Here is a 72089-nt window from a genome sequence, read left to right as displayed (position 1 = left end):
ATTGTTGCAGTTCAAGGGGTTTTTATTTGTAACAAACTGAAAAAACATGAAATGAAGCAGCAAATGATGCTCAACTTCATTTCCGTCTTTAGTTTTGTTGTTTTTTAGGGTTGAAATGAGCATACGTATTCATTTGTCATTCACTTTTCTTTACATACAACAAGAAAATATATGAAGGTAAATTTGTTTCTTTGTTGCTTTAACAAAAAAGATATTTTCAATAAAAAAAAAAAAAAAAAAATTTCAATCACTTGAGGAGAGGTAAACAAAAAAAAAAACCTTGGTGGGAGGGTGAAAAATGCAAAGTAAATTTCCCACAGTGGGTGTACAGAACAGAAGAAACAGGATGCACATTAGACCAACGTTATTCATCTTAATAATCATCTCAGTGAGTCTGTGATATTTTTATTTGAAGCAACCGGCCTATTATTATGCCCTAGTAACCTGTATTTTTATAACTGACAGCATTAAGCATACTTTATTTTAGCTATAACTGCGATATTTTCCTAACCCTAAGTTGTTTTTTGCATAAAACTGTAATCATTGTTACAGTTCAAAGGGTTTTTATTTGTAACATAAACTGAAAAAACATGAAATGAAGCAGCAAAAGATGCTCAACTTCATTTCCGTCTTTACTTTTCGTGTTTTTTCAGGGTTGAAATGAGCATACATATTCATTTATCATTCACTTTTCTTTACATACAACAAAAAAATATGAAGGTAGATTTGTTTCTCTATTGCTTTAACAAAAAATAAATAAATAAAACTCCCTTCCTTCATTCTTTCATTCATTTATTTGTTTTGAGCAGAAGAAAAAATGTAACATTTTTATGTGTACAAGGAACTAATATCTTGTTTTCTTGTGCTGAATTTCCTCCTTCAATAAAGTAAAGCTTATCTTATCTTATTTAGTGTGACCTCTGATCCCATGACAAGAACCACCATGAACAATTAGAACCATCTGACATGTGTTGAATGAAACCTGGTACAAAACATCAGAAAATTAATGCAATAAACCTCATATTGTCTGAACAAAAGGGTTAAAGACATGTTAAGTACAAAAGGAGGTCACACTAAATATGACCACTTGGGCTTATAGAAGTTGTTTTTAACCTGAAACTTTAGTTCTTCCTACTGTTCATACTTCACATATATCCAGATTGGATCTTAATACAGAGACAAATGTGTGAACATTAGAACTTTACTAAACTAACAAACTTAATTTTGACATTTCTGACTTTTGCACAGTACTTTAGATGATATTACGATAATGATAAAAGTTAAAAAGTTAAAATATAATGCAAGTAAAAGCATAACAAGTGACAGCTTATAGACTGTCCATTCGATTTAAAGTTTTGTGGTTTAAAGTGACCTGTGTTTAGATGCAGATGGACTGAGGATACTCTTCGGTCTCAGTTCTGGTCATGTGACTACTGGGGTAACAAACATTGATGTCACCTTTGTCATCTTGACTATCACTTTAAATGCACCAGGGATTTTTTTCTTTGCGTTTCAACATGTTCTGTTGTATTTTGTCTTAATTCTTCTGTCTGTCAAAGAAAAAATGCATTTTCACTGCCTGTTTTACAAACCTGCAGTACCGCAAAAGTCCACTTGAGGCTCTAAAAGCAATTCAATTCTGGGTCAAAACACAGTATTCAAAATCTCTGTCACGGGACATTTTAGAGACAATTTGACCGATTAGTGTTGCTAAATGACCCATATCTTTACTTTTAAATTAATTTTTGCTTTAGTTGGACCATAAGGGATTATCCAAAACAAGGAGCTACTTTATATTGAAATAAATGTTGGAACTGCAATCAATTAAAGTTCACTCTCTGACGGGACATTACTGTGTTTTGACCCTTCTCATACACATAAACATTTTTTTCTTGTCTTTATATTAATTTCCCTGTTAGGAAAATTAATATAAATTTCCCTGTTATTAATTTCCTTGTTCCCTGACAACTCCAAGGGGAGTGACTAATTGCCATAACTCAACTATCTGAATCCCATTCAACCTAAAAACGACATATTATTCAGAACATGACTGCTATGAGTGACAGACGAGTGTCTACGTCCACTCTGTAGGCTTTGATTGACAGCTAGCATTAGCCCAGTTGCTGAGTCAGTCATTCTGAGCTCCTGTTGATTGAATAACATTTTTTTTTTCCTGACAGGCAGCTCTGCTTTAGTTCTGGTTGAGAATTTACACTGTGAAGGCCATCATGAAGATTACAGAACTAGGCCTGTAATTTAGCTGCATTAGCTAATGTTAGCATTAATTCAAGTTGGATTATATAGGATGTCAGCTATCTTATTAGTGTATTTCAGTGGTGTTTAACCCTTTCATACATGAATTATGAGAACCTCAGTCAAAATGTATTTTTTCCAGAGTGTTTTATACTCTTTAGACATGAAAAAAACAATGCAATTGAATTTTCTTCATGAACCTATTTTTTTATCGAGTTACAAAAATGTCCCACATCTGCACATCATGCATGTTAAGTTTTGAAGCAAAGAAATATGTATTTCACAAACCAATATCAGAAAGTGATATACAGTGTGATAACTGAGAAAAATAAAAAAAAATTTTAAATGCAGCTCATCTGATGTTTTCTCACATTTTAACGTACTTTAATACTCAATGTTATTCACAGGAGATAACATGCCAAAAAAAAAAAAAATGTAATCTAACTAACGTAATAACAATTATCACTTGATTTATACTAAAATATGTTAGTACGGATCAGGTTTATCCAGAACAGTAAAGTTACAGTAATGGTATGAATTACAGTTGAAATACAGCCAGTGATGCATGGCGTCCAATTTAGTCAACATGGGATTAATTGCAAATTTGTTCCAATATAAAATAAATATACAGAATTTTTAACAATGATATTTGATTTTAACAATATATATACAGATGAAGAAAAATCATTAGATATTACTTGATGCTAGCATATTTTTCTGCTTTCATTGGTGTCTTGCTATGGAAGGATTTACAAGATGTTCCTGTAACATTTCTGATTTCCTGTCAGCCATCTTGGTTACGAGTAAAAACAAAAATGCACTTCCCATGACTGGCCAACAGGTGGCAGTGTATGGGATGATCCACAAGCTGCCGCTGTGTTGGCTGATATGGAACCAAAGTGGGGTACACACATAAGCATTTTCTAAATCTGAAGAGATTTTTTATCTGTTACAGACCCCACACATGAAGACACAAAATCAGGCATTGTACAGTTTGGATCGTACTGTGTGTGTGCTCCGATAATCTCAACACAGCACACCACACACATAATGATTCTGTCCCATCATCGATCTAGAATCTAGTCCTTCAAGCCAGAAATCTCATGCAATCAAACGTAATCTAACAAAAACCAAGAGGAAGAAACATAGCATGACTCGGGAGCAGAGTCCTGAATCGGGTCGGGTACTGGACTCTGCTTGGGAGTCATTGGCTTTCCCCACAGTCAAAGATTTTTTGTCGTAAATATTGAACAAGTTTAACATTTACGATTGTCCGCCCCGACCCATTTCAGAGCCGATAAGTGGGACAAATTCACTCTGAACACACCTCAGACCACAGGATAATCTTACAGGTTAATCTTATAAAACATAACGATGGCCAAAAAACAAAACCTCCTATCTGCAAATTTTTAGATTTTGAGTTTTCACATTAAATAGAGAGAACAAGGATGACTCCACATTTTCAGTCTATATGCAAGATAATCCCACCCTTTCTTATGACATGAAGGTCACCTGACAACAACAACAAAGACCATACTATAATAAAACTAAACCATCAATCAATCAATCAATCAATCAATCAATCAATCAATCAATCAATCAAATTTTATTTATATAGTGCCAAATCATAACAAAAGTTATCTCATGACACTTTACATATAGAGTTGGTCAAAACCAGACTCTAAGCCAATTTACAGAAACCCAACAGAATCCTCCAGGATCCACGTTTTTTTTTGTTTCCTGAAAAAAGTGATTTTTTTCAGATAGGAGGTTTTGTATTTTGGCCATCGATAAGATAATCTGGCGTTTGCTGTCCTTGGTCGGGAAGGGGAAAAATCGGGACAAATACAGCCCAATTATGTTTAAGTGTGTACCCCGCTTAAAACAACAAAACCCTCAAATATACATGAGAACAGCTTTGGAATGGCTGTCCACTGTAGTGACCACTATACACGAAAGGGTTAATACCAGAGTAGATGAGGTCAGTGTGGTTTCCAGTAAGTAAGGGTTCCATCATCTCATCAAAATGTAAGCTTTTTTTGTTTGTTTGTTTCCAAAAAACCAACATAGTGATGACAATCTCAAACCCACGATGCAATGTGTATCCACACAGAGGCTTCATGCTCTTTTTTGGCTCATATTCTACACATGCATAATACTGCACAAACAGATACATTTGAATTAAATCCAGTGAAATGCAAACGGGAGATGTGTCATATAATTCTGACTCCATGGAACCTCTGTGTTTCTATACCAGCCAAATATTCAAAACACTTGACTATAGTGATTCCATATTGAAGAGGGTGTTATGTAACCCTCCACAGTTCAGCTGAAGGCTATAGCCTCTAACTGTCTCATAGATCCGGTAAGAAAGTGAAATAAGTATAAATATTACATCAAGCAGGAAGTATACAACACTGCAGTCCTAATTGAAATAAACCATGTATTATACTCCTTAGTAACTGGAAAACAAATGAGATTGACACAGTATTTGTCAGTATGTATGTTGATAACAACCATCTGTACTAGTGATGTCCCGATCTGGATTTTTTTGCTTCCGATCTGATTTTTTTAGGACTAGTTTTGCCGATACTGATGCTTTTTACTATGAAATTTTGATTTAAATTTGGCATTAGTATTTAGTTTTTTTGTTTTTTTAGTTTGTTAGTTTATTTAGGTCGTGAAACAACAGTCAGTACAGTACAGGGTTCATCTATTTAACACCAATATGATAGCAAAACAGAAGTTAAAAAATCAGAACCCCCCCCCCCAAAAAAAAAAATCAGAACATCGATTTATAGGTTATTATGCTATTATTTTACTTGAGATCACAATGGGGCTGAATGTGGCACCTGAACTAAAACAAGTATGACACCTTTGACTCATAATAACTTTAGTATAATTTTTGGCACTTTCCAAATTCATACTGTGGGACAAATTAGAACCTTCGGCAGGCTGGTTTTGGCTAACGGGCTATATGTTTGCCACCCCTGCTAATAGGGATGCACCGATGCAGATACCAGTATCAGGTATCAGTCTGTGTACTTCTACTCGTATTCGTAAAAGTGCTCCGGTACAAACACACCAATACCACTTTACGACAGTGTGACATTCACAGTTCAATGCAGCAGGTACGTGTTGAAGGAGTAATGTCAGCAGTGCGGAGATTTTTCAAAATAAACAACAGTGACAAAAATAAGTGACTGAAAGTTACGTTAAAGACACGGACGATACAGACAGAGCGTTCTGTCTGTCCTCTGCCTACATTCTGTATTTAATTCTGTCCATTTTTTGGGTGCTCGAGGATGCGTACCTAGATGGAGAATTCGGAGGAGTACCACCGGGAACCGTGGAGGTAGCGGATCTGTTCAAAGAGCGACTGTGTGAGTTGGAGAAAAACTACTGACATATTTATGACAACTACCCTCATCAATATCAACATTAGCATCCACATTAGTAATACCTCCTCTGTCGCGCCATGTTTGTTATTATTGACTTTCTTCTTCTTCGTCTCAAAAAACGTTACTCTTCTTCGTGATATTTGGCAAGTATGATCATCTCTGGACCTGCTGCTGTGGTCCTGCCTCTCTACACCTTCATCGTCATCACTCACTTATCCATATAGTTATGATAGTGTTTATTATACAGTTCCACAGATGTTCTAGTTCAGTTATCAGTGCATCAGCTGCATCCATGTGTCTCCCCCTACCTCCCCCCAGTCTCCCTCTATCTCTATCGCTCTCTCTTTTTCTCTTCCTTTACTCTCTCTCTTTAACCCAAACTGGTCAAGGCAGACAGCTATCCTTCAGGAGTCTGGGTCTGCTCCAGGTTTCTGCTGTTAAAGGGAAGTTTTTCCTCACCACTGTCACCAGTCACAAGTGTTTGCTCCTGGAGGATTCTGTTGGGTTTCTGTAAATTGGTTTAGAGTCTGGTTCTGACTAACTCTATGTGTAAAATGTCATGAGATAACTTTTGTTATAATTTGGCACTATATAAATAAAATTTGATTTGATTTAAGTATGCTTAATTAAGAGCGGTGCCCTCTGGTGGATTGATTGAGAAACGCTCATTCCAACACATTAAATGTCAGCAGCAGCACTTTGTTCCAGTCAGACTCATGACAACAACAATAAAGCAAATTTACAAAAGTAACTAAGAACTGGAACGGGATTATTAAGTACTCATATGGTACTCGGTATCAGCAAGTACTCAAATGTAAGTACCTGTATTTGTACTCTGTCTGGAAAACAGTGGTATCGGTGCATCCCTACCTGCTATAAGCGCGTCTATTGACAGGTCCGGCCAGGGATTGTACGGGGGGGTGTTCCATGCTGTTCGTACCTCACAATGTGTACGCACAGACCATACGACCATACAAACTGAAAGTGAAACTTAAGATGCTTTACTAATTCCTCTGTCTCCCGCTACTGTGCACCTAATTTTCCTTCTCCCTACCTTCGGAAACTTTCGTTTGAGGGGGCAGGATGTCTGTTTGAGAGGGCGTTGCCCCCCCCCAAGACAAAACAAAACAAACAAAAAAAAAAAAAAACATGGCCCGATCTCGTGACTAAATCCGATTTTCTAAAAAATGCCAGATTGGAAGCCAATACCGATCTTTAGATTGGATTGGGACATCCCTAATCTGTACATGAGCCCAGAAAAAACCCAACACTAAAGAGCAAAGACATGCACATCCCTGTAGTCGTTCATCTTGGATAATCAAGTGAAAGGCAAAAAAAAAAAAAATCTACTCACTGCAATTGATGTACTGCTTCCATATTAGCATTAATCTTGTAAAAGTTAATCTTCTTCATACTTCTAAAATACAAAAAAGGACAAGTCATGTTAATTAACCAAAATCCCTGGTGTTACAAGTTGTGTGTTCAACGTCCTTAGAAGTATTTTCATATCGTACAAAAGCACACACTAAGAAAATGAGAACACAGACTCAATATCAATGTTTTTCATGAAAAACTGTGTAAAATATATAACTGCTCTGCCGTATACGTGCAAAAACCCCTGTTAATGTCTCCACCACTATATGTTTTATTATGATTATATGATTTTTATTTTTTTTTTAGGATTCCTTCTCTCATGGGTAGGTCTGTAATACAAAATGGGGTCCCTCCCTGCCTCAGTAGAACTTATCTTTTAATGTAAAATGTGAATTATCAGTTACCTGGGAATATTCGCAAAATGTTCACTGAACGAAAGGAAAGTTGTAACCTAATGGGGTCATTTAATTTAAAAAACTGTTAAAATCTGCACAACCTGGAAAAGTTATTGCATTTCTGCGGATGGAGTGAAGCTACAGAAGGATGTCCAACATGACACAGTCTGGAAAGAGAATATTAAAATAATATGGTAAGAAACATAGAAATATAGTGAAAGTGTTTGATTAACACTGGGGTCGATTACTTTCCTGTGTAGGTTTACATAACGACAGTCTATAAGTGAAGATGCGCATGCGCCAAGGTTGAGGAGGCCAGGTGAACGCCGATCTCCGACAAACTCGAAAAAACTGTGGTTAAAGTTAATGTTTTTTCCTAAGAATTAAGACCAATTACGAATAAACGGTGCTTGATCCGATGCTCGATTGTGGCATGTCTCCGAAGAAAATAAAAGGGCAAACTAAGGACAGTGGTGACGACCACGCTGAACAGGAGGCTGTGAGTAACATGACGACGAAAGAGTTCAACTTACTGGAATTATCTGCCTTGATTCGCACTATCATAAGAGAGGAAAACGGCGCACTGATTGATAAAATGCAGTTGCATCTGGACGCACTCCAAAATGAAGTATCTGGGTGCAATAAAAGAATTGGCGTACTAGAGGATGCACTGAGTAGCATGGACAGCCGCATTATTCACCTGGAGAAGGCAAACGAACACCTGTGTAAAGAAAATAACGCCCTAAAGGAAAGGGCTGAACTCCTGGAGAATCACAGTCGCAAATATAATGTGCGTATTCTTGGCTTGACTACAGACGCGGAGCAGGGGAATCCGACAGGCTACGTGTCAATTTTATTGAAGGAGATGTTCGGGGATAAACTCCAACTCATGCCTGAAGTTGAAAATGCCCACCGCATCGGCCCAATGACTAAATCTGGACAGCGTGCCATGATTGTTCGGATGCAGAGACTGGTGATGAGAGAGGAAATTCTACGCGTTGCGAGGAAAGAAAAAGTTTTCGAGGCTCGTGGGATGAAGCTGCGTTTCTTTCCGGATCTTACAGCTAACACCGTCAAAGCTAGGGCAAGCTATCGAGAGGTGAGGAACAAATTATGGAACGCAGGAATCAAACATGGGATTATTCACCCGGCAACTCTGGTACTGACTTTCAGAGGAGAGACTAGAAGGTTCACTGACAATGTGGCTGCAGAGACGTACATAAAGACTGTAATTGAACCTGCGATGAAAAACAAAGAGTAAGAGACAGTGGTGATAAGTTACAGTTATGAACTTGTGATTATGGGTTGATGAACTCATATCATGTAAATGCTCATTTCAAATTACATATATGATGAGATTGCTAATTAGGTATGGGAAGCTTTTGTTTGATTGTTAAAAGATTAACCACAAAATGGGTTATGGAAACGTATATTTTCTTTTTGTTAGGAGGGGGCGTAGCGCTCGCGTGTTATTTTTCACAAATGCTGGCAAATTGGGTGTGCATAAGAGTGTATGTGTGTAAATGTTTGTTTGTGTGTTCTGTTTGGTTACTTTGTAGCTCTACAACTTATAAATGTTTCTTTATAATTTACTATCTTTGGAAAACACGCAATGATGATGAATAAATTACCAAAAGGATTGAAAATAGCTCATTTAAATATCTGTAGTTTGAGAAGCAAAGTTCAGGAGATAATTGGAATACTGGACAGTGACAAGTTTCATATACTGGCTATATCTGAAACTCATTTGGATGCAACAATAGAGGACTGCAGTTTATATATACATGGGTATAAATTTTATAGATATGATAGAAATATTAATGGTGGTGGAGTAGCGTTTTATGTTCAGGATCAGATACCTGTTAAAAGAAGGGATGATCTTGGTTGCATTGGTGTTGAAGCACTATGGTTGGAAGTGAAGCTGCCATATTTGAAGCCTGTTCTTATGGGTGTTTGTTACAGACCACCTAATGCACCAATAGTCTGTCTGGACAGAAACTGCTATATGCTGGATAAAGTATGTGACTAAAAATGAGGTATATTTTTTAGGAGATTTAAATATTGATTGGAGTTCTGATAATTGTGCACTAAAAAGTAAGTTGCTCTCAATAACAGATACATGTAATTTAACACAAATTGTTACAAAACCAACCAGAGTTTTCTATAAGTCTGATGGGACAAAAACGTCCACTTGTATAGATCTGATTTTTACTAATGCAGTTGATTTCTGTTCAAAAGCAAGTTCTGTATGTATGGGGTTCAGTGATCATAATTTAACTGCAGTCTGCAGAAAGACCAAAGTACCTAAATCAGGACAGAAGATTATTGTTAAAAGAATATTTAAACATTTTAATGAAGTAAATTATGCAGAGGAGGTCCGTAATGTTGACTGGTCAAGAGTATTACAAGAAAAAGATCCTGACAGAGCCCTGGAAGTCTTCATGAGTTTACTCATGCCTATTATTGATAAACATGCACCATTAAGACGAATGACTGTAAGAAATGTTGCTTCTCCTTGGGTTGACTCTGAACTTAAAGAACACATAAAGCTAAGAAACGAAGCAAAGGCAGAGGCAATCACATCTGGTGATATGATTGATTGGAAAAAGTACAGACAACTGAGGAATTTTGTTACAAAATTAAATAGAACAAAAAAAAAGATCTACTACGAAAATCAATTCAAAGAGGGAAAATTAGACAGCAATAAAATATGGAATACACTTAATGGATTGATGGGACAGAAAGTCAAATCTTTACCAACATTTTTGGAAGCTGATGAGACATTTCTGACTAAACCTGTTGATATTGCAAATTATTTAAGCAATTTCTTCAAGAATAAGGTTCAAAATTTGCGTAAGTGTATGGATTCTAGGTCAAAATGTGAATCATCTATTAGCACAATTAAAAATAAAATTATGAAGAACAGATCATGTAAATTTACATTTGAAAAAGTAAGTATTAATATGGTAGAAAATGTCTTAAAATTAATGAAAGTGAAACCGCCTGGTGTTGACGAACTCAATGTACAATTCTTAAAAATGGTAGCTGATGTGATTGCTGTGCCCATATGCTACATCATCAATTTGAGTTTAAATAAGAGTGTTTTTCCTGTTAGTTGGAAAAAAGCGAAAATCATACCTCTATTAAAAAATAACAAGGAGTCCTTTTCTGGTAAAAACAGCAGACCCATTAGTATTCTTCCTATTTTGAGTAAAATTACAGAGAAAGTAGTTTACGACCAAATTAATATGTATTTTAGTAAAAATGGGCTGAATACAGTATGTCAACATGCTTATAAGAAAGGACACTCTACAACAACAGCTTTAGTTCAGATAACTGATGATTGGTTAAAAGACATTGAAAACAGGAAAATAATTGGCACTGTAATGTTAGATCTTAGTGCAGCGTTTGATGTACTTGATCATGAGATTCTACTGGAAAAGCTAACTTGTTATGGATTTGATTTGGCTGCAACTGAATGGATGAGAAGTTATCTTACTGGTAGAGAATTCAAAGTACTGTTTAATGGTAGCTTTTCTGATACTCAGACGCTGTGTTGTGGAGTGCCCCAAGGCAGCTGTTTAGGACCACTTTTATTTTCTATTTTTACAAATGATTTGCCCTTTATTTTGGAACGTGCCACCATTGCTCTATATGCTGATGATTCTACCATTTATTTGTCTAATCCTGATATCGGTGAACTTAAAAAAGCTCTAAATGAAGAGGTAATACTAATTGCAAATTGGATGAGAGAAAATAAATTAGTGCTCAATACTGAAAAGAGTAAATGTATGGTGTTGGGGTCAAGACATCTTTTAAAAAACTCCCCTGTTTTGAATTTGTCTGTTGGTGGAACTGACATAGAACAAGTAGCGGAGGCCAGGCTGTTAGGTGTGACTGTTGATAGTATGTTGACTTGGAATTCTCATATAAAGCAAATATTAAATAAAATGGGCAGAAGCATTGGTGCTGTTAAACAATGTAGGAATTGCATACCATATCAAATAAGGAAAACACTAGTGGAATCATTAGTTCTGTCGCATTTAGATTATTGTTCAGTCATTTGGTCAAACACATCAGAAATAAATCTAAATAAACTTCAAATTGTGCAAAATAAAGCAGCTCGAATAGTCCTAAACTGTCCATTTAGAACAAGTACTAGTGACACTCACACCCGTCTGGCCTGGTTAAATGTTAAAGGCAGAATTAGATACTCTTTAGTTAAATTTATTAGAAATATCATAATTACAAAAACACCTGAACTTCTTTACAGTAAACTGACTTTTTTCAGTGACATCCATCAATATTCCACACGTCAATCAGAGGACAGACGTGTCCTGTTGCCTGCTTGTAGGACGAATCAAATACAGGGTAGTGTGCAATACAGGGCAATGGTGGCATGGAATACATTGCCACAATTTTTAATTTCAGAAATTCAAGCAGTAAGTTTTTCTAAAAGGTTGAGAATTTTTATATTTACCCAAGAATAACTGTCTGAGCTATTGTATATCCTATAATGACATCATCTAGACGGTTTTGTTTTTTGTTTGTTGTGGAGCGTTTTTTTTTTTTTTTTTTTTTTTTTTTATTATTATTATTATTATTATTATTATTTACTTATTTTATTTTTTACTTTATTTATTTATTTATTTTGCTGTTGTTGTTGATATTATTATTGTAATTGTTTTGTATTGTATGCTGTTGCTGATTTTTGGTTTTGTGTTGTTGTGTTGAGTGTATGTACATCCTGTTTGTTGAGTGAGTTGTGGGAAATTGTTGGTGCTTTGTTTTTGTGTTGTTGATGACCCCAGGAAGAGTAGCTGCTGGGGTATGCAGCAGCTAATGGGGATCAAACTAATAAACTAAACTAAACTAAACTAAACATGTATGTCTGGGTACATATATACAGTATATACAGTATGTAGGTTTGTATTAATATGTCTTTAACCCTTTTATTCAGACAATATGAGATTTATTGCTTTAATTTTCTGATGTTTTATGCCAGGTTTCATTCAACACGTCAGATGTTTCTAATTGTTTGTGCTGCTTCTTGTCATTGGGTCAGAGGTCATATTAAGTAGTGACTTTAACCTTTATAACCCATTTAGTTCAGTTTTGTTGTGAGTCTTTTAAGTCTGTGAACATGTTCTCCTGTATTTTCTTATTGTATCTGAAGGAAAGAGAATGAGAAATAAATATGTATGTTCATTTCAACTGCAAAAACAAAGGTGGCAAAGCTAAAGATTTTTGCACAATACTGTATATTTCAAATGGGTATATATATGTGCATATGCAAGTATGTGTTTATATGTGTGTTTGTGTATATATGCATGTACATTATTGCCTATAAAGTTGAAATAAAGTATTTTTATCTCTTCTCATGAAATTATAGTGACAGTCGCTTTTTCATTGACCCCCAAATTGTGCGACAATAACTTTTGCATAAAAATTTTCTTAATGGAAAAACTGGTGGTGGTTTTTTTGGGCGTAGTGCAAATGGCATATCCCGCAAAACTGCAATGGAAAGATCTTTTTCCACAAACTACAGTCACGTGAATTTAAAAAAGAAAATGCATGTTGACGGATGTTACAACAAGTAAAATGAAGAGTTTTAAAAGAAACACGGTGCGGTATGTGTGGACACACCAGGAAACTGAATCATTTTTTAATTTAATACAGGATAGAAGAGTAATATATAATAATAATGAATATATCTGTAAATCAACACAATATTTACGTTCATCACCATGTTTATGGAATGACCTCTTGTGTCATATTGCGCTAATAAATAAACAAATCATCGTATTTGTTATTTAATAGAAAAAACAACTTCATACACGTCTGTTTTTTCAACATTTGGTAAATATGGGTAAAGTTTTGCACAGATGTCCAATGGAAAAGCAACTATTGCAATTTATTCTTGATAAAGTGTATGTAATCATACCTGGTCGAAGGTGATTAGTGATGTGTATAAATAGGAATTAAAAAGCCGAATGTATCTGAAAACAAAATTATTCCAACTTTATGATGTATATCTGTGTATAATTATGAATAATTAATGAATGCTGTAAACTGGTGGGACTGAAGTGTTTTCTTCCTCCTCCCCCTTTTAGAGCAGAGACTATTTGTTTTCTACTGACGCTACATTTATCTTTTTTTTATTGTCTGATAGATCGATGAAGTTTTTGAATTCTCCTTTACAAGATTTTCATCTTACTCTTAAAACAGACTTTAAACTTTCACATAAGTGGAAAAAGTTTATGAGCCCTGCAGGTCTACGTCTACTTGGGAAGGATATTTTGGTGCTCATTCCACCCCTGTGGGTTCATTTTCTGCTGACACTACAAAGAAATGCAGCTAAAGACAAGGGTCGTCCACACCATAACTCTTACTGACATTCGGGGGAACACATTTATAGAACGGCGTTTTGTAATATTCATCAGTATATTTGGCATTTTTCATTAAGATGGTGCACTGCAACTACAGCAGAAATTCCAACGGGTCACATTAATTTGTGTATTTTATTATAATCTGCATTCCGTAGCGTACTCGTGTGGTTCAGCTATCTCATTCTCAGGTGAATCGCTGGTTACATGAGCCAAGTTGGACACTGCCAAGGACGATCTCCAAAGACTGAGAAGAGAGAGAGTTGAAAAATGAGGAGGAAGGAAAGCAGGAGGGAGACCATGTGCAGAGTTTGTGGAGTGCCTCTAGTCATACTGTGCCCCAGCACTATCCTAGATGAACAGAGAGGAGGGGAGAGAGAGCAAGGGAGGGAGGGAGAGAAGGAGGCTGGGAAGAATAAGGGGTCAGTACAGGGATTGTCCTCGAAACGAGAGGAACTACTGCATGTGTGGGCAATGAGTGTGTGTGTTGTGTTTAGTTTTACTGATTTTTAAGCTTTTTTTGTTTTTGTTTTTTATTTTATACTCAACGGACATAATAATAAAACCCCAGCACCATGAGTCGGACCACCTTTTTTGAGGTAAGTCTGAATGGGAAGTTTTGATATTACACTGAGACTCGATTGAACTTTTTATGTAGAAAGACCAAAGCATGGCATGAAAAGCATAAGATAAGATAAGATGTATTTTATTGATCCCCAAGTATGTATAGCAGTACAAGATAATATGTATCAAATACAATAGAAAAATTTAAAAAAGATTTAAAAAATACAAAAATTTGTTAAAGTGACTAAAAATGACAAAAAAACTAGTAATGATAATAAAGTAACAAGTGTGCAAGTGAGTGACATTGACAGATGCAAAAATCAAACTGCTTTTACCAATGTACATAGCCTTTTTACACTCTTCATATATATGATGTACATATTATAGTGTGTTGATATTTTATCTTGTCTTTTGTGTTTAACTTGCACCTTAGCCAAGAACTACCTGCCTAAATTCCGTTATGTGTACGCATAATGGCAATATCTTGAAAAAATATAGTGTCTGCAGAACTTTATGTGTATAAAAAAATAAAAAACTGGAGCCATTTAATGTTTTCCATCTTCTCAAACCTAAACTCATCAGACCTGATGAGCAAATCTGAGGAAAGTGTAAAAGTAAATAGCTGTAAATGCGACAGGCCTGTAAACATCATGCTATGCCAAGCTCTTAGTAGCAATAAGAAAGTGATTTCTACTTGCGACATTTTTAAGCTTAAAGCTGAGAAAACACTAAGATGCAGTTAAGAGGTATGGGCCGGGGTAGTAAGATAAGATAAGATAAGATAAGATAAGATAAGATAAGATAAGATAAGATAAGATAAGACAAGACTTTATTGATACCACCATGGGGAAATTTCACAGTTAACAGCAGCAACATACAACACACGTGCAAAAAAAGACAGGTAGAAAGAAGTAGGGGTTTGTATTGGCAAGAATCTGGTGCTACGACACAAATCACAATACTAGGATCACGATACGATATATCACGATACTGTTAACAAGGTGATAGTTTTTTGTTGCTTTTTTAAGATTATTTCCTGGAAAAAAAATTCAAGTTACACCAGATATATGCAGAAATACTACACAAATTTGTATTTGATCAGAACAGGAGCTAATGCTATATCACAAAACTTTCCTCTGTAAAAACTTAAAACTTAAATTATGCTTCAGACACATTACAGTTTAAGATTCTGCTCAAATGTTCATATTCTATTAGTTGTGAATAGAATGTATAGTGGACAGTCCCTGAATCATCCAATATCATAACATTATTTTTGTGATGTCCCAACAAAGGAACTAGCATCTGCCTCTTTCAGACAGAAAAAAAGTGCTTTTAGGATGCTTCAAATAACCATTATTTAACAAAACAGTGTTGTTGTTGTTGTTGTTTTTTTACACTTTTTTAGTGGGTTTTGCAGATGTATACGTTTGTATTATAACATTTACAAAGAGTTAAGTATTTTTCCTTTAAAGATAAATAACAGAAAGAAAAAGTGGTCACTGAAGTATTGCTGCATGCCTGAAGAACTTATATAAAAACTACAACCACAAAAAAGAAAATTAAATACAAAAAATAAAAGTAGGACTAACAAAAGAGTGTTAAATAATAAAGTATAAACAAAAAAGAAAAGCAAAAAACAAAACTGAACCCTCGTCATGTCTGTATTTGAATAAATACCTAAAAATATCAATACAGTACTTTTTAAATATCGATACAGTATCGTGAAATGTTGCAGAACCAATATTTTTTTTTTTTTTACACTCCTGGTAGTAAGTGGACTTTTAGCTGTAATTTTAGCAAATTTTGATCTCGTCTCTTCTGCAACATGACATCATGAATTGCATATAGATAACATGCCACTTTTAATTGGCGTGTTATCTGTATGCATTATAAGCATTCCACGTGTATTTTCACACTGCATAAAATAACACGCGATTAGCACCATTAGCAATTAGCAGTTAGGGGTTAGGATTAGCGATTAGCGCGATTAGCGGCTAGCACCATTAGCAGTTAGGGTTAGGGGGTTAGGTTTAGGGTTAGTAATTAGCATGATTAGCTGCTAGCGCGATTAGCATTTAGGGTTAGGTTTAGGGTTAGCGGTTAAGGATTTGTAAACTGGAGATTTTGGCGTACGTTGACACACCATCAAATTGCGCTGAATAACATGCAAAAGGATGAAAATTCGTACATATAGCATACTAAATACAACAAGAACTGCCAGGACGTACAATGCGATTTCATGACATCATTCTGTGTTTCTATACTTTCTAGATTTGGGCTTGACATCCATATTGACATTTTAGATTAGGTTTGCCCCAATAGTGTAATGTCAATCTACCATTGTGAGGGTATAGACAAACCATAAACCTATCTCCCCTGGGTTCAAAGTGCCCTCTATTGTTAACGGAGCACCACAGGGAATCCATCCTATCTGTGTAGGACATCATACCGTACCAGCCCACAGTCTTTCAGTTTCACAGCAAGACAGCTTTGTATCTGTCCCTCATTCATACGAGCACTGTACACTCTAATAAAACAAGGTTAACAGGTTCTTATAGGCTTTGTGGTAATAAAAACCACAGCCTTTTTTTGCTGGAACGTAAGCTATAACAGGGCATCTTAAGGGCACACTGTCAATTGGCAGTACATTGAATAAACTGGCTGCTTAGATGACTACTTTCACTGATTAAAAGCATGAATTTGCCCATTCGTAGTGACGGTGAAAGCAAAGAAAGACAATGGAATATGCAGAGCAACCATACGCAGCTAATTGACTTTAATACTATTATGAACTAATGATGCTATGGTTGAAGATCGCCTATTACATTCATCAGCTTTCACATTAAGAACAGCAATTATGGCTGAGAGAGTAAGAGGCAGTTGGTGAGCATTGCTTGGACCATTTAAAAAAAAAAAAAGACCTCATCACCCTCGATAGGGTGATATTCATTTGGGGAAAAAAAAAAAAAAACGCACATACAAACCTATCAGTCGCATGTGCATGTTCTGTATGACCTGTGCTGTCAGCAGGGGCTTTTATCCCCATGAGAGCACAGAGTCGCATAATCAGATTTACAAGGGCACACTACGACCGACTGCACACTATTCTACAGCAAACATCCCTAATGACACCCTCGATGCTCCTCGCGAACATGCAGATGCATCAACATGTGTCCCTAGAATGCAGCTGGGAAGGCTAGCAGATGGAAAGCAAAACAAAGCCGTCTCCCAGGATGCCCTTTACTGAGGAGTCAGCAAACCCCGCGCTCATATCCTTCAAAGCATGAGCAACCACTACAAAGAGGGACAAGATTAAATACGCATCTAGAATTGTGAAGTGAATTGGAATGGTGTGAGTGTATTGTGGTTAAAAATCTCTTGCTGCTTTCAAGAGGTGTTAAGTGATTGTCCCATCAAGAAAGAATTACTGGGGTTAAGAAAATAGACTCAAATGAGACTTTTTTTTTTCTTGCAGCTGCTGTTCGTGTAAAGCCCTCGTATTCTCCCGTTCTTGGATGTGCACTCAGCAAATCTTTAGCTATCCATTAGTGGGTTATTATACTGTCCAGTAAGAGAACCAATTTAGCTAGGACAGCTCTGCTGAGCAGCACAGTATGGAATGCTTTCAGGGCAAATTGTGGGCGCCACCCACCATCTTCCTTGCATATGCAGTACATCACTACTGACACGGTGTAATTAAGATGAAAAAGATGGTTGCAAGAGACCAGGAAGAGAATGCACTTCCTTTTGGCTCAACCCTAATTGTTTTGCAGAACTTGGCAGTTGGTTCGGTGTAAGGGCATCAGCGGCTTCACATACGGGACTATGTTCATTATTCTCATGGTTATGTTGCTAAAGCTCAATCAAGAAAACAAATCATTTAAGGTAGGGGTGGGCGATAATGGCAAAAAAAATATATATATATATTTTTTTTTAATTTCCTGATAACAATAATCTGACAATATCCTTTAGAACGTGAATTTCTTTCTTTCTTTTTTTGCAAAAAATGCTGTAAAACTCTACTTGATTACCAGGACATCTATGGATAGACACAGCGTTTCAGAACAACAGCTCTTTTTGTGTTTTGGGTAGAGCCCGACCGATATGGGATTTTTGGTGCTGATGTCAATACCAATATTGGGGGCTAAAAAAATGCCGATATCCAATGTATCGGCCGATATCCAATATTGGCCGATAACCGATATATTGGCTGATATATGAAATAAGGACACTGATCTACACAGGATATAATAATCTTATATTAAATAATTGTGGACAGGTGGATAAACAGTTGCATAAATCTTTGTTTATCTCACAAATATAATTTACACAACTTTCAAATGCAAACATGTATATAGAGGAAACCCTGCACATGGGTTCTGCTTGTGTCCACCCTGCGTTCTTCACATAGGCTACATGTATTCATTTGGTACACTTCCATCTTGTATCAAAGGCCCTGAACCGAAACCCATACAAACGAGTGCACCATTACACCCCTAGTGATCACTTTGCTTTGTGTGTTTGTTTGTTAGCAAGATAACTCAAAAATTTATGGATGGATTTTCATGAAATTTTCAGGAAATGTTGATACTGGCACAAGGAACAAATGATAAAATTTTGGTGGTGATGGGGGGGGGGGGGATCTGTCTTGGCAGAGGTCTGCGCTCTCAAAGTGCTTTTCTTGTTCAACCATGGGGTCAGGACCCCTTGTGGGGTTGCCTGGAATTCACATGGGGTCGCCTGAAATTTCTAGTAATTGATAAAAATTAACAAAAACTTATTAATAAAAAATTTATGGTGAGTTGACAGAGACAATCCCAATCCATAAAAGACATGACAAACTGTGAGTCTGAAAGTGAAGCACTGTGGATTCTGTTTATCTTTCAAATGTTCATTGTGGTCGGTTTCAGATGCTGCAGCTCTTTCATAATTCATAGTTTGAGTTATTGTTTGTTCAGTATTAATTCTCAGCCTTGAAAATCCAAGCTGGACTGACTGTACATATCCTGACCAAGGAAAATCAAATTCTCACTTTGTGCAGTAGTCTACACCTGGCTTTTCTGCCTCCATCCATATATATACACATTACATAGCCTAAATGTCGCCTAAAATTAACCTTTATTTGCAACATAATACAGCAAACTATTACATGATCAAAAACAAATTAATTTTCACCAAAAAAATGTCTGGGGTCACCAGAAATTTGTAATGTTAAAATGGGGTCATGAGCCAAAAAAGGTTGGAAACCACTGGTATAAAGTATAGTCTTACATACTGCCTTTTCTAAAGCTGTGAAAAGTCTTTATCTTCATTGTGATGTTAACATTAAATCATAAATCCTTTGAGCTTTGTATCCTTAAATGCACTACAGAAGATGAAGCACTGGATGAGAACACCCGACTACTTATATCAGCAGAAGTTTAATCCAAATCTTTGATAACAGAGCTGACTCCTTATCATTTTCACAACCTTTCCATATATATACTTCAGACCTCTTGTAATGAATTGCGATTTGTTTTACAATCTATTCTGGGAGGGATGGAGCAGGAGGAGGCCTGACTTTTATTGGTGGTGGCTTTTGTTGCTGAGGTGGCGTGTACGGGCGATGCCTGCAGCCCCTCATCAAATTTACTACCCCACTTAAGAGGCTTTTTTCTGAATGAACATGAGGACTGAACGGCGTTTGTAATCTCTGAAAGTCACCAATGGGTTTTTAAGCGTCACTAGTGTCATGTACACAGACTGAGCGTTATGTGTTTTCCTCAGGTGGAGGTCCTGGACGCAAAAACGCGGGAGCAGCTTTGCTTTTTAGACAAGGTATGTTACCATCGGACAGGTTAACCCTTTATCTGAGAAGTGACTATTTTTGGTCATTTCCACAAAACATTACAAGACAGTGACTGCAATAGTTACAGTGAGGCAACAATCTCAGGTCCAATGTGGTCTACAGGGTCTGTAAGGTCCACCTCTGCATGAACAGTGAGTGTACCTGCTTTGTTAGGTACCGTGAAGTAATGGTTCTAATGTACAGTCGCGGAAAAAATTATTAGACCGCCCTTGTTTTCTTCAGTTTCTTGTTCATTTTAATGCCTGGTACAACTAAAGGTACATTTGTTTGGACAAATATAATGGTAACAACAAAAATAGCTCATAGTAGTTTAATTTCAGAGCTGATATCTATCCATTTTTCATGGTTTTCTTGATAATAACCAAAATCACTTCAGTTCTTACATCAATATCTATGGCATTGTACTAACAAAAACAGTGCTTTTAGGCATTTCATGTTCTCTTTTCTGTCTGTTTTAGTCACACGATACACACAGGAGTTAGCACTGGATTGCATAACCATTGTTTTGGATGACTTTTGATGGTCTAATAATTTTTTCTGCGACTGTAAGTAATTATGTTCAAAGGGATAATGTAGTGGTAGTTTATTCGGTCTTTAATTACTTTAAACAACAAACAAAAACAACATATCCATTGTTCCATATACAATGTGACTGAAAGGGTTTAGGCTGAAGTTAAGACTTATTTTGCCTAACTCTATTTACAATTAACACAATGTTTAAACTGTTCTGTTCTAATATGTTCTGATTTGAATTGATAAAGCACTTTGTGACTCTGTCTGTGAAAAGTGCTCTATAAATAAAATTTACTTTACTTTACTTTACTTAAACAAGAAAAACTTTTTTTTTCAATGTAATCATTGCTAAATATCCAACAGAAGAGAATACATATTTAATTTTAATTCAGGTAAATCATGTCCTTATCTCAACCACCAATGTTGATCCTAGTCTTTTAAACAAGTATTTTCTTTAATTAATCCTGAGCTTCATGTATATTTTGGAATAATAGTTAATTTGTACATCTTTTTAAATGTTTTAATTGTTTTACACTGTTTAAATCAATCTTCCAGGCCATTCCAAAGATTAACCCCTCTAACGGAAATACATCTACTTTTTTTTTTTTTTAATTTGTTCTTGCCTTAGCTTTTTTAAAAATGCCGGTTCCTCTGGATGTTGACAGGTGTCTGGAGCAGCACATGTTGTAATGCTCTAAAGTGTTGTTCTAATGTCTTAAAATACATGTTCCTTTCACCTTACAAGTGTTTTTCTTGTATTTTTATATATACTTCTTGGATTTTTTTTTTCTTGCCACTTATGGGTAAGGAACCAAATATAGTAACTTCATGACCCTTGATTTTCTCCATAACAAATTTCACAAAAGTTATTAAGTATAATAACTTTAATTTGTAATATATTATATATAATATAATACACTGCCAAAAACTATTTGGGGAATGTTCACTGAAAGAGAAGGAGGCTATGATCTAAGGGGAGAGCTAAATTTTAAAAAACAAAGTAAGAACAACAATGAAAAGTATGTGCATAACAAGCTGTGGAGTGACTTAGTGGAATAATCCAGAACAGGAGATAAAGGAAAGTACAAACATAAATATATTTTAAAAAAATAAATAAATAAAAAAAGGTATATAGAATTGTTTCTGAATAGGTATATGGAACATGAAAGAAAAAATAGTATTGTCTCAAAGACCAGTCGTGGTTTCTTGGAATTAAGAGAGAGTAATTCGAATTTCAGAGATTTTCATATGTGTGAGTGGATTAAAGTGAGGGCAGATGTGAAGTCTAGATGAACTGGGATTGTGGGTGTGAAATCATGGAATGGACCTTATGATGCACTTAGGGTATTCACTCCTTTGGCGAAGTTTAAAAAAAAAAAAAAAAAAAAAAAAGAGTACTTTAACACTTTCAGTGCCATGGGCCGATTAAATCGGCTTTGGAGAACACGCCATATTTGTGTACAAACAAACCATCCACCCCCATTTCTTTCTCACATTTCAATGACGTTCTTTCTGTGTCCCCCTTTTGAGACCAAGCAGACGGGAATTTGAGGTCACGCGACCGAATAATATTGTTATATCTTTTTAATGTTTCTTATTCTCCGGTGTATCATCAGAGGGAGCCCTCCATGCCGGGGGGCGGCTGTGTACTCCGGGGGCTGTGGTGCCTTCTCTCACTGGGGTCCGCTCCTTTCTGGTGGGTGGGGGTCCCAGTTGGCCCTCTCCCACGAGTTGGGATGCGGGGCTGTGTTGCTGGTGCCTGGTCGCCGGGGTCGGCGGCTGCATCCTGGTGCGGACGGCTCCCTGAGACAGCGCCTCCTAAATTGATGTTTTACTTTTACTTGTACATTTTTGTTCTGGTCTACCCGTGCTCAGTCAGTCTTCTTAAGTATGTGTGAGCTTGTGGGTTTGCATGTATATGTGTGTGTGTGTGTGTGTGTGTGTGTGCGGGTGAGTGGGTGGGTGTGGGTGGGGGGCGGTACTGATTTTTAAACTGATATGTAAAGCACTTTGTGCTACAGTTTTTAATGTATGAAAAGTGCTATATAAATAAAGATTATTATTATTATTATAAATTATGCAAATTACGATCAATAATGAATCGGCTGCGTCCGGTGCGTTTTGGATCTAATCAGCAATCGGTCGGATGTTACCGAGCGGTTTCCTGCAGGATTCTTCAAATATTATAAAAACGACGCGAAATACTGAAAAACGTCCAAATTCTGTGGCACTTTTAAGGCTTATTAGCCCCTTAACTGTCTGGCACTTAAAGAGTTAAGTTTAAATTATTCAGAAATATTGAATTGAGATGGTAAATGTGTTTTTGTTGTTGATTTTTAAAATTTTTTTAATTTGCTTATTTGCTTATTTTTATTTTTCAGATGCTGTACACATTTAAGTTGATGTAAGCAGTGTATTGAAAAGGATAGGCAAAAAAAAATAAGCTTTTGCTTCTAGCCTATTCCTTTTTTGGTTTTTATGTTTATTACGAGTGATGTACTGAGTACAATGCTTGATGTAAAACCAAAAATAAATTCATTCATTCATTCATTCATTCAAGTCTTGTTAGGTCCTCCAATAACACACTAAGGATAAAATTTGGAATTTCAGAATATTTCTGAGTGTCCTATAAAAGGTTAAGAGGATCGTTGTACATTAATATGAATTATTTAACCTCACCCTAACACAGTATTAAGGTAACATTTTTCTTTTTCATACAGGTGGAGCCATATTCAACCATAGGAGAAATCAAGAGCCTTTTTCACAAATCATGTAAGTACTGAACTTCACAGATAAAACTGTATAATGTATAAATTTTGCAAATATCTTCATTATCAGTGTTATCTTCAGTCCCTTAATTAATGTTCCAGTCGGGTCCGTCTGTATGTCTTTATGTACAGTATATGGACAAAAATATTGGGACAGGTTGAATTCAGGTGTTTCTTTTCTCACAGGGGTCTGGGATATAAAACAATAATGACAAATGTCATAATATAGTTTTATATTGGGAAAAATATCATTGTATTACATTAGTTAGTTTTGTTTAAATTGGTATCTTTGATTCCAAAATGCCTCAGAGATGGTTTTTACTTAATTTCTCTCAACATTGATTTTTTTTTTTTTTAATCCATGACTATGATTGTAAATGTTCTACCTCTAAATTTCTAAAATATTTTTTCATGCTCTGACTGTAAATAATAATTTTCTACCACAACTAACCATTCACTTTCTTCACATCTCACTTAGGAAGAAAAATACCCCATTAAACTGTAGGAAATATGGATGTTTATGCCTCAAATCAGCTGTAAACATGTGCCCCAATACTTTTGTCTACATAGTTTATATATGTGTATGTGTGTCTGTACCTGTAATTCTAAATAACAGCACATTATGATAAAAAGTCGGTGTTTCCCATCCCATATCTAGACCCTTTTTAACCCTGAAAAACCTAAATAACCACCGTAAAACCACAAAAAAATCTGCTGATCTACAATATTTAATAAGTTCTCACCCACTAATCCAATCAATACATGTAAATTATTCAGGTAAAATGCAGTTTCTTAGTTTTTCCTGGTCATCAGATATGACCCATTTGGACCTTCAGAGGCTCAATCAATAAGGATGGTAATCATACTCCTTTTTTTTTTTTGCTCAGTGACACTAAAAACTTATCAAGCGCTACAGCTTTAATGGTCACGGCACTGATATATAAAGGAGGATAAATAGCCGACTCCAACACCAACAGCCTTTAGAACTGATGAAGCCCCTCGAATGAGAGGTGAAACGTCTTCAAGCCAAAATAGAACTCAATTTATCCCATCGAGGACTGATTTACATGTTTCTCCGAGTGTATTCAATGCATAGTGGAAAAATATAAATGCCGCATTATAGTGCATGTACTGCAAATGAAAGGGGTCATATTTTGCTAAACTCACTTTTACAACTCTTTGGTTCATTTATTTGTGTATTTGGACCCTAATAGTTAATAAAATTTGAATTTGAACCCTCCAGGTGCTGCAAAGCTATGTTCATATTCATTCTGGCAAAAATCAAGTGGATTTCTACAACCTGTTTTAATTCCTGCTTCATTTGTTACATCTACAACTAGTTACGTGACAAGATTTGCACATATAATCGCTGAAAAAATTAATAGACCACCCCTTGTTTTCTTCAATTTCTTGTTCTTTATGATGCCTGGTACAACTACAGGTACATTTGTTTGGACCAATATAATGATAACAACAAAAATAGCTCATAAGAGTTTAATTTCAGAGCTGATATCTATCCATTTTCCATGGTTTTCTTGATAATAACCAAAATCATTTCAGTTCTTACATGAATATCTATGGCACTGTACTAACAAAACAGTGCTTTTAGGCATTCCATGTTCTCTTTTCTGTCTGTTTTAGGCACATGATACACACAGGAGTTAGTATTTAATTGCATACCTATTGTTTTAGATGACTTTTGACAGTCTAATAATTTTTACCACAACTGTATAAGGTCAAAACTTCCGATGAACATTTCTCAGAGTATGCCATAATTGTTTGTCAGCAGCAGCGGTTGTAGTAAAAACTGAAAATATGTCCAAACTTCGAGCCGATTACCTAAAATGTTCAGTTGTTGGTTGAACGGGACAGAGCAGCACAGCAAACAACCTGGAGGGGGCGGGGCCTGAAGTGGCTCATGTGCATTTAAAGGGCCAGCGCTCAAAACGACCTTTCTGGTGTCATTACTCAGAAATAGGGTTGAAGATGTACCTGTGGAGTTGAATGAATGAAGAATTCAGACCCAAGCAGAGCATTTACAGTTTATGGAGATCACAGGGAAATGTTCTAAAATGCATAATTCCATTTAAAAAAGTGAAATATCACTCCTTTAAGACTTGACAGATACATGATCACATATTTAGACTATTAGAGGAGTATATTTGTTGTATCTCGCTGCCTGTTCAGTCTAATTTCTCCTTTATTCCTCTGAAGCTCACAGTGCGTCTGGTCAGAAACGTTACCAAATGTTTGCCAAGCCCGAGGCCGTCTGCATCCATCAGAGTAGTGCAGCTCGCCGTTATTCCACCGTGATCAATTATTATCAGGCCCAAGGCCAAAATCTGTGCGCTTTGCCAGTTTTGTTCAATCCTGTTCGTGCATGTGTGTATAATCTTTTCAGATCCTCACTGGTATCCAGCAAGGCAGGCTCTGAAGCTCGATCCCAGTAAGTACCACGCTGTGATTATTTTATGTATGTGGGAATTTTAGAGTTTCATGGTTGTGGATGGGACGTCTTTGTAGAACTGTTGCCTCTTATTGATGCTTCATTAACCCAGAGACATCCACCATTGTCCAAAATCATCTACTGATGTAAAATGATTAATACCTGTGGATCCATTAACCCTATCAATACATGTAAACAAATGGCACCTGGCACAACAAACTCCGCCCCTCACCTGTATTGCAGCTTACTTTGGCATTGATCCAGCTGATGTCATCATGTCTACACGTGTGCTGATGTCATCATAGACATAGGGAGCATAGACACATTTCACCATTATAAGTAAATGGGAAGGGGAAAAAAATATTTTAAAAATTCATAAATTTTTTTTTTTTTTATCTTTGACCTACTTTTCCCAAAGTGTAATCACAATTCTTTTGGGTCACTGGCAATCTATAAGCCCAATTTGGCATGAATTCAACCCATAGTTTTGCTGCTACAGACATTTGAAATTTCGCCTATTGTAAGTAAAAGGGGGGAAAAAAAAGATTTTAAAAATTTGTAAAAAATTTCACCTTTGACCTACTGTTCTCAAAATTTAATCTGATCTCTTCTGGATCACTGGCAATCTATAAACCGAATTTGGTATGAATTCAACCAATAGTTTTGGTGCTAAAGTGTTAATGAACAAACAAACCAAACCAAAAACAATACCCCATTGACTCCCCTTTGGGGGGCGGGGTAATAATTGGTGTAAAATGCAGTTTACATATATATATATATATTAATGCGCTGATCCGTGGGGATCCACGGGTTCTAGATGTGGTAGTTTTTATGCTGCAGTGTATTCGTGCATGCTGTACCGTATTTATCCAGCAGTCACCGCCAAAACGTTCTGGCCATAGAAACATATTTGTAAGGACATTTTATTCCTAAATTACTAATATCTCACATAATATTGGTCCTATCAACTTGCCGTTTTCGCTACTGTCTTCCTTTACAAAAAATACTTAAGTATCCCAAACTGCAGAAAAAAGCTCTTTACGGATTTTGTGTGAATCCCCAGACACACACACGCTCACAGAGGCTTCTTGGCTTTTATAAAATAGACTTAGTTGAATAAGTCGCTTTTTATTCAGTTTTCTCTGTTTCTGATTTAATAACCCTCAACTTGGATCTGAGCTTTTATGAGCATCTACATGATCATTATATTAAACATATCATTAGCACCATAGCATAATTGCCTAAGTCATACATTATATGGACAAAAGTATTGGGACACGTTGAATTCAGGTGCTTCTTTTCTGACAGGGGTCAGGGATACAAAACAATGTTGATAAATGTCCTAATATAGTTTTATATTTGGATAAATATCATTGCAGTGGTTAGTTTGGTTTAAAGTGTTATCTTTGCTTCCAAAATGCCTCAGGGATGGCTTTTACTTAATTTCTCTCCACATTGATTTTTTTTTTTTTAAATCCATGACTGATTATAAATGTTCTGCGTCTAGATTTCTAAAATATTTCCTGTGCTCTGACTGTAAATAATGATTTTCTACCACAACTAACCACCTACTTGTTTCACATCTCACTGAGGAAGAAAAATCTCCATAAAAACTTAAAACGGACATATTGATGGTCATAAACTATATGGACAAAAATATTGGGACATATCATGGCTACAGCTGTAAGATGTCCTGTTCATGCTGATTTGAGATATAAACATAAATATTTATATTAATTTTTATTAATTTTATATTAATAATCAATAATCATGATGATGCTATTCATCACAATATAAAACTGTATTATGACATTTGTCATTACTGCTTTTTATCCCAGACCCCTGTTAGAAAAACAGCTGAATTCAACATGTCCCAATACTTTTGTCCATATAGTGTGTGACTTACTAACAATATATGAAAGGACCTGATTTTCACTGAAAAAATGCAAAATAAAGAAGATAATTTTGTAATCAATGATGATAAATCGCTTAAGAAAGATTGCATAGAGAGAACAATCCATTTGGGAGCTGCCACAAAAGTAGCACTAGGTCTGTATGGGTTAAATATTATACATACAGTGCAGCTCTGTGTGATGCTTTGGCAGAGGTTTTATATTCAACAAAGTGTGAGGCCTTTTTGTTACTACAGCACAGTACAGATTTGGTAAAAAAGGAATCTGGGCCAGTTCCTCTTGAGGATATTCTAAAAATTCCATCCAATTAGTAGGCTACAGGATATTAGAGTGTATATATCCGAACATGTGCCAGTTTGAGGCACAGTCGACTGCTTAAATCAGCACAATCATAGCTGTTTGACTGTTACTGCTAAGGCTCAGAGACATTATAAAACACCTGTTAAAGCCTTACTCACCTTGACCGTAGTCTACATCCACTATTCCCAGCTGCAAAGACTTAATTTAGAGCTATTTGGACTCTGGTCTTGTGTTTTATTATATAAGAATAGGTCATATTTATGCTATTAAAGGAGCATCAAGGAGCAAACTGAAAGGTGTGAGTAGTGACAGGTTGGTTTCTGAAAATAATAGGTTTTTTATCATACTTAGAAAATAGGAAAATGAATTTATAAGGAGTTCTGGGCCAAAAAAGAAGAGGTCAACCTAACTCTGTGGCCCAATCCCAATTCACCCCTTGGCCCCTCCCCCTCCATTTTGCACATTCAGGGGTGTCCTGATTCTCAATGAGTTGGAAGGGAGGGGCTAAGGGGGAGGGCTTTTTGGCCTTTGAAACAGAGAATTTTCAGGACCACACTACAAACAGAGGGGTATGAGAAATCTCCCACAAATCAGTTCGAATCATCGACAAGATGGAGGTAAACACAGCAAAAAAGTGCAGCAGTGTGATGAAAGAAACACATAAATGTACGAATTTTCTTCGTAAACAACTTAGCCTAATCACTTGATCAATCATTTAATGCCATTTCAATGATTTATAGATCGCACTTCGGTGGGTTGTGGTCGATAGCTGCGAAACGATGCCCAAAGCCAATGAAACAGAGACGGTTACAGCTGCTGACGATATGGGGAATTGTTTTGGAAACATCGTGGTATCGATGACTGCTGATGATGTAACAGACTCGAAGAGCTGTCCCATTTTGTAGGAGAATGTTTCAACCCCTACCCCTTGCAGCTTCGTTTCAAGGGGTAGTGCCAAGTGCAAAGGGGTAGTGGTAAGGGGGAGGGCCAAGGGGAGAATTGGGATTAGGCCTATAACAAAACTAAGGTAACTTAAAACTAAAAGAAGCATGTACTGATCTAAAAGGTTTAATACACTTATTGATAGAACCTAGGGCTGCTCGATTATAGAAAAAAAAAATAATCACGATTATTTCAGCAATAATTGAAATCACGATTATTAAAAACGATTATTTGTTAACCTTAAAGTTGTTTATTTTTTTCTTGCAAAACAATGTAAGATATGCTCTTTAAATATAAATAAAGCTTTTAACCATTAAAACAAAGTATGTTCACTTTTGTACGAAACAAAAAAAATCTTTGAATGCAAATAAGTGTACTGTAAATTCAAGTATGTTTCCTTTTGTAAACAAATAGTGCACTGGAATTAAACTGCTCTAGACTTGCCATAGAACTGGAGCAATAAAAAAAAAAACTCGCGTAAAGTGCAAATTATAAATTCAAGTATGTTCAGTGTAGTATGAAACATAGTAAATTCAGTGGCGTGCTGTGAGGTTTCAGTTAGGTTAATACGGGAGTTGCAGCGTAAAGAGATTCGGAGACTGAAGATTGCATCGCGGACGAAGTTGTAGACGGAGTTTTTTTATGTGTTTTAGTTTTTCATAAGATAAAGGTCGCGGTGGTTAAACTTTAGATGGTTAAAAAGGTTTGCTGTGTTACCGGTCGGTGCGGACACAACTACGAAACACTTTTTGCACGTAATGGGTTTTTGCTCTTCATCAAACCCAAAGTGATTCCATACAATTGAATCTGACTTGCCTTTTTTGTTTACCAAGCACTTCTGCTGCGATTCTCCCGCTATTTTTCCAGACCGCTAGGTACAACTTTCCTCTTGGGGTGGACCTGCCGGCTAGCAGGCAGCTGTAGCTTAGAGGGGGGCGGGGCAGAGCAGCTCATGGTAGCTTGCGTGCGCGTGAATTAAACAACTCAAAATTAATAATCGTTTTTTCTCGATTACAGAATTTTTGTAATCGTTGCGTGTAATAATCGAAATCGTAATTGAATTTCGATTAATTGCACAGCCCTAATAGAACCATTAATCATATCAATACATGTAAATAATTGAGGTAAAATACAGTTTGTCGTCTTTTCATGGTCATCAGATATGACCCATTTGGACATTCAGAGGCTTCGTAGTTACCATGGCAACACTGTCATCTTCTAGAAACATTGAATCACTTGTAAAACCAAAGAAGTTTGATAAATGTCAGTAGAGGGAGAAGCTTATTTATGTTCAGTTAATGATATATTTGCTGAAAAAGTAACGATTTCTTCAGTTGTCTCTGCTCTTATATAACCTTTTATAACCGACTGAACTGAAATGACTGAAAACAATTTCCTGTAATTTTCAGGAGGAAAATCACTCAGAGATGATGAGATTTTACAGAACCTTCCTGTTGGGACCACAGCCACCATGTACTTCAGAGATCTTGGTCCACAGTTAGGTTGGACAATGGTAAGAGCAGAGCATTCACAAAACAACAAAAAAACTTTAAAAGTATCATCTGGCAATACTCATCAGTGTAGGAGTGTGTACTGGCAAGAATCTGGTGATACGATACAAATCACAATACTAGGATCACAATATAGTATATTTTACGATGCTGATAACAAGTAGATTTTTTTTGTTTCTTTTGATTCTTTTTTTTTTTTTTTTTTTAGATTATTACCTGGCAAAATTCAAATTACAACAGAAATATGCACAAATACACAAATTTTTATTTAATCAGAACAGGATCTAATGCCATATCACAAAACTTTCCTCTGTAAAAACTTAAATTATGTCTTACAGACATCCTGCTCAAATGTTCATATTCTTTTAGTTGTGAACAGAATACATAGTGGTATACAAGACGATTTCAAGCGATGTTTTCCAGATCAAATGCACTGACACCTATTTAGCTTTTCATGTCCCAATTTTGGTCCTATTTTTGGCCCCAATATTTTATCAAAAATTCATTAATTTTGGGATGGCTCAGAGCAAAAGTGTAATTTTTTTGTATTTATTTGAAATCATTATTAGGTACATCCTGGTGGAAAATATGTCGAAATTTATCTTTTATTGTTGGTTCTAAAAAGCTGGAAAAGTCCCAGAATCCAAAATAAATTAACAAGATGAGAGAGAAACAGTATCTCAATTCTCTGAATGTCCTGTGCTTCTAGTGAATTAACAATATATTTTTTTAATCTTTGATATTAATATAGTGCATGGAAACAACACATCTGTAATCATCAATGCATTGTTAAACTTTATTGACCCTTTAAGCGCCAAAGTTCGAATACTGTGACAAGCAACATAACTGAATGAAATAATCAGCTTTTTGGAATTGTGATATCAAACTGAATATTTAACAAAAAACTTATAATAATAAATATGCTGGCGCCTAAAGAGTTAACTTAATATTTCATACAAAAAAAAATATTGAAATCGGTGACTTTAATTATCTTCAGTGTTTGATGTTGTTGTTTTTTTTCAGACATATTAACTTTAATTCAGCTTCATCCTTTGTATCCAGTAAATGTTGCTCTTTATTTAAGGTATTTGTGATTTAGTTTCACTCTACATCCTTATTAAAATCCTACAAATATAAAACAGGACAAGTCTGAACATATCTTCCCTGTTTGACTTTTACAGGCTGTCCCATAAGTCTCCATACATAGGAGACATAATACATTCCATACATATATGGTTCTAACATGTATTTCTTTATATTTCTTCTTTATAGTTCTTCAGCAGACACGCATTGAAATGTGTTCCCGACAAAATGGCAGTCATATAGAGCATATTATATACATAAAAATGGTTTATGTCAAGAAACATTTATTTTTCCTATGTATGGAGACTTATGGGACACCCTGTACTTCACTTTTTCCACGTAGCTGCATCAACCTTGCTCTTAAACCTCAGAATAGGACATGAGGCTGAGCTTTCCCTGTTCTTTTTGTTTTCAGGTCTTTCTTGCAGAGTACATTGGGCCTCTCCTCACCTACCTCCTCTTCTATTTTCGAGTTCCATACATTTACTCGCACAGATATGCCTTCACCTCCAGCCCCCATCCTGTGGTCACGTAAGTCCTTCTGATGTCAGTCTCATTCTTTTTCTAGCATTGTTTAGAACAGATTCACCGTGGATTGAATTTTCTATTACTTGTATTATTAAGACAAACATTTAACAAATAAGGTGCAAATGAGGAGTATTTAACCTATAATTATTTAAAATTTGATTAAAATATATATGGGCAGAGATGGCAGAAAATAAAACACAGTTGAATTAACACTTAAAGTAAACAAATAAAACCAACATTTACTTTGCAAAAGATGTTAAAAGTAGTTTTAACAAATGCACTGTTGCCCATTAAGTTGGAATCATTTCATTTTCAGACACATTCCTCTTGTTATTCCTATTTTGTACACATCATCTTTGACAGGTGTAATAATTAAATCCTGAGTCCCTGTTAAACTTTTATTTTTTTTATTTTATTTTATTTTATTTTATTCCAACTTTATGGGCAACAGGGTATTAAGTTAAATTAAACATTTAAGTCATTCATTGTCATCAGTACAATTTAATTTAATTTAATTTAAGTAGAGCAAATAATATGAAAATGAAACTAGTGAAGAAACAAGCCTGTCGTTTGTTTCAGCCATATTGGATTTACACTTTGTTTTGCTTTGTATTCACTTTATTTTCGTTGTTACTGTTACTCTTAATCTTGCCATATAGGAAGCTCTGAAGTGTGTGTGTGTGTGTGTGTGTGTGTGTGTGTGTATATATATATATATACACACACACACACACACGCACACACACACACACTTAGAGGTCTTATTTATGTCTTTGTGCATAAGAAATCAGTATAAGTGAATCCCCAAAGGAACTTTGTGTTGGTAAATGCAAGTTATGCAAATTGAGAGGATTTCAGTTCTTTTGCAACATGTTGATGGTCATATGAACTATGCTTTCAGGTCAAAAATGTCAATTTCATCACAATTAATGCTATATTTTCATGTCACAAATGGCCAAGTTATATTTTAACTAAATTTACCTGAAAAACAAATATTCTATTCTTTTAGATTCCCCAGTTTTTCCTTACAAGATCATATACTACATATCATGTTTTATTTTTACAGATTGCATTGTGGAGTATGGTGCTGATCCATCCTGCTTATGTTACACCAACACATACATTAAGAATGTCACACATCACTTTTTAAATCAACAGTTTTCTAATAAGCATTTTTATAAAGAAATAACAATTTTATATTGTTATTTACTCTTTAGTATGATGATAAACTATACAATGAATAATTCTGATCCTAGTTTTTGCACAGGGATCATTAGTGTAAACGGTGACATGGCTGCCGAGCATCAGTATGATGGGATCTGTAACAACCATGTCACATCCGTCCACTGACACATTTTGTGTTTTTGTGTCAGCTGTTATTGTTTTAAATCCACAAAACTAATATTTAAGAATAAGAGGATAATTAGCAATAGTAAGTATATAAGTTTATTCCTAATAAAGTACTGGTACTGACCAGATCATCATGGGTAATGTCACGTCCGTCCACCAGTAAAAGTTTTCACATACACGTGCTATTCAAAATCCAATATTTCTGAAAATATAGCTTCCACTGTCAAATAACATCAGTAGTCTGTGCACAAATGTATTAGCAATATTTCAACACAGTTCTATGCATTTCTTACAACTTTTTTTTTTTTTGACAAAAATGGCCACTCATTTGACCCCCCTAAGTAAATATTAGCCGATATATACATGTCTAAGGACTGACTCTAACTCTACATAAGAGCAAATATAACCTCCAACACAGAATAAACATATTCTTGCATAGGATTAAAAACACCAGGGAAGCACATTATGAGAATACGTTGGAACGAATAACAATGTACAACAATGCTTGAGCATGTAACGTCTGGGAGAAAATGACCATTTACAGTGATAAATTCTGTTCATAGCCGTTTTCTGTGAGGAATATCTCATTAATGTACTTCCATTACCACTGTCATTTTCAAAAATCACCTTCAATTTTGTCAACATTGTCGTCGTCCGATTTAAGGTTCACCTTCAATGTTCATTAGTTTAATGCATCTCAGTGACTCACATTCAGGTTTCAAAGTTAAAAGTCTTGAGATTTCAGTGTGTCAGTCTTATATGTTAGGTCCAACTCAAATCTCTGAGACCGCAAGGAGTAAAAAAAAGTGCAAAATAAAGATGTTTCCTCCACTGATCAAGATCCTACCAGCCTCCACAGAGAAGATGGACATCCTAGTATGTCCTCATGATGGCGTCCCAGGGGAAGTCAGTTCTGTCCATAGAAGGGAATCCACAAAAAACAGCCTGCACACAAGCATGTAGGCAATTACTCAGACAGTCCTTACAACAGGGGAGTCAAAGTCATTCTGGTTCAGTTCCACATTCAGTCCAATATGATCTAAAGTGGGTCAGACCAGTAAAATAATAACACAATAACCTGTAAATAATGTCAACTCCAAACTTTTCTCTGTGTTTTAGAGTGAAAAAAAAAAATTTACACTATGAAAACATTTACTTCTACATAGTATCCTTTAAAAAAAAGTGAATATGAACAGCCTCCCAACAAAGTCCTTCAGAAAAACAAGTGCAATTTTAACAATATTATGCCTCAGTTTATCATTTACTTACAGATTCCAGTTGATCTACAAATCCACAACACATTTCGTAACAGGCATAATATTAAAAATGCACTTATTTTTCTAAAGACATTCCAAGTGGTTCATATTTGTTCAGGATATTCATATTTTTGTGAAAAGATAGTTTGTAAATGCAAACATTTTCATGTAATTTTGCTTTTCTACAGTAAAACAAGGAGAATTTTTTAGAGGTATCATTATTTATAGATTATTATGATAGTATTTTACTGGTCTAACTCACTTGAGATTCAGTTGTGCTGCATGTGACCCCTGACCTAAAATGATTTTGACTTTAACACATTAACCCTCCAGTATCCGGGTGCACTTTTTAGGCACACTTTGCACTTCATGTTAAAAAACTTGATATTATTTTTCACAATTTAAATAAGGTTAGAATTCAAAAGTTGTTCATTTTTGCATGATCTTTAAAATTCTGGCCACCAACTAAAATTTGCACATTGTAAACAAAAGAAAATTACAAGACTAGCATCCATCTCCCAAGTGTGCCTAAAATGCACTATTTCTTCCATTATAACCACTGTTTTTGAAACCAAAGCCATTAAGGCATAAATCCTGCTTCTACTGATATCTGGGCTTCATTTGAGAGGTGAGGGTCTAAATTAATTTATTAACATTGTTATTGTTGCTGTGAATCATGGACATATACCAGGCTGCAAAAATCAAATAATATGTAATCATATTTTGTGTTTTTTGCATCAAAAAATGTAGTGACATCATGATGAAAAGAGATTGTTAAAAGGGTTAAAAAAAATCTAAAATGAATGATTATTTGATATGTATGATTAGGGCTGACCTTGATTTACCAAAATAAAATCAAATTAGAGGAGAAAAATAAATCAATATATAATATTTGATAGTTTGATTTATAGGTGTGCCATTTTGGCATACTTGGTGACAGATGCTAGTATTATTGAATATTTGACCTAGCGCCAAAAATAATAATGCAAATTAACCAATGTTGCTGTTAATCATTGACATATGCCAGGCTGCAAAAATCAAAAAATATGTGATCCACTTTTTATGTAGTATACTGAAAAAAATATTTTTTGTGTGTTTTTTGCATCAAAAAAATGGTTTGTTTACATTACAAACACGACATTAAAAGGGTGAAAAAAGGAGACAATTATTGAGTATTTGGTATTTTTATTTACGGCTCAAGTTGATGAAATAGAAAAAAAGTGTAAAAGAATTAAAAACAAAGTGTATGAAAAATTTTTAGACATTATTCCACCAAGTGTGTCATTTTGGTGGTTAGTAAGGGCCTTGCTGAACAGGATAACGGAGGGTTAATATCTCAGTGTAATGTTTGCATTTCACAAACTTATCCTTTATTCCAGATTGGAAACTTTGGCAGACACATGTTTAAAACCCCTACCTTAAAACAAACATTTCGCTTTAATACTCTGCAAGATTCAGTATAATAACATCACACTAAGAATGTCTTTCTTTTCCAGTACAGTACTCGACAAAAGTGTCTATAACCATTTAATCGTGTTTATTTTAACTCATTATGGTTGAATACATATCAGTCATATGTCAACACATAGCATCATGTTAGCTTGGAAGTTAGCTTAGTTTAGCTTCACCACAATTCAACTCATTTACAACGTTTTTCCGGCTTAATATCAGAACAAGTTACATATAGTAACTGATTTCAGACATACAGACCTTTTATGCCAGCTTACATTCTACATTCAGAAAATAAATGCATTAACCAGGCTAACTCATGTAAGCTAGGCTAAATGCTAACTTAGCATAATATTTAGCAGGTGAATAGAATGAAAAGTGAATCGGCGCCATCGCATCTCATATACCTAGTTAACAATTCAATTACCTCTGTCCGATATAGATCCATAGCTTGTTGCTAAAAGTTAGCAAACACGTTTCTTATTCCTCTCTTTTAGTCGTTTTCTTCATTGTCATATGACTTCCCATCCTAAACACCTGAGAAAAACTGAGACGTTCACGGGGCGTAGGAAAACACTGTACTAGGCGAACCAAGTGGCATTTAAGGATGCTATGTAATTTAAAGTCACAGAATAACCTGGGTTACAATTGCAGCACCATTAACTGTTTCAAATTAAATTTTTATAGCTGGAAAATTGTTCTTAAGAATTTTTTTTGTCAATATTTCTTGAAAAATGAATAGAAGTAATTAACCCTTTAAACCCTAGGCCTAAAATGGTCCATCAAGATTTTTTTTCTTATTTTGACTAAAAAAAGGTTAGAAAATATGCTATGAGTGAGTCTTTTTGCCTATTTTTCCAGAACACTTAGAACTCTCAAAACCTAGTAGTCATTTACAATTTAGTGAATGTTATAATACTGCTAAATCGTCTTATTCTCCAGTTTCTAGTACAGGTGTGAGTGAAATGACCATAATGACCCAATAAAACCTTTAAAGCGCAACGTCTCAGGTTTCAGAAACCGTTGGAATTTTTCCATTTGCACAAACGGTGAAAGAGTTACAGCCATCCAAACTGCATATGAACATATGCATAAGAGTGTGTCAGTGATGACACGTTGGGTTTTAAAGAGTTAAACTTCATATACTGAGATCTAGTGAAGATAAATCTAAGTTACTGTTTGTGAAATATTTACTAAATCTGACTACATCCAACAATTTTGGAGCACACTGGCCTGGGACTTTATTATTATTATTATTATTATTATTATTATTATTATTATTATTATTATTGTTAGTAGTAGTAGTAGTAATAGTAGTAGTAGTAACTAACCACTTGCTGAATATAAACCTCCTATAGCTTAATGTTGATTCCCAGTGATGTATGTTATATATTCTGGTGTTTTTATATTCTTTAGAGCAGGGGTGTCAAACTCATTTTCTTTCAGGGGCCACATTCAGCCCAGTTTGACCTCCAGTGGGCCGAACCAGTGAAATAATAGCATAATTGCCTGTAAATAATGACAACTCAAAATTTTTTATAAGCAAAGAATAACATTAAATTATAAAAACCCTTTACATTTTACAAACGATCCAAACAAAAAAGATGTGAATAACCTGAACAAATTGAAATTTCTGAAGAAAAATAAGAAGAAATAATAAGAAAAATTTGATCAGTATTTATACGTGCATCTACCAAGACACAAAACAGACAGAATATTTTTTGAATTACATTTATTTTTCTTTTGACATTTCAGGTTGTTCATATTTGCTCAGGTTACTGACGTTTTATTATTAAAGGATATCAGAATGTAATGTTCTTTGCAGTAAATCAAAAAGAAAAAATTGGTGTGGCCATTATTTATAGGTATGATGTCATATTATTTTTTTCACATTAAACCAAGAAGAACATTTGGAGTCATTATTTTTAGGTTATTATGCTGTTATTTTCGAGTTCGACGCCCTTGACTGTTAATATCTTCTGCACTTTGCACAGTCATCCCGCAGGCCGAATTTGGCACCTGGGCCGCATGTTTGACACCTGTGCTTTAGAGTATATTTCTCTGCACATTCTTTACTGATTTATCAACTGATTAAGGAATAATTACATTTTTACATCTTCACACTTGATATTTGTCATCTTCTGTGGAAAACCCGTGTATTCTCCCAGCCTGTGAACATCGCATATGTCCACTTTAACGTTCTTCTGACGTCCTCTCTCTTGTGTCCAGACTAGCCTGTGCCTGTCATACCTCCCACTACATAAAGAGGTTGGTGGAGACTATCTTTGTGCATCGTTTCTCCCATGGGACGATGCCTCTCAGGACGATAGTGAGGGTGAGGACACGACATAACTACCCTTGAAAAGAAGAGCTTTCGATAGCGCTCACCTTTTTTTAATATGCTGTGACGGCTGTTTTTAGCCTAAGGGCTGGGAAATTAGGTCTGTCTGCTTGAAACAGTGCAGCAGCTTCATAAATAGGGATGATGGTTATAAGTTCTGGTTTACTTTGTGTTTGTGTAGATCAGCGGTTCCCAAAGTTTTGCAGACTGACCCCAATAAGTCTGTTTTATGTCTTCTCAAGACCCATATTACAACTTCACAGACCCCAGCATCAAAATAATGAGTATGTTTAGATACAAACTAATATTCCACTATTATTCTGAATTTGACAGATAGTGTGAAAATAGAATATTCCATATGGATGTACCAAATCAGACTCTTATGGATGGATGGATGGATGGATGACAAGGTGGATTAACCATGGATGGATGGATGGATGGATGGATGGATGGATGACAATGTGGATTAACCATGGATGGGTGGGTGGGTGGGTGGGTGGGTGGGTGACAAGGTGGATTAGCCATGGATGGATGGATGGATGGATGGATGGATGGATGGATGGATGGATGGATGGATGGATGATGGATGGATGGATGCCAAGGTGGATTAACCATGGATGGATGGATGGATGGATGGACGGATGGATGACAAGGTGGATTAACCATGGATGGACGGATGGATGACAAGGTGGATTAACCATGGATGGATGGATGGATGGATGGATGACAAGGTGGATTAACCATGGATGGATGGATGGATGGATGGATGGACGGATGGATGACAAGGTGGATTAACCATGGATGGGTGGGTGGGTGGGTGACAAGGTGGATTAGCCATGGATGGATGGATGGATGGATGATGGATGGATGGATGCCAAGGTGGATTAACCATGGATGGATGGATGGATGGATGGACGGATGGATGACAAGGTGGATTAACCATGGATGGATGGATGGATGACAAGGTGGATTAACCATGGATGGATGGATGGATGGATGGATGACAAGGTGGATTAACCATGGATGGATGGATGGATGGATGGATGGATGGATGGATGGATAGAATATACAAATACAACTATGATGATTTCACTAAAGTCATTCGTTTCCTTCCTCAGAATTGTGTCTATTACTGGGGTTTCTCAGCTTGGTTGGCCTATTATATCAACCATCCTCTATATACACCTCCATGTAAGACAGCCTATGCACTGTCATTCAAATACAGACGTCTGTGCATTTCCTTCATCTCACCTTCATCTTCATCTCTTCTCTTCACAGCATATGGAGAGTTACAAGTCAACTATGCATTAGCCATATTTGTGGTGAGTAAACTATGTTCATCATGGACATAAGTAAACAAAATTCTACATATTTTGCATCAAGATGGGATGTGACAGTGAAGTGTGTCATTTCTACAACAGATATGTGAACTGGGCAACTTCTCAATACACTTGACTCTAAATAACCTTAGAGGAGAGGGTGAGTAGCTGAGATGGTACAACTGCAGAATATGTTCACATGGCAGCCATTTTCCTCTGACGTCATGATCGGGATCTGATGTTCAAATACAGTGAGCTAAGGGAAAATGTAGTCCCGCAGTGAAATCGACAAATGAATGAACACAGAGAGAGAAAAGGCAATGACAAGTGAAAAAACTGTTGGATATCTGACAAATAAAACCAGATACTTGAAGACCAGAGCTAACAGTAGCATTCAACCATTGCATAGTATTACTGTGTCATGTAAAATGATAGGGAGGGAATAAATAATGTTTGATATGTCAAAAACATCTGTTGTAATTGGAAATATGGTACGACATCCCTCCAGATTTGCAGGATCTATTGAAGTGATAGTGATTTGTCAGGTTTTCTAACTTTAAACACACAACATGAGCATGAGGAGTATATAATGATCCCTTTAGAAACAGCAGAGAGAGAAAAATGGCTGCAATATAAGGATGTATGGATGTATGGATGGAAAGTGTCATGAGATAGCTTTTGTTAGGATTTGGCACAATATAAATATTAATAACCTTTTTTAATATGCTGTGACGGCTGTTTTTAGCCTAAGGGCTGGGAAATTAGGTCTGTCTGCTTGAAACAGTGCAGCAGCTTCATAAAGAGGGACAACAGTTATAGGTTCTGGTTTACTTTGTGTTTGTGTAGATCAGCGGTTCCCAAAGTTTTGCAGATTGACCCCAGTAAGTCTGTTTTATGTCTTCTCAAGACCAATATTACAACTTCACAGAGCCCGGCATCAAAATAATGAGTATGTTTAGATACAAACTAATATTCCACTATTATTCTGAATTTGACAGATGGTGCGAAAATAGAATATTCCATATGGATGTACCAAATCAGACTTTTCTGAACAGAGGATTTTTCAATACAGACATGGATGGATGGATGGATGGATGGATGGATGGATGGATGGATGACAAGGTGGATGAAGCATGGATGGATGGATGGATGGATGGATGGATGGATGGATGGGCGGACGGATGGACAACAAGATAGACAAAGCATGGATGGATGGATGGATGGATGATGAGGTGGATGAAGCATGGATGGATGGATGGATGGATGGACAGACAACAAGGTGTACGAAGCATGGATGGATGGATGGATGGATGGATGGATGGACAAGGTGGATGATGGATGGATGGATGGATGGATAGACAACAAGGTGGATGAAGCATGGATGGATGGATGGATGGATGGATGGATGGATGGAACAACAAGGTAGACAAAGCATGGATGGATGGATGGATGATGAGGTGGATGAAGCATGGATGGATGGATGGATGGATGAACAACAAGGTGTACGAAGCATGGATGGATGGATGGACAACAAGGTGTACAAAGCATGGATGGATGGATGGATGGATGGACGACGAGGTGGATGAAGCATGGATGGATGGATGGATGGATGATGAGGTGGATGAAGCATGGATGGATGGATGGATGGATGGATGGACAACAAGGTGTATGAAGCATGGATGGATGGATGGACAACAAGGTGTACAAAGCATGGATGGATGGATGGATGAACAACAAGGTAGACAAAGCATGGATGGATGGATGGATGGATGATGAGGTGAATGAAGCATGGATGGATGGATGGATGGACAACAAGGTGTACGAAGCATGGATGGATGGATGGACAACAAGGTGTACAAAGCATGGATGGATGGATGGATGGACAACAAGGTGGATGAAGGATGGATGGATGATGGATGGATGGATGGACGACGAGGTGGATGAAGCATGGATGGATGGATGGATGGATGGATGGACAACAAGGTATATGAAGCATGGATGGATGGATGGATGGATGGATGATAAGGTGGACGAAGCATGGATGGATGGATGGATGGATGGATGGATGGACAACAAGGTAGACAAAGCATGGATGGATGGATGGATGGATGGATGATGAGGTGGATGAAGCATGGATGGATGGATGGATGGACAACAAGGTGTACGAAGCATGGATGGATGGATGGATGGATGGATGGATGGATGGACAACAAGGTGGATGAAGGATGGATGGATGGATGGATGGATGATGTTTTACTACACTTAATAAACTCATGTTTTTCTCCAGGACCCAGAAGCAGGAGGTTCCCAGTACCCACTAAAAACCCTTTTACGTGGCTATTTTTCTTCGTATCCTGTCCAAATTACACATATGAGGTACTTAAATACACAGAAACGTATCCAGCAAATCCACAGAAAACATACTTTTGTGATAACTTACCTCCAAATATTCTTTATCCTGTAGGTGGGAGCTTGGGTGAGCTTCTCCATCATGACCCAGTGCCTGCCAGGTACGTGTATTAATATGAAATAATTAGCATTTTATGTCAGAAAACACTATTCAAGGGCAGATGGCTGATATGTTTCTTACTTCATTTCCATTTTTGTGTTTTCTTTGGCGTGTTGTTGTCTTCCAGTGGCCTTCTACACATTACTAGGATTCATTCAGATGACCATCTGGGCCAAAGGGAAGCACAAAGCCTACAACCGGGAATTCAAGGATTATCCCAGTCTCCGAATGGCCATTATCCCTCTGATTCTTTGATAATAACCTAAGCAGATGCACAGTATATTTTGGCTTTTCACCAAATACTAAATATTTGCTGCAGTTGAATCCAGCACTATGCAAATTTTATACATTAGTGAATAAACGTATCCAGTGCTGTTTATGGCGAAATTATTAAAGCAATATAGTAAAGGATTTCAGGTTATACACTCAGTTTCAGTTTCTTCCTCGGAGATTGATTTGGCATCGTAATAACAATCCTCTAATGACAGCAATACATCTTACTGGCATGTTATCTATACGATTAACACTGATAACAGTTATATTTGATGTTTTGTCTCTGCCGGTACATGAAGGTTGATAAATAACTACCTTTAGCTGCTACATTCATTCACATCCACAAGAAGTTAAAGCATCGCTGCAAACCCGAATACTAACTGCTGCTTTTGAATATACGCTTAGAGCCAAATAAATACAGTTTTCAGGTTGAGGGAAATAAATAAAACATGCTCTTCTTAATTATTAAGTGCCTGTGGATGCAAACAGAAACAGAAATTAAAATGTCATGGCATCTAATTAAGACTGCATCATCGCTAAGCTCTCTGGAGGAACGCTGATAGAGAAGGAATTTAATAACTAATGTTCGACTGTTAACGTTGAGATACTCATACATCAGTGATTTCCAGACCTGTCAGCTCAAAACCCGAAGGAGAAATTTAGTGTCTCCGTAGAACCCAAGCTTATAAAAATGTAACACATCTACATTTTAACTGACTCTTTCACTGTCAAAACAGCTTCTGACGACTTATTTTTTAGTCGTCTTGTGTGTATTTGTATCTCTTTCATCATTTTTGTGTTATGTCTTTCAGTCTTTACATGTGTTTACATCATTTTAATCTTTTTTTTATTTTGTCTCATGACGTCTTTGTCACTCTCACTCTCTGTCACTTCTATTTTGCTGCGTTTAATACACCGTTTTGGTTGTCGTCTGGTACATTTGAGACCTCTCTTCTGTTTCATGTGGTCATGAAGTCAACATTCATAAACTCTCCCAGAGAACATTTTTGTTCTGTTTTAATTTCACATCTCTTATTATTAGTATATGCACTGATCAGCCATAACATTCTGACCACTGACAGATTTTATTATTTCATTCCAATGATGTGCTAGAAACAGCAAAATGTTCAAGAGTAGGGATCTGAGCAACTTTGATAAGGGACAAATTGTGATGTCCAAATCAGTGAGTCAGATCTTGTCGTTCATTCCTAATGCAAAGTGGTTCGTTCCTACCAAAAATACCTAAAGAACAACCACATCTCAACCAATCCAACATCCATGGGAGCAGAACACTATCACCACCTGTCTAATATTGTGTACGTTGCCTGACCCAAGACCTAGATTCCACCAGACCACTGCAGGTGTGTGTGGTATCTGGACCAAGACATCAGCAGCAGGTCCTGGAAGTCCTAAAACTTGTAAAATGAGAGGGATTGGACTTGTTTATCCAGGATGTTCCACAGGTGCTCAATTGTTCTGAGACTGGGATGACCTTCCTTAGTCCATTTTTGGTCAGTACTAACCACTGCAGACCAGGACCACCCAACAAGACCTCTGCAGTTGTGGAGATGCTCTGGCCCAGCCATCTTCGTGACAATATGGACATTGTCAAAGTCACTTATTTCTTAATGTTGATCATTTAGCTCCTTACAACACATCAACTTCAAGGACTAAAAGTTCACTTGGTGCCTAATATACCCAAGGTACCACTGAAGGTACCATTGGAATGAAGTAATCAATAGCAACAGTGTTGTGCAAGTTATTTCCAAACTATAATACATTACAGATTACTTGTTACTGTTATTTAAAAGTAATTCCTTACCTTACAATATTACTGTCTCAGAATTGTAATGTGTTACATGATGACTCCTGTATTACTTTTGAGTTATAAATGGTGTGTACGCAGTAGAATCCCCCCCCCCCCAAAGTCAAATAATAACTCCCACCTATAGAACAGATAGGACAGTCATTGGACACATAAATTTGTGTACTTACTCAGTAAGTAATGCTACGGTCTACGATGTTCGAATCCCAGCTAGAAAACATTTGCATTTTTTTCAGCATTTTACATGTTCAAACAGGGGGCGCAGCACCAGGGAGACCAGTAGAGAAATTCACAATTGATAAAGAATTCTAACTAGTTATAGAAACGTTAGCTTACCTTGTCATTGCTGATCACAGGGGTCATGCTGACTAGCTTCTTAACCCTATAACGCCAAACGTATCATATTTGATACATGAGTTTTGAAGCCCTCTACATGATCAGTGTGATATTTTTTTTCTTGAAAAAACCTGATGTATATAATTAGATACATGCAATACACAGATATTCCACCAGGGGGGAGGTAATTGTTCACCAGAGGCCTTTCCAGTGACACTACAAGATTGTTATTAATGAGGAAGGAGGCAGAACTTCAGCAATTTTGAAAAGGAATTATCAATTTGTTAGACATGTTTATGTTATATTGTGTTTTTGTTTGTTCAAAAATAATATTTGAGCACTGAGACCCAGTGTATCAAATATGATACAAAATTGAAACTCATACATGGAAATTGGTATTTGAAAAAAACTTTTCTTGGTTGTTCAGAAGGACCAATAAAGGCTCCAGTTTCAAAGAACTGGAATTTTCTGTCAATGATTTAATGGTTCAGGCTTTACAGGGTTAAAAGCAGGGTTAGGGTTGGTAATGAGTAAACATCCATGTGGACAATGGACTGTCTTCTGCCGTCTTCACCCATTGGCTGAACACCAACAGGAAATAAAACTTTACAGATGCATTTTTGATTCCTTATGGTCTCAAGGTCTTGCTGGGGTTTTTTGTCACTTGAGCAATTAAATTATGGGCGAAAAGTGTGTTGTAACATGAGCACTATTGAACATGTACTGAGTAAAATATTACTGAAAATTGATTTGTAATGCTTTATACTACTGTGTTACAGCAGAAAGTAATCTCTTACTGTAATGCATTACTTCTGTAACATATTACTCCCAACATTGAATGTCAATTCCACTTCTGTCAGTGGTCAGAATGTTAAGACTGTTTGGTATATTTTCCTCTGCCAACCCTAACTTTGGGATCGTCCTTTGGGTATCTCAGTTTTTTTTCTTCACAGTATCTCCAAATCTAACTCCACTGTATATAAAACATTTCTGGCTTTAACATATAAAGGGCTCATCAGCCAGTAAGTGAAAGCTGCAGTGGTTTGAACTTATTGTCTATCTCAGGTGTTATTAAAAATTGAAAATGTGATTCTACATACATACATATATAAAAATGAAAAAAAATCAATGTCCACATTTTAAGGAAAACTGTAACTTTATTTAACATGATGTTCCTCTCAGAAACATCACCTTCGTCACATTCTGTCATCTTCTTCTACTGACACCAGGTTCTGGTGGAGTGCACACAGCTTACCAAAGTCCATACGATAAAGCGCAAAGACTGAACAAAACATTTGTGGCATAACATGTTCCATGTTATTAAAAGATTCATAGCAGCAAAAGAATCTTGCAACAATTACTAACGGTATTGCACTAGCAGGTTTTTTTTTTTTTTTTTATGAGACCGTCAGACAGTGTTAAAAAATATGGTGCTTCAAGTAATGCTGCATCAATAAAGTGCTAACACTCTAATTCTCTGAGTGCTCATTTCATGTGTCTAATGAAGGCAAAAACAAAAAAAAACATAATCTTGCTTGGCATCTGAAGCAAATAAATAGAATCAGTGGTATGGAAGTAAATCTGTCTCATCATATTTTGAATTATAAAAGTTATTGAATTTCTAGCACTGAATTTTTTTGCACTGAAATTAAGTATCTGAATTTTTTGCCTCTGAATTCAACTATGTTCATAATTTAGGATTAAAAAATTCAGAAACAAAAAATTCAGATGCAAAAAATTCACAAGCAAAAAATTCAAATGCAAAAAAATCAGATGCAAAAAATTCAAAAGCAAAAAATTCAAAAGCAAAAAATTCAGATCACACATCTGCTCTGACCGTCTTCCTGCATCGGCGTCACATGACCAACCTAACGTAACTCGACTGGCTGGCTGTCGGTTCAACTTGCAAAAGAATCGATTGCTTATCCTTGGTGTCCCGGATGTGTTATCTGAATTTTTTGCGTCTGAATTTATTTTTATTCTGAATTTATGAACATAGTTGAATTCAGTGACAAAAAAAAAGTCAGATACTTAATTTCATTGCAAAAAAATTGAGCGCAAGAAATTCAATGGCTTTTATAATTCAGAATCTGATGAGACAGATTTACTTCCATACCGTGCTTTTCTGGGGGCAGCAACTCACATCAAGCTCCAATTACAAGCTGATTTTGTTCTTTTTTAACATTTCTTCAGTTAAAGGCATGGTCCTTATTGTAATGCTAAAACTGTTTCATTACATTTGCAAGGCCTACAAGGTGAGCAGAATGTGGAACATGTCGCAGGCACATTAATGCTCCACTCTTCCAAAAGCAAAGCCCACAAGTCCTGTTTATCCAAAAAGCAAAAGCAGCATCGCCACCTTTCAAAAATCAATAAACATTACACAGTTTGCTCCTTCACGTATGAGTCAACAGACTGCATCGACCATCACCGCCCTATCTTCATAACACAGATGAGAAACAGACTTATTTCTCAAAAATGTGAAGGACATATCACTTACATCCTCTGTGGCTTTCAGCATCCCAAACTTCTTTACACACCAGTTTCTTTTCTCAGACTACAGTTAAAGTGAGATATTGTTGTGACACTACAGTGTGAGCCTCCATCGACGCTTCCATTTGAAGAAGAGGTTCTCAGGTAGTTCTCAGGTACCAAAAGTTCACTTTCCTGAACCCTTGATGGGTGTCACCGTAGCTCCAGCAGCTTTCGGATGCAGCACTATACTATCATCTTCTCTCGACTGTTGCTTGGCAAAATTCACAAACACCTGCAAGAAGAAAGAAAATGAAAATAAATCCAAAGAACTCAATAATATACAGTACTGTGCAAAAGTCTTTGGTATTGATTAGGTTTGTTGGTTTAGTAAAGTTCAGTCTTTGTTAGGGCTACACAATAAATTGATTCTAAATTGAAATCAGATTATTTAACCCTTAATAGGTAACCTGGGGTCCCAGCAGACCCCACGTTTTAAATTTTTTATGTTTTCTATGTTTTTATTTGGAGCTTGTGCGTGTTACTTCATTTACCCTCCTAGTATAGGGATCTGAAAAGTAAAATGGAACCAAAAAATTAACTCGTAGAATAATATAGGCAATACAAACATTTTGGGGTCGCCCGTGACCCCAGGTTACCTTTAACGTATATTGATTTATTGTTTTTCCATTTCAGGTATTTCAGAATATGATCAATAATTGATATTATATATTTCTAATAACACTAACCTTCAGTGCTTTAATCTTTTTTGAGTAATTTTAACATCATGTGAGGCCATGGCTAAGAGGAAAACTCTAAGTGATGAAGATATTAGGATAGAGCTTGCAGATTTAGAAGTAGAATCTGAATCAGATGATGACCATTTATCGAATGATAGTGTTTATGACGTCAGTTTTTCTTCTGTGAAGACTGTTTGTGAGCACCTATTCGTACTACCCAATTGTGTAGTTAGTTTAGTTTTTAGTTATAGTTTAGTTTTTAGAGAAACTTTATTGAAACTGTATTGCAAATGTGTTATAGCAATGTAGTGTGTTTATTTGTAACATGTGAAACTTTTTTGAAATTTTCTGTTAACTTTAGTGAAGGAAATACTTCACGCAGTAAAGGAGAATTTATTTGGAAAATAAAGCACAATTTTGTTATATTTTTTTTGTTTCATTGCTATCCTTTCCTACTATAAGCAATAAAGTATTGTAACTGACTAAAAAATAACATTTTTAGATGTTTTTATCACCGTAGGTAAACTGGGGTCTAGCTGGACCCCAGGTTACCTGTAGCTGTGAGGGGCACCATGGTTACCTATTAAGGGTTAATTAGGACGATGTTTAAAAAAGGGTAATCGTCAAATCGAATTTCATCTCTCTCGTGTCTCCGGGCCGTACGCCTCTGGGCTACCATAGGCTCCTCCTCCTAACTGTGAGAGTGGTCTTCAAACACCAGTACAGAAATTGGCGTTTGCTAAGGAGAGTGAGAATTTTTTGGCTAAAAATAGTAAGAGCAAGTCACTTGTGTGGAATTGATACAGCTTCAAAGTTTCCAATGAAGACCAAACCATTCCTCGCTGCAAACTCAGCCTGAAGGCGGTATCAGTCAAGGATAGCAGGTCAACCAACTTATTTCAGCACCTCAAACATCATCACACGTCAGAGCGGGAGCAGTGTATATAGAAGTAAATCTGTCTCATCAGATTTTGAATAATAAAAGCCATTGAATTTCTTGCAATTATCTTGAAATTAAGTATCTTTTATTTTTTTTGGCAATGAAATTAATTATCTGAATTTTTTTGCACAGAAATTAAGTATCTGATTTTTTTTTGCATCTGAATTTTTTGCGGTTGAATTTTTTGCATCTGAATTTTTTTATTCTAAATTCATGAACATAGTGGAATTCAGAGACAAAAAAAATTCAGATACTTTATTTCAGTGCAAAAAAAAAATTAGATGCTTACTTTCAGTGCAAAAAAAATTCAGATACTTAATTTCAGTGCAAAAAAAAAAAAATCAGATACTTAATTTCAGAGCAAAAAAAAAAATCAGACACTTAACTTCAGTGCAAAAAAAAAATCAGATACTTAATTTCAGTGCAAAAAAAAAAATCAGATATTTAATTTTAGTGCAAAAAAAAAAATCAGATACTTAATTTCAGTGCAAAAAAAATCAGATACTTAATTTCAGTGCAAAAAAAAAAATCAGATACTTAATTTCAGTGCAAAAAAAACATACTTAATTTCAGTACAAAAAAAATTAGATACTTTCTGTGCAAAAAAAATTCAGATACTAAATTTTAGTGCAAAAAAATTCAGTGCTAGAAATTCAGTGGCTTTTATAATTCAAATCTGATAAGACAGATTTACTTCCATAAGTGTATTGCATGGTGGGCTGCACATGAAAACGACGTGCTGACTTCAGTTGTCTTTTGTAGTTTTGATTACAAATTGAAATCGAAAATTTTTAGAGGAAAAAAAAAATCTTGATTTTATTTTTGGCCAAAATCGTGCAGTCCTAGTCTCTGTATTAAGATCCAGTCTAGATATATGTGAAGTGTGTACAGCAGTGGCGGCTCGTCGATAGAGGGCGCTAGGGCACGGCCTCACCTGTCTAACATGCAGAAGAAGATAGGAATCACATTAAATAATTTTACAAAAACATGAATGTTTAACCCTTTCATGCATACTGGTCACTCCAGTGGACAGTTCTTCTACAGCTGTTCTCTTGTATATTCATGGATTTTGTTGTTTTAGTTCCATATCAGCCGACACAGTGGACACTTCTACATCATCCCATACACTGACATTCATACCATTAGTGTAACTCTGCTGTTCTTGATAAACCTGATCTGCACTAACATGTTTGAGTGTTGAAGGGGTGGGAGTAAATAAATTATACTTCCTCCACTCCTTTTAGAATGTGCAAATGAAGTCATTCATTCATTCATTCATTTTCTGAACCCGCTTTATCCTCACCAGGGTCACGGGGGTCGCTTGGAGCCTATCCCAGCTACATAGGGGCGAAGGCGGGGTACACAAATGAAGTCATGTATATGTATAAGTTTTATTTTTGTTTTTTTGTTTTCTTCCATGACCTCTTACTACCTGTTTTTTTTCCTAAGGACTAAGTAAGATTACTTTGTCTTGTTGCATATTCAAAATAAACTAAACTAAAAAAAAAAAAAATAATAATAATAATAAAAATAAATTGCTTGTTATTGTTACTAAACTGCAATTAACTTTTTTTTTTGTTTAACAAAAAAGTTGTTTTTTTTTTTTTGCATATTATTTCCATGAAGTGAGAAATGACTGGTATTAGAGTATGTTAAAATGTGAGACAACAGCAGATTAGCAGCATTAAAAAGGTTTTTATTTCATAGTTTTCACATGATATATCAGTAAATCCATGTTTCTTTGCTTCCAAAATTAAACGCATGGTGTCGAGCTGACATTTTTTTTAACTCCATGAAAAATAGGTTCATAAGAAAATTTTCAGTCACATTGTTTTTTTCATGCCTAAAGAGGAATAAAAACACTCAGGAAATAAATGTTGATTAAGGTTCTCATAATTCGTGCATGAAAGGGTTAAATAAACAAGCTCTACAGGGTGGGGAAGCAAAATTTACAATATTTTGAGGCAGGGATTGAAAGACAGTGTATGACCAATTAGTTTATTGAAAGTCATGAGAATTTATTTGCCACAAGAAAATGTACATAATAGAAAATGTTTTTATTCTATGTGTCCTCCTTCTTTCTCAATAACTGCCTTCACACGCTTCCTGAAACTTGCGCAAGTGTTCCTCAAATATTCGGGTGACAACTTCTCCCATTCTTCTTTCATAGTATCTTTAAGAAAGTCCACATTGCTGTGTGATGTTCTATTGGTAGCATGTTCTAAAACGCCCCAAATAGTAGAATCCAGAGGGTTTAGATCTGGGCTAGAAGGCGGACATAAACATGATTCCCCAAAAATTGCTAAAGTTGGATTTGTTGCTGTTGTCAACAAGTGTTTTGGTGTTCTTGTGTAAGATTTTAACTTCAAATCATATTTTACTGCATTTCTAACGGTCTTGTTGTCTACCTCAAGTTCAATTGCCATTTTTCTCATGGATTTGGTTGGATCCTTTAGGATTTTGGATTTGAGAGCTTTAATAAAAGCTTCGGTACGTTTTTTGTTGCTTCCTCTACTTCCAGACTTTCTCGTAATAGTTTTGCTCATAGTCATTCTCTTCTTTCCATTATAAACAGTCTTTATGGACACTCCAACTGTTTTTGAAATCTCCTTTGGTGTGACGAGTGCATTCAGCAAATCACACACTCTTTGATGTTTGCTTTCCTGATTACTCATATGGGCAAAAGTTTCTGAAAAGGTATGGATAATAGTGTTAGGTATGATTATGACATCGATATATGTTTGGTTTCAAAACAATTGACGTAGTGCCTGCTGAGAAAAAACAACTAAATGTTCATTGTAAATTTTGCTTCCCCACCCTGTACATGATACACCTCATGAGCACTGTGTATAATCTGCGTTCAAGTGGAGTTTAAAAATGGTTTTGGTCGTTTTGGGCAAGTGAGCAGTCACATGACGTGTTTATGGTTTGGGGCACAAAAATCTCTCGTTATAAATGGCGCATGCGCTGTAGACACCCCCCCCCAGGGCGCCTAAGCACCACCCACAGGAATAAACGTCACATCCCAAAAAGAACCAAGACCTTCCTCAGAAATCCAAACTCAGATCGTAACACTACTGCTTAGCATTGGAACGGTAAGATAGTACAATGGTTAGCGCGACTAACTTCCATGCAGCAGATAGGAGTTTGATTCCTGACAGGAACATTAACAGTTTAGATCATTTCCACGATGTAATAATTTCCAGCCCTGGTAAATTCCCTCTGTTTTCCGTTGCATTTTTACCTGGTCAAGAGTCGTCTGGGACACTGAGTAGTCTTCTATGTTGAGCTTGTCTTTATTTGCCACGACCATCTGGAAGATCTTGGCCAAGGAGGGTGAGGAGATCTTGTACTGCAGAGTGTTGTGGTGTTTCTCCGTCTGGATGCAGCCAGGGAAGGTGCTCTCCATGAAGGCTTCAGCAGGATTAAGGTCTGGTGTACATCCAGGCTTAGCTGCCCTGATCTTCATAGTCACCACATAGCCATCGCCAAACCTAAGGTCAAGAAACAAACCAGCAATTTCACGCAACGCTAATTCGTCGCTGCAAGACTTTTTTGTGTTAACCCATGAAGACCCAGAGCTACTTTTGTGTCAGTTCCCAAAGGAATTTCTCTCTATATGTTACTGTTCTTAAGTGACTTATCACCATTTACTGGAATATTATCCTCTTTATTTTGACTTTTTTCACTGTAAATCATGTATCTTCCTATATTTAATTCACTGATCATGTAGATGTTTATAAAAACTCAGAGTAAATTCAAAGGTTGTTATATCAGGAACCGAGAAAACTAAAGAAAAATTTACTTTTTCAATAAAATCTCTCATTAACTGAACATAAACCCAGTGTCTCCATCTAGTGTCACTGATCCAACTCCATGGGCTTTACTGGTGAATCAATGTTGTAAAAGATGGTGTTTCCATGGTAACTACGGAGCCTCTGAACATCCGAATGGGTCATATCTGATGACCATGAAAAGATGACAAACTGCCTTTTACACCAATTACACTGGTCAACAACAAATTTATTGTTTAAGTTTTTTGAGCTGATTTAGGATCATTTTGGTGTGCTGAATCAAAACATCACATTAATTTTTCTCAATCAGGTCAACTTTCTGAACTATGCTACATATTGGCTTTTTAACATTTTTGCTTACATTTATGGGCATTTTCACATCATATGATACAAAATTCTTTCATATTTCTTGCAATAAACAAGTTCTGAAGATTTTACTTTTGCCAATTTATGATTAATGTTTTTTTTTTAACACTTTCAGTGCCATGGGCCGATTAAATCGGCTTTACGAAAACAACCTATAAAGTGCCACGGGCCGATCAGATCGGCTTTGGAGAACACGCCACATTTGTGTACAAACAAACCATCCACCCCCATTTCTTTCTCACATTTCAATGACGTTCTTTCTGTGTCCCCCTTTTGAGACCAAGCAGACGGGAATTTGAGGTTACGCAACCGAATAATATTGTTATATCTTTTTAATGTTTCTTATTCTCCGGTGTTTCATCAGAGGGAGCCCTCCATGCCGGGGGGCGGCTGTGGACTCCGGGGGCTGTGGCGCCTTCTCTCACTGGGGTCCACTCCTTTCTGGTGGGTGGGGGTCCCAGTTGGCCCTCTCCCACTAGTTGGGATGCGGGGCTGTGTTGCTGGTGCCTGGTCGCCGGGGTCGGCGGCTGCCTCCTGGTGCGGATGGCTCCCTGAGACAGCGCCTCCTAAATTGATGTTTTACTTTTACTTGTACGTTTTTGTTCTGGTCTACCCGTGCTCAGTCAGTCTTCTTAAGTATGTGTGAGCTTGTGGGTTTGCATGTATATGTGTGTGGGTGTGCGGGTGAGTGGGTGGGTGTGGGTGGGGGGGCGGTACTGATTTTTAAACTGATATGTAAAGCACTTTGTGCTACAGTTTTTAATGTATGAAAAGTGCTATATAAATAAAGATTATCATTATTATTATTATTATTATTATAAATTATGCAAATTACGATCAATAATGAATCGGCTGCGTCCGGTGCGTTTTGGATCAAATCAGCAATCGGTCGGATGTTACCGAGCGGTTTCCTGCAGGATTCTTCAAATATTATGAAAACAACGCGAAATACTGAAAAACGTCCAAATTCTGTGGCACTTTTAAGGCTTATTAGCCCCTTAACTGTCTGGCACTTAAAGAGTTAATATTACAGGTGAATGAAATGGCTTCGACTAGAAGATCTTGCAAAAATAAGCCTGACGTATTCTGCTACATCTGCAGTGAATACATAATAAATAAGAAATACATCCTGTTAGAAAATGATTTTTTTTCTCTTAAAACCTATTTTAGGTGAGAACTATATAAAAAAATCAACTGATAAAGTCACAAAAATGTAATCAATTTTGTGAGAAGATCAAATTTTTCAAAAACAAATTAGCAAAAAAAACCTGACCTGACTGAGAAAAACAGATGTCATTTTTGGATTTAGCGGTGCAAAATGGTCCTAATTCAGTTGAAAAAGCCTAGACAACTTGCAAAAAACATTTTTTTGTAACCCTATTAACCCTATTAATAGAATTAGTGGATCAACAGGTATTAACCCTTTCATGCATAGGTCACTCCAGTGGACAGTTCTTCTCCAGCCGTTCTCTTGTATATTCATGGGTTTTGTTGTTTTAGTTCCATATCAGCCAACACAGTGGACACTGATGCACCATCCCATACATTGACATTCAGACCATTACTGTAACTTTGCTGTTCTTGATAAACCTGATCTGCAGTAATATGTTTCAGTGTAAATCAATTGTTATTTGTTAGACAAGAAGGGTTTTTTTGCATATTATCTCCATGAAGTGAGTAATTACTAGCATTAGAATATGTTAAAATGTGAGAAGACATCAGATTAGCAGCATTAAAAATGTTTTTATTTCATTGTTTTCATATCACTTTCTGATACTGGGTTTTAAACACATGTTTCTTTACTTCAAAAATTAAATGCATGGATATTTTTGTAACTCCATCGGAAAAAAAAACTCGATTGCATTGTTTTTTTTCATGCCTAAGTAGGAATAAAAACACTGAAGAAAAAAATCTTGACTAAGGTTCTCACAATTCATGCATGAAAGGGTTAAACAGTTCCATCAATAAATGATTTTGGTCGACGGTGGATTTTTGGGTCCTTATGGGTTAAAGAACACAATAATTCAAGAATGACTAACTTGTATTTGAGATGCTGAATCGTCCCCAAACACTTGAAGGATCCGTTCACCATGATGGCTAAGCGGGTACACAGCGCCTCACATTCCTCCATACTGTGAACACATAGGATACAATCATCAGAGTTCACTTCCATGCTCATGTACTCAGACTTGTACCTGTGAACTTACCTGTGAGAGGTGAGGACTACGGCCCGTCGGTCCTGAATGACGCTCATGATGGAGTTCCAGAGGAAGCGTCTAGACAGAGGGTCCATACCTGTGGTGGGCTCATCCTGACATCGGGTAAAGAGGAAAAGTTTGGTATCTTTCTTTTACTGGGTTTCCATTACCCTCAGAAATGCACAAAATGTAGATTGCACAATAGAAAACTAGTAATGGAAACACCGAAATGTCGCAAAAACTGTCAAAGATCCCAAAAATTTTTTACGCTCTCATGAGGTGGCTTTTGAGACGTTTCGATATATAGTAGTGGAAAAAATTGTTAGACCATCCTTTTTTTCTTCAATTTCTTGTTCATTTTAATGCCTGGTACAGGGTGACCAAAAAAAACGGGAATTTTTGAAGTGTGTATTGGCAGACATGAGCAAGTTGCAGCACTGCGAGACAGTGAGCTTGAGCAAGTAAACACACCCCCATTTTAGTAACCATGGATCAGTGGAACGGGAAACAGCGTGCATTAGCCATAAAAATGTTTTATAAAAACGGTGATAGTTTGACAGCTGCGCAGAGGGAGTTCCGACGTTTTTACAACTTAGGACGTCATGGTGCTGTTCCATCAAAACACGCGATAAAATGTTGGATTAATAACTTTGAAGAGACTGGATCTGCCCTAAAGAAGAAACCAGCTGAGATGTTGCAGCGGTCAATGAAGAATCTCAACAGCAGATTTCAAGAATGCATTCGTACAGGAGGACGCCATCTACAGGAAGTAATTTTTAAAAAATGAAATTCCATCATTGTTTCTTAAATGGCATGTTTTAAGGTTTCAATTACTATGAATAAAATATTTTTCTTCCATCACTCTCGGTTTTATAGGCTTGTTAAAAAGTTCCCATTTTTTTGTGTCACCCTGTACAACTAAAGGTACATTTGTTTGGACAAAAAAGAGTTTAATTTAACAGCTGATATTTGGACATTTTTCATAGCTTTCTTGATAACTAAAATCACTTAAGCTACGTGGTTTGTAAATGGAAGAATTGTAATACTTTAATACTGGGAATGAACCCCAGGAAGAATAGTCTCTACTTTGATAGAGACGAAAGGGGATCCTTAAATAAATGAAGAAAGTTCTTACATAAAAAAAGAAAGAAGAAAAAAAAAAAAAAAAAAAAAAGAAAGTTCTTACATCAATATCTACGAGGGCTGTTCAATAAGTTCATGGCTTCACCCAGAAATACTGGTTGTTATAATACAGGATGTTACATTCTTTTGTGATGGGATAGTGATGCTTGAACATCGATGGACCAAGTGCATTGCTGTAAATGGAGATTATGTTGAAAAATAAAAAATAAATTATCAGTCTGTGTTGTTCTGTTCTGGGTGAGGCCATGAACTTATTGAACAGCCCTCGTATGGCTTTGTACTGACAAAAACAGTGCTTTTAGACATTCCATGTTTTCTTTTCTGTCTGTTTTAGTCACATGATACACACAGGAGTAAGGACTTGATTGCATAACCATTGTTTCTGATGACTTTTGGTGGTCTAATAATTTTTTCTGCGACTGTAGAAATGTAGCGCAAAAGTGTAATGGAAACACATTCTCCACATTTTCACCCATCTGGTTCCGGTGGTTTTGCTCAAGCCAAACGTCTCACCTATGACCCTGTACTTAGAACAGGTGGTTCTAGTTTGTTTCAGGCAATAGACACAGGGTTTTGTGTAGGAACTGCTTCCCGAGGGCAGGACAAGTCTGGTGACACCAGAGGTTCGACAACATCGCACAGTTCATTAAATGTTGCCCGGGTAATTCAGAAATACTGGATCCACAACTTGTTGGTGAATTCCTGATGTACAGTTCTCTCCCATAAATCCATTATGTGTCCCTGCTGCCATAAAGAAGGACTTTGCCTTGGGACGATTCTACGTTCCCTTCTTCTTTTGTTTCAGTCACTGCAATAACAGTAGATGCAACAGACACTACAGTGGCAACACCATGGAGGTTTTACATGAAACTTACTGGCTCCATCTTCCTTAAACGAGCGTCTTGCAAGAACTATACAGTATTTTACAAGAATTATGGCATGTCACAAGATGGGACTTGACAAGAATCACGCATCAGAAGCCAAACACTCTTCAATGGAAACACCTACAGTACAAGTAGCAATTGTACTTTGTCAACATTGTAGAAATATCGCTTTTATTTTGCGGAAAACTAGAATGGAAACCCAGCTACTGACATCATGACATCATCCTCACCAGCAGCACTAGTGAAGGGCAGCCTATCATGGCGATGGCGGTGGACAGCTTCCTCCTGTTCCCGCCGCTGTAGGTCCCAGCGGTATGACCGGCGTCCTCTGACAGGCCGAGCTTCTGGATGGCCCAGTCTGCAACCTGTTATAAATGCATTGGGTTAAAAATCATTCAACCATAACAGTATCAATAGAAACAAAAATAATGCCGCTTTTACCTGCAATTCTATTTTAGTTTGTGTTGTATTTTTGTTTTTTGCATGTGTTGAAAAAAAAACTCACTCTGCTGATCTCATACTCAGGGACTCCACGGAGGCGGGCGTAGAGGTGTAGGTGTTCCCTGCCTGTCAACAGCTCATCTATGGCGTCAAACTGTGGACAGTATCCCATATTCTGGTGCACGTCCAGGATGTTCGTCAAAATGCTGTAAAGTTTATGCAGTTAGATTAGACTAGATTAGCCTCCTAAAACCCAGCTATGGGTTTTTTCTTCACATTTGTGGACAAGAGTTTCACAACTTTATACAAAAAAGGAAAGAAAACTGTCCACCACAAAGGACATTCAGAACTGAATGAACTGATAAAGGACAGAAGTCTGAGTCTCTTATTTTTCAGACACAAACAGACTTTCAAGGACTCACCACACACAAGCATTTAACCCCCCCCCCCCCCCATCTCCGTCTGCCTCACAACATTCTTCTTCTCTTCCTGTCCCCCTCCCACAACCAAATCCATTGAAAAAGTTCCATCACATGACCACGTGTACTGTGTTTATTATGTCTTATGTATGTGATGTATGTGCTTGCATTATCTCCACTGTAATTCTTTCGAAGGATTTGTGTTGGGCGCTTGCGCACGCAGCGACCGGCAGTGAGCGAAAGCTTGCTGCAAAACAAATCTACCTACTGGTACAAATAAAGTCACCTTGAACCTTGAACTTCCACGAAAATTTTAAAAACTGCATCTGAAAAAACTGTTGCATCATGATGTTTCCAATATAGGTGCTTATTTAATAAAACAAAAAAAAAGCTTGTACTTTGCTGACATTTCCTGGGTTTCAGGAGGTTAAATTAGATAGATTAGATTAGATTAGATTAGATTAGAATGAACTTTATCGATCCTTTAGGAAGAACCCTCAGGAAAAATGAGGTTCCAGTAGCAGCGCAAACACCGAATATACACACAAGAAACACCACAAGAAAAAAGCAACACAATAACAACATAATAAAATAATTATAAGTATATTATTATGGTATATATAACACAATAAATATTATATATAACATAATATTAAAATGTAACATTATAGAGATAGATAGATAGATAGATAGATAGATAGATAGATAGATAGATAGATAGATAGATAGATAGATAGATAGATAGATAGATAGATAGATAGATAGATAGATAGATAGATAGATAGATAGATAGATAGATAGATAGATAAAATCACAGAATAAATTCACTGGTTGAAACAAGTAGCAAAGTAGTGCATAATAATAATAATAATAATAATAATAATAATAATAATAATAATAATAATAATAATAAAAGTAGCTTATTATTTGAAAAGTAGCATTTTACGAGTAGACCAGTGTAATCTTAATAACCATTAGCCCTCAAGAACATACACTATGCAGTTCAACTCAGTTTTTATTCAAAGAACTGATCGATACGTTTACAGGAAGTGAACAAATATCACGTATCTCTGGTGTCGCAGTCACACTTTTATGATCTCCACTGACACTTGAACACATTTCTTCCACTAACCTGTAACCGGCGACTGAGGCCTCTCCTGAGGTGACGTCAATATCTCCTGTCAACATCTTAAACGTGGTGGTCTTCCCTGCTCCGTTTACCCCCAGAAGACCGAAGCACTGCCACAGATTAGATGAGATTGATAAATGAACGACGCCTTCTGCCTCTGCGGTGTAATCTGTATCACTATGGCGACACTAACCTCTCCTGGTGACACTCCAGCGCAGATCCTGTCGACGGCAGGGATCACTGTTCCTGAGTACGTCTAATATGGAGAAATAAAAGCAAAACAAGGACAAAAGTGTCAGTGGAAGTAAGAATTGAGATTTAATATTAATCTATTAACCCAAACAGCTACTGGTGACCAAAATCATCTACTGGTTTAAAATGTTCAAGAACTTCATAACCATTAAATCTATCAATATGTTGCAATATTTCAGCTAAAATGCAGTTTGTCATCTTTTCATGGTCATCAGATATGACCCATTTGGATGTTCAGAGGCTCCGTAGTTACCATGGAAACACCGTCATCTTCTACAACATTGGACCAGACCAGTAAAATAATAACAGTGAAAAAGGATAATTTAATTTCATGCATAGTGGTCAAAGGGGTTCTCTTTTATGTTCATGGGTTTTGTTGTTTTAGTTCCATATCAGCCAACACAGTGGACGCTTATGCATCATCCCATACACTGCAATTCATACCATTACTGTAAATTTGCTGTTCCAGATAAACCTGATCTGCTGTAACATGTTTGAGTGTAAAAAAAAAAAAAAAAAAAAAAGAAAAAGCTAATTGTTATTAAACTGTAATTAACAGTTTTGGTTTTTTTTTTTAACAAAAAGTTTTGTTTTGTTTTTAAATGATCTTCATGCAGGTATTGTTGAAATGTGAGAAAACATCAAATTATCAGCAATAAAAATGTTTTTATCTCATAGTTTTCACACAGTATATCAGTAGATACATGTTTCTTTGCTTCTAAAATTAAATGCATGATTTCGTAACTCCATGTAAAATCAGTTCATAAAAAAAAAAATTTAATCAAATTTTTTTTTCATGCCTACAGAGGAATAAAAACACTTGGGGAAAAATAATCTTGATTAAGGTTCTCATAATTCATGCATGAAAGGGTTAAGTAAAAGTTACATTATGAAAATACTTTACATCTACAAAGTTTACTTAAAAATGTGAATAATGTGAACAACTTGAAACGTCTTAAGAAATAAGTGTTATACTTTTGGTACCTTTTGAATTATTGATGGTGTGTGTTCTTAGTTTAGTGATTTATGTCTGGTTTTAGCACTGACTTTTATCACAACTTACAGATCGCAGTGGATCTAAAAATACACAAAACATTTAGTAACGGGCAGAATATCATTAAAATTCCACTTATTTTTCTTAAGAAATTTCAGGTTGTTAATAGTTGTTCAGCTTATTAACATTTTTTTTGTGAAAGGGTAGTTCGTAAATGTAAATAGTTTCACATAATTGTACTTTTTTTTACACTAAAACAAAAACAAACAAGTGGTGCCAGGCACAGCAAACCCCACCCCTCGCACATATTGTAGCTTATTTTGTGATGATTGTTGATATTTGAATTATTATGCATGTTTTGGTTGTCAGCATATATGTTGAATTTCATTGTGTGCTCGAAATAAATCGCTAAATCAAATCAGCTCAAATTTTGTCATCGATCCGATCCACTCTTTCATTCACATTCAGTATTTGTTAAATATCAAAAATATATATGTGCCAAGTTTGAAGTAAATTGAAACATAATTGATGTTTTTATAGACATTTGAAATTTCGCCCATTATAAGTAAATGGGAGAAGAAAAAAAATATTTAAAAATTGAACAAAAAATTTCAAAAACAAGCAGAGTGATGTCTAAAATTAATCTCTATATCTCTGCAACGTTTTAAGTAAATTAAGTTAATGTTTTTGTAGCTGATTTGAAATTTCGCCCATAATAAGTAAATGGGAAATTTTTTTTTTTTAAATTCATAAAAAATTTTAACTTTGACCTACTTTTCCCAAAATGTAATGAGATCTATTCTGGGTCACTGGCAATCTGTAAACTAAATTTGGTATGAATTCAACCAATAGTGTTGCTGCTAAAGTGTTAAACAAACAAACTGAACCAAAAACAATACCACTTGCCTCCCTCTTCGGGGGGTGGGGTAAAAATTTGGGGTTGCCATTATTTAAAGGTTATCGTGATAGTATTTTACTGGTCCAACCCACTGGTCTGAATATGGCCCCTGAAAGAAAATGATTTTAACATCTTTCATTACGTCCGCCAAGGAGGTTATGTTTTTGCCAAGGTTTGTTTTTGGGTTTTTTTTGTTGGATAGTTAGCAAGATAACTCAAAAAGTTATGGATGGATTTTCATGAAATTTTCATGAAATGTCGATACTGGCACAAAGAAGAAATGATTAAACTTTGGTGGTGATCTGGGGGGGGGGGGGGGCAGATCTGCCTTGGTGGAGGTCTGCACTCTCCAAGTGCTTTTCTAGTTGTTAATATCTTCATGAAATTTTTGCATTTCACAAATTCATCCCACAGGCCGGATTAGACCCTTTGTCTGGCCACTTTTGGTCCACGGGCCGTATGTTTGACACCTGTGTACTGTAAGATTTTGTCTCAGATCTCACCTTGGACAGGTCCCGTACATATAAAATATCATTAGTTTTATCATTTCGGTAAATCCGCTTCCTCTCCTCTGCCACATCTTCATCTTCTTCCAAAATGGGAGGCTTCACCCCGTCTGAAATCCTACCAAAGGAAAACACAGCAAATTAACACACAAAATCTATTAAAATAAGTATCTTTTGTTGTAGCATAAAAACATTCACACATATTAAACGTACCAGTGGTCAAGGAAGAAGCGGTATTGGATCAGGATGTTTAAGAAGAAGTAGACGAAGCCCTCAACAGCCATGCAGCACATGTTCTTCCCAAGGAAGTTCCAACTGTAAGGGTCTGGACTGTAGTCTTCACCTGGATTCACACATAAATAAACACACATCAGTCAAACTATGGGCTGTTTTTCCCTGGACATTAATAACACTGGGTTACAAAAAAATGTTTTTTGCAAGTTGTCTAGGTCTTTTCAACTGAATTAGGACCATTTTGCACCGCGAAATCCAAAAATGACATGTGTTTTTCTCAATCAGGTCAGGTTTTTACCTCCGCCAAGGAGGTTATGTTTTTGCCAGGGTTTGTCTGTTTGTCTGTCCGTTAGTGTGCAACATAACTCAAAAAGTTATGGACAGATTTGGATGAAATTTTCAGGGTTTGTTGGAAATGGGATAAGGAAGAACTGATTAACTTTTGGGGGTGATCCGGAAGAAATCCTGGATTCTGGATCACTTTGAAATTTTCATTAACATTGTGGTAAATGGGGCCAAAATTTTTGTTTCCCAATATCTCGCTTAATTATTGACCAAAACTCATGAAATTTAACTCAGGAATTGACAATGGGTCCTCTATCACATTTCAAAGGCTGATCCGGATCTGATCCAGAAGGTGGATTTTATTTTAAAAAATAAAAGTAGGATTTGTATCACTGATTATGTGGGGAATTTTTGCGCTTGGCGGAGGTCTGCGCTCTCCAAGTGCTTTTCTAGTTTTGCTAATTTGATTTTGAAAAATTTGATCTTCTCACAAAATTGATTTCATTTTTGTGACTTTATCAGTTGATTTTTTATATAGTTCTCACCCAAAACAGGTTTTAAAAGAAAAAAATAATTTCACCATTGTGCCTGTTAGGTACAATGGTGTATTCACCGCAGATGTAGCAGAATACGTCAGGCTTATTTTTGCAAGATCTTCTAGTCCACAGGTGTCAAACATGCGGCCCGGGGGCCAAATCCGGCCGGCCAAAGGGTCCAATCCGGCCCTTGGGATGAATTTGTGAAATGCAAAAACAAAATATTAACAATCCTTTTAGTTCAGGTTCCACATTCAGACCAATTCAATCTCAAGTGGGCAGGATTCAGTCAAATACTATCATAATAACATAATATTAATAATAACAATTTTTTCTCTTTGTAAATGTAAATATTTTTATGTATTTACACTAAAACAAAGTATAATTTTGCAAAAAATGTGAATAACCTGAACAAACATGAACCTGAAATGTCTTAAGAGAAGTACAATTTTAACAATATTCCGCCTGTTATTAAATATTTTGTGTGTTTGTAGATCCACTGTGATCTGTAAGTTATAACGTACATGTGGAAATGATAAACTGCAGCATGATCTTGTTAAAATTACACTTATTTTTTCAGTTTGTTCCTGTTATTCACATCTTTTGAAAGGATAGTTTGTAGATGTAAACCTTTTCATAATGTAAATGTACTTTTTTTGCTCTAAAACATAGAGAAAAGTTTGGAGTTGGCTTTATTTATATATTATTATGTTATTATTTTACTGGTTCGGCCCACTGCAGATCAAATTTAGCTGAATGTGGCCCCTGAACTAAAATGAGTTTGACACCCCTGTTCTAGTCGAAGCCATTTCATTCACCTGTAATATTAAAAAAAACATTAATCATAAATTGGCAAAAGTAAAATCTTCAGAACTCGTTTATTGCAAGAAATATGAAAGAATTTTGTATCATATGATGTGAAAATGCCCATAAATGTAAGCAAAAATGTTAAAAAGCCCATATGTAGCATAGTTCAGGAAAGTTGACCTGATTGAGCAAAATTAATGTGATTTTTGGATTCAGCACACCAAAATGATCCTAAATCAGCTCAAAAAACTTAATATAAATTTGTTGTTGACCAGTGTAATTAACCAAATATTAAATATTCTACCTGCACATTAGAGCTGGAGAAATTATTGGTGCACACTCATTTTTTGTATTCAACCCTTTAACCCCTGACGAGTCTGTGGGGAGCGTTCTGAATGTGTGATTTATTTTAAATAGTCATAAAAATTCAACTGTTTGCTCAATAGGAAAAATTTCAAAACATGCTGATAGAATCGATCTTGCACTTTCTATAGACATCTGAGCATGCTCAGTGTGCCCCCCCCCCACCTAGTTTCAGGCATAAATTAACACACATCAGTGAAACTTTGGGCTGTTTTTCCTGGAAATTAACCAATAAACACCCAAACAGCCACCATCGACCAAAGGCATCTACTGATCTAAAATGTTTAATATCTTCTAATCCACTAATCCTATCAATTCATGTAAATAATTGGTGTAAAATACAGTTTGTCATCTTTTCACGGTCATTAGATATGACCCATTTGGATGTTCAGAGGCTCTGTAGTGAACATGGAAACACCATCATCTTCTACAACATTGATTCACCAGTAAAACCCATGGAGTTGGATCAATGACAGTGGATGGACACACTTGTTTTATGTTCAGTTAATGAGAGATTTTATTGAAAACGTACATTTTTCTTTAGTTTTCTTGGTTTCTGATATAATAACCTTTGAATTTACTCTGAGTTTTTATAAACTGTGATGTAAAAGTGATATATTTTATTGAAATTGTCCCTTTGTGTTCAGTTGTTACTGTTTTTAAAGCTATACCTACCAATGTGGCATTTCTCACAGCACTTAGTAAAAGTTTGAACATGAACAATCCGCCTCTCTCCAAAGCCCCGCCCCCTTCCCTCTGCCTGAGCTCTGAGGCTCCTCCTCCTCTCTCCTCCTCTCCTGATGCGCGATGCAAACGGAGGAGGAAGCAGAGGCGGAGGTCCGGTCCGTTTTGGCGTGTCCGCGGACCCCTCCCTCAGTAATCAGATGCATCATCCACCTGCCACGGGTCTGCGGCTCCTGTTCCATCAGTAGACCTGGTCTGTGCAGTACTGGGTCAGGGTCTTCACTGCAGTGCCCAGGGGATGGGCGCGCGCACTGTGAACACGCGGCCTCCGTGAATTTTCCGTGGACATTTGAAGTTTCATAGCCCATACAATTATCATCCTACATCATCTTACATGTGTGACACCATGTACATGTACCTGTATGAGTCCCACCGTCATAAAAGCTGAGCTTTATGCAGACCTGTTCAGTCCAGTACAGCTGACTTCCGGACTTTTGTCTCCATCCTTCATTCATCAGACTCCCGTTTGTGCCCCTCAGTCGTTGTTTCTGTTCATAAATCCGTTTTTTCCTTCCACATGTGCATGTCAGTTCTATCCAAACACATCCTAGACAGTAGACTGTGGTCAGTGACAGGAGGAGCAGCGAGTTAAGCGTCAGATTCAGAGGGACACATATCGGATGTGAGATGGAGATAATGAATCGGATGCTGGACGGCCGTAATGGATGATTGACAGGAGGCTCAGTCAGGTTCAGCCAATTATTTTATTCGGACCGACTAAAATGATTGGTCAGACTTTTATTAGAAATATATGAGAATTAAACATTTTTGAGTTTCAATACCTGGTGGATTTCTTTTACATTTTAGTTTGACACACACTTATTAGGAGCATTTTAAGATGACAAAAGAAAAGTGTAAAAATGCCACATCATACGGTATAGCTTTAATAGTATAACCCTAAGTTTGATTTGAGCTTTTATGAACATCTACATTATCAGTAAATTAAATATTGGAAAATACATCATTTTCACAGAAAAAATGCAAAATACAGAGGATTATTTCACAATAACCCATTTGACCCATTGACCCCAGTGACCCATTTGGACGTTCAGAGGCTCTGTAGTTACCGTGGAAACACTCATCGTCTACAACACTGATTCACCAATAAAACCCATGGAGTTGGACCAAAGACAGTAGATGGAGATGTTTAAATGTTCAAATAATGATACATTATGAAGAAAAAGTCACTTTTGCTTCAGTTTTCTCCTTTTTAATATAATAAGCTTTGAATTTACTCTGAGATTTTCTGAAAATGACATGATTAGTAAGTGAAATATAGGAAAATACCTGATTTTGTTTTAAAAATGCAAAATAATATAGATGATAATATTATAATAAGTGGTAATAATTCACTTAGGAAAGGTTAAATATAGAGAAAAATTAATTTGGAACTGCCACAAAAGTAGCACTGGATCTTTATGGGTTAATAATCGATAAAATATTAAATATTCTGCTTGCACTTTACAGTTGGACAAAGTTTTGTGGAGCATCTGGTGCAGAGTTGGTTTTGTGTTTAAAGGTAGTTCTTTCAAGCCTTGAGGGTACATATCTTTTTTTTTTTTTTTTTTTTTGAACAAACTCCTTTTACACATTTCTATTCCATTCACACTTACTTTGTTTGGTTTGGGCTTTCACACTTTTCAGTTTGATCTGAGATTTGCAGGTAAAAACCTTCCCCTGGACCACAGTGAGATCTAAACATACAGCCTTTGGAAAACCCATAAGGGCTGGTTTTGGTCCTGGTCGAACAGAACCATAGTTTGATTTATCTACAGCATAAACATTTTAGCAGTATTATACAACCTGGGGGCATTGAATGAAATGTGTTTTTGTGTGGTGCATTCACAAGTCTGTTTTCTACTTGCATTTAGCAGCATTAACCCTGATGTCAAGGCTTGCTGTGAATAGTTTACTACTTAAAAATAAAAGCTGAGCATGTTTAAAGGTACAACATGTTCTTTACTGTAGCTGCTGTGCATTTCATCCATTTAATCACCTTTAGAGATTGAATTCGTCTAAAGGAGTTAACCCATAAAGACCCAAACAGCCACTGACAACCAAAACCATCTACTGATCTAAAATGTTTCATACATGTGGATCCATTAATCCTATCAATACATGTAAATAATTGGAGTAAAATACAGGTATTCATCTTTTCATGGTCATCAGATATGACCCATTTGGACGTTCAGAGGCTCCGTAGTTACCATGGAAACACTGTCATCTTCTACAACATTCACTGTAAAAAATGACTGTCGAATTAACACCGAAGAGTTGTAAAATTGCAACATAAAAAAAACTGTAAGTGACAATACAATGTAAAGTTGTTTATTTGAAAAGATTTTTGTGTTAACGATTAAATCAAATATACAGGGTGAGTCAGAAAAAAACGCTCTTTCCATTTAAAGAAATTGTACTGCTAAAACGGAAACACTGATTTTCCTTTTGACCATACAGTCATATTGATGTGGTTATTGAGCATGTCTGGTGATGTAGTCATAGATTTATTGCATTGCATAAGAGAGAGAAGGTCCATTGTTTATTGGGCACTGAAATACCTGCCAACACAATGTATGCCACAGTGAACAAACTTGAAATTGACAACAATTACAGGAGTTGGGGCTTTGCTTTCACACTCAGGACATAGGCCTACATGACAGTGCCCAGGGAGTTTTCATCATGGCAAGACCACAGCGATGGCAGGTATTATTTCCTCATCGAGTTGTCTGTTTGGGTCAGGAGAGAGAGTGGCCACCTAGATCCCCGGACTTGACCCCCCTTGATTTTTTCTTGTGGGGGTATCTTAAAAACCGTGTGTATCAGACTGTTCCACAAACTCTTCAGGAACTCCGAAATCGCATCACGGCTGAAATCCAAGCCCTACGACGAACACGAATGGCGAGAAGAGCTGTGTTAGAGATGCGACAACGAGCACAGATTTGCATCAATCTGAATGGTAGCCAGGTTGAAGGTCGTGCCGGACGACTTCGTTGAGACAAAACATTTTGATGGCGAGTAAACATGCTGTAATGGTTGACAATTTCAATTTCATTCACGGTGGCATAAACTGTGTTGGCAGATATTTCGGTGCACAATAAACAATGGACATTCCCTCTGTTATGCTATGCCATAAATCAATGATTCAATCGCCAGACATGCTCAATAACCACATCAATATGACTGTATGATCAAAAGAAAAATAAGCATTTCCATTTCAGTGGTACAATTTCTTTAAATGAAAAAAGTTTTTTCTGACTCACCCTGTAGCTGTAGTTCTTACAGGAAGAGTATGTGAACAAAACCAGATTTGTACGTAGAAATTGTGTATTTGTATTGTTTTTAGAAAATAAAACTGTAAATTGAAAAACAATGTGGTGCCGTTTAAAATGCAAGACCATAATATTGAAATAATGGCATATCTGTTTTTTTTATATATATGTAAAAAAAAAAAAAAAGTTATAAAAAAGTAAATATTTAACAATGTAACATTTTAAATTTGTAAATGAATGGGTTGGTAGAGTTGGTAGAGCGGCTCGTCCAATAACCAAAGGGTTGGTGGTTCGAATCCTGGCTCCGTCTGTCCATCTGTCAAAGTCTACATGGAAGACACTGAACCCTAAATTGGTCCCAGTTGGACCTGGTGGCTTTGGAAAGAGTTTTGGACCCCATGAAGGTGTAGGAAATGTGCTAAATAAGTGCAGTCCATTTACCATTTAAATCCAGTGTTAAATCTACATGTTTAAAATGTTAAATCTAAATGTTTAAGCTGTTAAATCTACATGTTTAAAATGTTAAATCTACATGTTACTCCGTAAATATGTTTACAGTTGGATGTGTTTTTTACAGTATTGTTCTGGAAACCACAGCTGCCAGTTTTTTTTCTGTAAAAACAACAGGATTTTTTTTACAGTGTTGATTCACTAGTAAAACCCATGGAGTTTGATAAAATGACAACGGATGGAGACATTAGGTTTATGTTCAGTTTATGATATATTTTACTGAAATAGTCCCTTTTTGTTCAATTTTCACTGTTTTTTAGTATAATAACCCGAAGTTTAATTTGAGCTTTTATGAACATCTACAAGATCAGTAAATTAAATACAGGAAAATACATGATTTTCACAAGAAAAACACAAAATACAGAGGATTATTTCACAATAAATGGTGACGAATCACTTTAGAAATGTTACATATAGAGAAAAAAAAAATCTTTTGAGAACTACCACAAAAGTAACACTGGGTCTTTATGTGTTAAATGTGGATGTCCTCACTATATCACAACATTCATTTATAATGACCAAAGGGAATGCACAGAGGAAACAAAAAATATTGCGTATCGTAGTGATACTGAAATAGTGGAGATAATTGACAGTGGAAGTTTTACTTTGCAAATTACAGAGATGGGAGACCATATATAACCTTCATAATACAGGTAAGCTTTGAGAACTAAATATTCACTTGATTCATGTAATTTATCACCATTTATTATAACATTATCCTCTGTATTTTGTTTTTTGTTTTTTTCAGTGTAAATCATGTATTTTCCTATATTTAATTTATTGATCATGTATATGTTCATACAAACTCAGATTGAAGTCAAGGGTTATTATATCAAAAACCACTGTCATTGATCCAACTCCATGGGTTTTACTGGTGAATCAATGTTGTAGAAGATGATAGTGTTTCCATGGTAACTACGGAGCCTCTGAACGTCCAAATGGGTCATATCTGATGACCATGAAAATATGACAAACTGTATTTTACACCAATTATTTACATGTATTGATAGGATTAATGGATCAGAAGTTATTCAACATTTTAGATCAGTAGATGCTTTTGTTTGCCAGTGGATGTTTATGGGTTAATTAATCCACCCACTGACAAGTCCCATTTTAATGAGGTAATCAACCTTAATACCACTTTACCCATCAGTGGTTAGAATGTTATCACTGATGAGTGTTTTACAAATTACCAAAGGTGTGCAGGTTGTACTGTTCCTGCATTAACAAGGGTTAACAGACCAATTATATAATTTTTGCAAGGATGTGGATGCTAAAAAACAAATGAAACAAAAAACACAGAAGATGCACCCTTGTCTATAAAGCAGGGTTGTCAAACACACACTGGAAAAAATCAAAATCTTACCAAGTGTATTTTTCTCATTTCTACTCAAAATACCTCATCACACTTAAAATAAGACATAATCACCTAGAGAGTAACTTTTCAGTGAGATATAGGAACTTATTTTTAGACAATAGATCTGGAAAATCTTATTTCAAGAAATCTTACCAAGAAAATTTTCACTTGTTCCATTGGCAGAGTTTTAGCTTAATTCAAACAATAATATCTTGTTGTTGTTTTTTTTAAAATTGTTTTTAGAGGGGCGCTTTTTCCAGTGTACAGCTCGGGGACCAAAACCAGCCCCTCTAAAGGGTCCAGTCTGGCCCATGGGATGAATTTGTGAGAAGTAACCATTACACTGAAGATATTAACAATCAAGGATGTTAAAATTATTTTAGTTCAGGTTCCACATTCAGAGTGGATCAGACCGGTACAATACTCATAATAACATATAAATACTGACAAATCTGAGTTTTTCCTCTTTTTTTTTTGTGTAAAAAAGTAAAATGACATGAAATATTTACGTTTATAAACAAGAGAAGCACTCGGATCTGTCGTCTCCCGATAAGCACCAAAATTTAATCATTTTTTCCTTGTGCCAGTATCAACATTTCCTGACAATTTCCTGGAAAACTGTCCATAACTTTTGAGTTATCTTGCTAACAAACAAACAAACAAACAAACAAACAAACAAACACACACACACACACACACACACACACACACACACAAAGCAAAGTGATCACAATACTTCCTGGCAGAGGTAATAAAATAAATTTTTCCAATAAGTACATCATGAAATTGGTATATTTGGTATTAGTACTTCATATACTATTAGCACAAATACTATGAACTACTTTTACTGTGTACTTTTGGAGTAATCATACTCAAAAATCCATTCCAAGCTACAAAAGTCTTTGTTTTTTCATCTGAAATAGGCTTTAAGACTACATTCAATGATGAATAAAATTAATTTTCCCAACAAGTACATCATGAAATTGGTATATTTGGTATTAGTACTTCACAAACTAGACTAACAGCCCCCGATCACCACCAAAATGTAATCATTTCTTCCTTGTGCCAGTATCAACATTTCCTGAAAATTTCATGAAAATCCGTCCATAATTTTTTGAGTTATCTTGCTAACAAACAAACAAACAAACAAACAAACAAACAAACAAACACACAAACACACAAACACACAAACACACAAAGCAAAGTGATCACAATACTTCCTGGCAGAGGTAATAAAATAAATTTTTCCAATAAGTACATCATGAAATTGGTATATTTGGTATTAGTACTTCATATACTATTAGCACAAATACTATGAGCTACTTTTACTGTGTACTTTTGGAGTAATTATACTCAAAAATCCATTCCAAGCTACAGAAGTCTTTGTTTTTTCGTCTGAAATAGGCTTTAAGACTACATTCAATGATAAATAAAATTGATTTTCCCAATAAGTACATCATGAAATTGGTATATTTGGTATTAGTACTTCTCATACTATTAGCACAAATACTATGAACTATTTTTACTATGTACTTTTAGAGTAATTATACTCAAAAATTCATTCCAAGCTACAAAAGTCTGTTTTTTCGTCTGAAATAGGCTTTAAGACTACATTCAATGATGAATAAAATTGATTTTCCCAATAAGTACATCATGAAATCGGTATATTTGGTATTAGTACTTCATATACTATTAGCACAAATACTATGAACTACTTTTACTATGTACTTTTAGAGTAATTATACTCAAAAATTCATTCCAAGCTACAAAAGTCTGTTTTCTCGTCTGAAATAGGCTTTAAGACTACATTCAATAATGAATAAAATTGATTTTCCCAATAAGTACATCATGAAATTGGTTTATTTGGTATTAGTACTTCACAAACTAGAGTAGCAGACAACACCCCCACCCGATCACCACCAAAA

The 72089-nt window shown here is 36.0% G+C and overlaps 2 protein-coding genes across 2 annotated transcripts in view; one reads left to right on the top strand and one right to left on the bottom strand.

Moving 5' to 3' along the window:
- The first annotated feature begins 14357 nt into the window (after positions 1–14357).
- Positions 14358–42729, top strand: tecrl2a (trans-2,3-enoyl-CoA reductase-like 2a). The gene is made up of 12 exons (XM_030123827.1): positions 14358–14408; positions 23455–23506; positions 25904–25948; positions 30513–30616; positions 32113–32228; positions 38510–38615; positions 39740–39812; positions 39900–39943; positions 40043–40100; positions 42228–42316; positions 42405–42450; positions 42577–42729. Exons 1-12 carry the CDS (start codon positions 14385–14387, stop codon positions 42702–42704), a joined length of 885 nt encoding a protein of 294 aa, XP_029979687.1. The 5' UTR covers positions 14358–14384; the 3' UTR covers positions 42705–42729.
- A 4320-nt stretch (positions 42730–47049) lies between these two features.
- Positions 47050–72089, bottom strand: part of abca4a (ATP-binding cassette, sub-family A (ABC1), member 4a) — a 129295-nt gene continuing 104255 nt past the window's right edge. Inside the window, 10 exon segments of the mRNA XM_030123010.1 lie at positions 47050–47650; positions 52280–52529; positions 55235–55327; positions 55403–55506; positions 57651–57785; positions 57926–58067; positions 59413–59519; positions 59603–59665; positions 62057–62177; positions 62273–62402. Of these exon segments, the coding sequence (XP_029978870.1) occupies positions 47543–47650; positions 52280–52529; positions 55235–55327; positions 55403–55506; positions 57651–57785; positions 57926–58067; positions 59413–59519; positions 59603–59665; positions 62057–62177; positions 62273–62402 (1253 nt within the window). The 3' untranslated portion in view covers positions 47050–47542.

The sequence above is a fragment of the Sphaeramia orbicularis genome, chromosome 20 (genome assembly GCF_902148855.1).
Source record: "Sphaeramia orbicularis chromosome 20, fSphaOr1.1, whole genome shotgun sequence".
Classification (NCBI taxonomy): domain Eukaryota; kingdom Metazoa; phylum Chordata; class Actinopteri; order Kurtiformes; family Apogonidae; genus Sphaeramia; species Sphaeramia orbicularis.
Note: the sequence above shows the minus strand (reverse complement) of the source record. Positions and strands in the feature narration are given on the sequence as shown.

Excerpts from the sequence above, each read along its gene's own strand:
- tecrl2a (XM_030123827.1), top strand. The coding sequence starts at position 14,385 with ATGAGTCGGACCACCTTTTTTGAG. Across the intron at positions 14,409-23,454 it reads GTCGGACCACCTTTTTTGAG|GTGGAGCCATATTCAACCAT; the intron begins GTAAGTCTGAAT and ends TTTTTCATACAG. Across the intron at positions 38,616-39,739 it reads CTCTCAGGACGATAGTGAGG|AATTGTGTCTATTACTGGGG; the intron begins GTGAGGACACGA and ends TTCCTTCCTCAG.